Here is a 53,890-nt window from a genome sequence, read left to right as displayed (position 1 = left end):
TTTTATAAAACGAGTGCAGAAAAGTCAACGGGACCCCTAATGGCGGATGAAGGGAGTATTCTTTCTGTTTCTCCTTTCTCTTATCTTTTAAAACAGCTACCAACATAGTGTTCGCCGGGCATGAACTGTGAAACAAAATATCGTGATTTCACTGTGCACGGAAGCAAACAATGAAACGGTGACACTAAAAATTATAGCACAACGTATACCCGTTAGAATTCATTGAGTTGTGTTCAAATAAAAGAAAATCTATCATATGCTGATAAACCTCATAATATATATTATAAATCGCAACTTGGTAGTAGTATGAGCACAAAGGACTAGATTTTTGGGTAATTTTCGTGTGCATAAACGAATCATATTCCTTTTAGGACGTCCCACCTAAAGTGGGATGCTTACTTTTTTTTGCAAAATATAACACAAATATTCTCCTACTTTATTTTATCTTCTACTTTATTCTTTTTTATCTTCTATACTTTATTCTCTTTCTCCTACTTTATTTTCTCTCCATAACTCCTTAAACATCATTTTCTTAAATATTGTTTCCAAAAGAAACGCATCACTTACGACGGGACAAGTGAGTACAAATTTTTTAATTTTTTCTTTGTTTCTCAACCAACCTTGATTCCTCTAGCAAGTCGTTGGAGGCAATATGTCCAATACTCCTCGATACGGACTTTCTTCTCCTTATATTTAGTTGTTCACATAGCTTCCGTAATTGTGAAATGATGAGCTCTTTGGGAAGTGTACCTTGATACTAATATTAATCATTTGAGGCAAGCAACATTGACGTCCCTAATATTATGCTTTTGCGTGTTTGCTTGACCTTTGAAGTGGTGATTCCAGAGAGTCATTTCTTCACAATTTCGAAATCTTTATAGTTGGCTCAACAACTTAGTCATTTTTGGATCTGCCTTTGTATGTGCTACTTTGACTTATTATAATGTACTCCCTCCGTCCCACCGAAGATGACACACTTTTCTTTTTCGTCCGTTCCAATTATTTAGGAAATATTTAAAATAACGTTTTTCATACTTTATTCATCTCTGTTACTTTTAAACACCCAATAACGTTTTTCTCTCTTACTTTTTGCATCTATCCAACTTTTAAATATCAACAACATTTCATCTCTCTTACTTTATTCATCTCTCCTACTTTTAAATACCCAACAACTTTCTCTCTCCCTTTTAAAACACTTTAAAATTAGCATACATAAAATCTCGTGTCGTCGCAAGAAGGAGTTATCTTCCTTGGGACGGAGGGAGTATGAGTTTTTCATAACTCAAGACCTCACGTCTTGGGTTGTGGTAATTATTATCCAAAGGTGTTGGTGATGTTATTGTATAGATGTGTACCAACTTTTTTCTTCCCACTCTTTGCATCGCCTCGCCTCGCCTCACGTCAACGTCTATCTTCTTTTGTATCGTCTCGTGTCACCATGGCCCTCGCGCCTCAGCATCCCTCACTGTCATCATCAATCCTGTTCCTCAGCAGCCCTCTCATTCCCTCAATTTACCTCTTTCTCCCCTCCTCTTTACATCAAAACCTTCTTCCTCACATCCTCCAAAATGCGGATGAGACGATCAAATGGGAGAGTGAATGTGATGTTGATTTGGTGGTGGTGGTGGTGTGTGTGTTTGGCATATTGGGTAGGGCTGGCAATTTTCGACACGACACGATAATCTGACACGAATCCGCATGAAATTATTGGGTTGGGGTCAAGTCTTATTGGATCTGTGCCCTTATCGGGTTGATCCATTAAGAACCCGATAATTTCGGGTTGGGTTTGGGTCGGATGCGGGTCAGATACGGGTAACCCATTAAGAAATAATATTATTATTTTTATTATTATTTAAAAATATATATATTACTTTAATTTTTTAATTTCTTATAAATTAGTTTTAAATAGTATAAAACGAATTTTAATTGTGTAAATTAGGTTAAAAATTAAGGTTTAATAGTGTAATATTAGGTTTTAATCGTGTAATATCAGGTTCGGGTTGTTATCGTGTCGTGTCAACCCATATTATATCGTGTCGATAACGGGTTCGTATCGGGTGCGAGTCGTGTTCGGATTTGAAGGTAGCAGGTCGGGTTCGTGTTCGGATTTACAGTTTCCTTAACAGGTCGGGTTCAGGTTAGGCCTTATTGGGTTGGGTCATTATCAGGTTGACCTGATAACGACCCAATTCGCACGATTTGCCAGCCCTAATATTGGGTACGTGTGTGTTTAGTGTCGACAGTGGTCAAAGGGGAAGCAACGATAATGGTCAATGGATGTGGTGTTGGTCAATATAAGTAATGAGGTGATGGGTTGGGTGTGTTGGGTGGGGTTGCATAATGACTTAATCAAAATTTAAATTAAATAATTTAATTATTTTCCGATTTTTATATTAATAAAAATTTAATACATGGAGTAATATTTTATGTAAAGACAAAAATATGATTTTAGGTTTGGAGAATAATCTAGGCTATAAATAGCTAACTAAAACTAATACTAGGAGTACTCTTTAATTTTAGCTAATATTAAATATTTAAATTTACTTTTATTATTTTTAATAAATAGTAGATTTCATACTCAACATTTTATAAAATTAATATTTAATATAATATTGAGATTTATATTTCGTAAACTATTTTTTCATTCATTTTGTTTACAATTCCTTAAATCACTGACAAGTGAAAACGAAACATTTATTGATGGACTAGAAATACATCTTTCGTCCCATAAAAGTAGAAACGTTGAGATTACACGAGTTTTAATGCAAAATCAGTAAAATAGGAGAATAATGGAAGAAAAATGATAGAAGTGTTATGTGGAGAATGGAGTCCAACTCATAAAGAAGAAAACTTGCCAAAATGGAAAGTGTATAATTCGTTGGATAGACCAAAATGAAAAAAAGGAATACTATTACGGAGGGAGTTGGAGCATTTGCATTGGAGGAAAGGAGGGGGAGCCGCGATGCGAACGGAGGCGCATCGCGTCCCACTCTGTTGCGGGGTGTCGGCGACGGGCAGGGTGACGAGCTTCATGCATGGGGAGGGGCATCGTGAGAGCATCCGCAGCGGTGGCGGTTGGCGCCACCGCCGTCCGTGCCAGCGGCAAGGTGAAGGACCGCCACCGCTGCAACCGCGCCGCTGGCACGGCGCTGCTCGATGTATCGAGCACGTCCGTGCCAGCGGACGCACACGTGGCGGTCTCCCATTCGCCAACGGCATAGCCGTTGGTTTCAAACATTTTTTTATTTTTTATTTTTAAAAAATCGGATTTTTATTAAAAAAATCGATAAAAAAAAAAAAAAAATTTCACTTCCCCAAAAAATTATATCCGTTTATAACCGTTTTTCCCCACTTTTTAATTTTTTTTTTATTTTTTTTACCCCAAAAATACACACTTTCATCTATAAATACCCCCAATTTCACTCCAAAAAATTCACACTTTCACTACACAATTCTCATCATCAATCTCTCATATCCATTTTCATCTTCCTCTCACACCCTACAACACCACTATGTCCGGTAACGACGACAACCCAAGCGGCTCTCACGGTTGGAACCCCGAATGGTTCGGTTCGCAACCGTTTCATAGTCCGGAAACGGAATATTCGGCCCCTCCTCTCACCCAAGATTCGGGCGTTCCGAGTGGCTACCGGCCATACCCAACTATGACCCCCACGCAACTTCAAACGCACGAGTCCATGATATTGGGTCTCCAAAAACAATTGGGGTTGGTGCCGCCGGATGCGTAGTCTTCCTCGGGTTATATTAGCCAATAATTATGTAATTTTTAATTTTTAGGAGTTTAATTATGTAATTTTTAATTTTTAGTATTTTAATTATGTAATTTTTAATTTTTAGGATTTTAATTATGTCTTTTTATTTTATTTGTAATTTGTTATTTTTATTGTGGTTTTTTTAATGAATTTTAGTATTATGAAAATGTTTTTGTGTAATTGAATTTTATATTAATTGTGCTCGTCCTTGCGGAAGAGCACAGTTGTGGGTGTTGTGCTCTTGCCAGAGAGCAGGCATGAATAGTACCGCCCGGGCCCACAACCGTGCCGCTGGCAAGAGCACGGTTGTGGATGCTCTGACGGGCACCGGGAGAGGCGCGATTGCTCGCATCGCTCGTTGCGGAGGAGAAAGCCGCAACGGACGAGAGTGGGTGGGGGTTTTCAGTTTTTTTATGAAATCTAAAATGATATAAATACACCCTTATTTTATGAAAATTTTTACCTCCAACAAGAACTAGATTCAAAGTAGCCCGACGGACTGAGAAATCGACACCCATATACTGTCTCCCCTCATCCAATAACCGGGATGCACAACCTCATAGTGTGCGTACTCACTAAGAAGATCGAACAACATGATTCATAGAACAATCTTTTTACTATATGTAATTTGAAATTGTTAAATTTTTAGGACTTTTATTTTTCTAATTTTTAGAAATTGTTAATTTTAAATTTATAGGAATTGTAATTTCATTTTATTTTCTACAAAGTAATTTCGTGTTATATAATGTCGTGCATTTCAACTTTAAATTAAATCAATGAATAATATAAAATTTATGTAAGAGGCACGAAGAGATGATGTTTATTGTGGATGTTGTGATCTAGTGCATACAAATTGTGACATGATAGGGAGTGCTTCCAATATGAATTATTAGATGCATGTTTTTTAGTTTAATCTTTTGCCTTAATTAATAGCTTAGCTACATGTTTGTTTTAAATTAAATCTAGCACGATTAACAAAGAAGCCCATAATAATTTAAAGCATCCCCCACCCCCCGAAAAGAAGAGCTGACCAAAAAAAGGCAGGATAGCAGTCAGCAGAGTATCCAGTTTGCATAGTTGGACTTGGACCTTTGTTTGGACAAAAGAGTCAAGACCCCATTCACCTAAAATACAAACGACAAAATCAAAATAATCATTTTAAATTACATTTCTTTTATTTGGTAGTAGCCCAGTCCAGGTTGACCCCAACTGTCCTTATTTGTCATTTCCCTAATTGTCATGTCTAATTTCGTCTTTGTACAGCCACAAAAATTCAACACCTGGCTCTTTTATCCTTGCGTGGGCCCCATCCCTCCAAATTTTTGAAAACGATGACAACAGTTTGCAACTAAAATAATTTCAAATGCATCTCCCTCTCTTTCTCTCACCTCACTTGCTCCAATCACCTACTTCTCACTTAATCTACTCTCCCTATATCAATTTACCACTTACCACCATCTCTTCAACTATTTTATTTTTCTAATAAGTGCAATTGACTTGTGTAATTGTTAGGTGAATTTGACAACTTTTTGGTTTCATACATAAAAAACAATTTATTTATAAATTATATTTGTATAATTCACTCGTTCGTTTTAGTATGATAATTTTATCTTTATCTTAATTGCATATAAATTTAATATAACAAAAAGTCAGATGTAAGGAAGGTCGAATATGGATTAATTTTAATTGTAAAATCAAGTTTAATTAAAATGATAAAAAAAATTGTTCATGTTGAATAACTTACATGAACGCTATTATTATTCCATAAATTTTATTAAAATTAAATAATTTTTGGTTAAATTTACATGAACGGTAATTTATTTACAAACTTAATCATTTAATGATAGTAGTAGTAATTCATTAACGGAGAGACACAGGAGATTAGAACCCAGTTGCCCTCTCTCTCTTTCCAAACTGTAGTCTTCAGCTCTCTGACTCTCTCGCCTCTCGAAAAACGAAAGGAGAAACACCTACTACTACCAACACTGCTAAATTCCACCTTCTCCACCTTCTCTACCTTCCCCCATTTCCCTCTTTCGTTTTCATTAACCGCATTCCGTCAAATCAGCCACTCGATACGCAACGCACCGCCGAACCAATTCAATTTTTCTCCTTTAGGTAACCTCTGCTCTATCTGACAAATACTCCTCATTTATTCGGAAAATTTTCCCTTTCTGCTTCGGGGCTGGGGTTAGGATGAATCGTGGGATGTGATGGGGGCGGGGTTCTCGCAGGCGTTCCCCTGTTTCAATCCGGCCGCCGGACCTCCGAATCGGTCGGATCCGGATGCCATTTTCGGCGGCAACGACGAAACCCTCGGTCACTCCTTCTGCTACGTGCGCTCCTCCGCGCGGTTCATCTCCCCAACTAACTCCGATCGCTTCGTATCTCCCTCACACTCCCTCCGCTTCGACGATCCGCGCCCCTCCAAGCCGCCGGGTTACCCGGAGACCGGCTTCCGGGCCATCTCCGGCGCCTCCGTCAGCGCCAACACTGCTACTCCCATAACCGTCCTTCAACTCGACGACATCTGCACTGATGCCGCCGGTGAAGCCAGCTATCAGAATAATTTTGGCAGCAGCAAGGGTTCTGTAGCTGTAGCTGGAGCTGGAGCTGGAACTGGGCCCCCCAATGTTCTGCTGGATGGATTCGAGAGTACGTCGTCGTTTAGTGCCTTGCCCTTGCAGCGGGTGCCGCGCGGCGGGGAGCAGCAGCCCTCGGGCCAGCTGGAGAGGGCTTTCTTCATGTCTGGCCCGATCGAGCGCGGCGCCCTCTCTGGCCCGCTGGATGGCGCTGCTCTCTCTGGCGACAGCAATGGGGGTGTGCCGTTTTCGGCCCCACTTGGGGGCATGTATGTTAAGAAGAGGAAGAAGAAGAGCATTTCGGGGATTCGCAATGCATTGTACCGCAACTTCTCTGTGGTGCCTGTAAGGAATTTCATTAGTGGAGGAGGGCAGCGGAAGGATACTCCACCAGTAAGTGATAGCTGCAGAGAGACGCCACAGACTGGCTGTGAGGGCAATGTGCAGTGGGCATTGGGTAAGGCAGGTGAGGACCGGGTTCACGTGGTTGTATCGGAGGAGTTAGGTTGGCTGTTTGTTGGAATTTATGATGGATTTAACGGACCTGATGCTCCGGAATTCCTCATGAGCCATTTGTACAAAGCCATGTATAATGAATTAGAGGGTTTGTTTTGGGACACAGAGGATGCAGTTGCAGCTTCAGAAAATGCACATTTCACTGGGAGTTCTCACCCTTCTGATGTTAATATAGATGATCGACAAGACTCAGAAAGCAAAGAAGGCGAAGTAGAAACAAAACTAGTTAAGAAGGTGATGTTTGGAGGGGAGCAAATAGAAGTTAGGAGGAGGAAGTTATGGGAATGTTTGGTGGAGGATGATCCCGGAGATGGGCTTGATCTATCTGGTTCTGAAAGATTTGCCTTTTCAGTTGATGATGCATTGAGTGTGAACGGTGCAGGTTCAGCAGTGAGTAGGAGGTCTTTATTGTTGTCAAAACTGAAGCATGGGTTGTTGAATAGGCATAAGGAGAAGGAGGGAAACAAATTATTTCCCTGGAAGTTTTGGTCAGAAGGGAAACATAAAGCAATTGAGGAATTGAGGGAGAGCAATGTAGCTGGTGATGGGGAGGTTGTTGAGACTGGGATAAGTAGTAGAACTGGTAGGAAAAGAAAGGTAGGATTAGTTGATCATGAGCTAGTATTAAGTGCAATGTCTAGAGCACTTGAAGTTACAGAGCAGGGATACTTAGATATGACTGATAGGGTTCTTGATCGCTACCCAGAGCTTGCATTGATGGGTTCTTGCTTGTTGGTTGCATTGATGAGGGATGACGATGTGTATGTGATGAATGTTGGGGACAGTCGAGCCATTGTAGCTCAGTTCGAGTCAGAGGGGGTAACCCGTGATACAGAAATGCAAGGTTCCGGTGATTACGGGTTCAATGGCGAGGGAATAGTTGAAGAGTTATCTTCTGCCAGTCAGACGGAGAGTAAAGCTGTAAATGAAGCTCATGTTCATCAACCTATGGGTTTGACTGCATTACAATTATCAACTGACCACAGCACAAGCATAGAAGAGGTAACATTTCCTCCTTAGTACTTGAGATATTTTCCTGGTATAATATCTGCCACTTGGTTTGTTTCTGAAGCTTGCTTTGAGTCTTTGCCTCAAGATTCAATAAATAGCTGGAACTGTTAGGTTTCAAATATCACAGTGCTGCTTGGAGTAAAAACTTAAAATGGTTTACCTATGGTAATTGCAATAGATTCTTAAATTATTAGTTTTAATTGGGAAAATTATAGAATCCATACATCTAAAAGAAGGTCCTCTTGGAGATACTTTAATCTTGACTCTTGTTCACACTCTCATTGGTGAAATATGTTGCAATTTGTTAGGTTCTCTTGAGGGATCTCTTTCTCAATTTTATTTAAAGTTGTTGCCAACTCTTTTATAGGAGTCATACTCAATAATACACCCAATAGCTAAGGCAGTTGACACCTTTTTTTAACTTTGAATAGTAGTACTATTATATGAGAACGTCTTGAGTTCTGTTCGTACTCTTCAAATAAATTGGCATCAATAACGGAGTGTAGGACATTGTCGGTATATACTAATGAAGAGAGATCACAATAGACATAATCACATACACTCAAGGTGTCTAACGTTACTTCGAATATTTATTGTTAGGGTGAGATCAAGAATAGTGAAGTTCATGGATAGAGTTATGTCAACTGAAACTTTTGGATGCAGTTATGGTGTGATTAGTAAAGATGGATACAAAATTTGAGGTCATTTAGGTATAATATTTGATGCAACTGTAGATGTGTCTAGATGTTAGTGAGCACGAGGAAACTTACAAAAACCTAGGATGGTAAAAAAACTATTGCACATACAATTTATATTCTCACATCTAACAGAGTATCTAGGAGTCTAGGATGGCGACACATGTTGCATATTTATGCAGGATTCCTCAATCCTCATTCTATTGTACTTATATTATTTAAAACAAAAAAATATATTATTGTTACCTATTGAAAAAGTTGCCAGGATAATCACAATGATACTAAATTATTAAATCACATCACAAATTACAAGCCACTTTTTTAACATATTGCAACCAATTCAATTTTAATATATATTTGAAAATATTAAGTAATGATAAATAGGTCAAAATGACTAACTCTCACTGCACTTTGGACTTGAGAGATTTCAATCAAGCAACTGAGACTTAAGATCTTGAATTGAATTATCATAGGCTATGTAAAGGTGAAGACTTTTAAGCATTTGTTGAACTGGATAAAGAGGAGAGAGGCTTGTTTTTGCAGACCCAGCTAGATATATTTTCATTAACCCTCAGCTTGTGACCATATGAATTGCTACCATCATTATGATTTACCTCAAATATCTTAATATGACATAATATAAAAGAAGACGAATATAGATAAAGAGCCGGACTAGTTAGCTGCTGTAAGATTGATTGGAAGCTTGAATATGAGCTGATAACTGGTTTGAACTGTCAATGCTAAGTTATTTTCTATCAGAGTCCCAATATTTTTACAACACATAAAATGGATTGGCATGATTGCATAGTTCACGTGGACAACTATTACTGTCCAAGCCAAAACCCAAGTCATGCTAACTTGCATATTATACTCATGGAAAATACTCACAATGCATAATCTCATTTTCATCTTGCATACTCAACACCATTTGTCTGGGGGACACTGTGGCCGCCACTTCATTCAAGTGGCCTAACTTCCCAAAATTAGTACTTACATTGGCAGCCTGAATCCCATGTATGCTTATCATCCTGTAGACCCTTGGGTGGTGAGGTTCAAGAAATGTCTTTTATTATGGAGTTTTACCACTTCAAATGGTTCCAAACATTGAAATGCATAAAAAATGCCATTTCCAAATATGATTCTGGAACTGAAAATTGACAGGAAGGATGCCCTGGTATCCAATCCTTATTACACTATTTTTAACAAATATGACGATGCTTGTGGAATTTTAAGCAAAAAAGTGGGATTTACTTTTCTTTCTCCAACCTTCTTTGTTGTAAACTTATACGTGAAAGATAAATGATTATATTAATACAAATTGAAGGTGTAAAATCAGAGTTCTGGACTTCATCTTTGTTACGGGTTTCAAGTTTGGCAATTTCAAATATATATACTTCTCTTGTTACTGAAGTTGGTGATTTTCTCCAATTTCTTTAGACATTGGTAAACAACTAGTATTATATGACACAGCTAGTCTCACAATCACATTAACAGAAAATAGTGCTTGCTTGTCTTTAAAATCTACTCCCTCCGTTCCATACTAGTTGAGTCATTTGCCATTTTGGTACGTTTCATAGTATTGGAGTCGTTTACCTTTTTAGTAAAAGTCAACACATTTCTTCTTACTCTCTCTTACTTTATTCTCTCTTCATCTCTCCACCTTTTTAATTTCCTACTTTATTCCTACTTTTCTTAACTCACTTAACACATTTTTTCTTAAATCGCGTGCCGAAAAGAAACGCCTCTACTACCGCGGAACGGAGGGAGGAAAGCATATTATGTAAATATTAGGAATATCTTGAATAAAGTCGGATGATCAACAATATCAGAATGTATTGACTTATGATGTCACATAGCAAATTACCTACAAAAATTTGTGTGACAGTTTAGGAGTATGGAATAACCAGGTACATGCTCAAAATCTTCCAAAACTTTAGTGGCAATAAGATGGAAGTGGGAAAAGTAGGAAGGAAATTTGCACAGGAAATTCTGCTTCGGTAAAATTAGCATGCCAAGCCCCATGTTTTGGAAATGGAATTAGAAACTGAAAATCACATTGCTTACTGCATATAAATCCTGTTATATCAGTGTGTATTACAATGGGAACAATTCACTAAGTCAAACATTGTATGAGAGTCGTTGTAGCATGTTATACTTCATGAAACATGTCGAACAACCTAATAAGCATCCCGTGTGAATTGATTGTTTAAGGCCTGTGCATGTTGAATGGTCACTGAAAAGGAATGTTAACCTCAGAATGATTAAAGTCTGATTAAGTTAAACTAGACTTCTTACTTATTTTGTTTGGTTAGGATTGTAAGGGAAAACTGAGATGAGTATGTTTAAGAGTACACATTTATGTGCTAGCCATAAAGTATATTTGAACTAACCGTTATAATATGTAATTTATTGGTATAATTGAAGAGTTTGGTAAGAAGAAGTCTAGTCGGATAAGAGTTCTTCGTGGTGTGGGGGGAAGAATGCTGAAGCATCAGGAAGTGTGCAAATAAAATTTAATCAAGAAGTTCTCCATTGGGGCACACACATTTTTTATGAAATGCAACACATGATGAAATTCATATTATCTGAGAACACCCAAGCAACAATTTTTTGTGTGTGAACATTGTATAGACATTTGGATAAGTAATTTTATGGATGCTGCTGGGTCTATCTTTCTTGTTCATGGCATGCTCTTAGGTATCAAACTTTGTATGAGGAGGCATTTCCCCACTGACAGATGATAATTTACATAGTCCTTGTCATATGATCAGTTCTAAACACTTATAATTTATTTCTACTTCCTTGTCACAACAGTACTGGATAGGGGCATTACAGTTGATTGTAGTGCTACTTCTATCATTTATAATATGATCTATTTCGGGCAGTTATTAGAATCAAGAATGACGACCCAGATGTCAAGGGGTTGGGTGGGGTGGAAGAACTTTCAGTATTATATTAAATGCTTTCAGACCTCAATTTTTTTTTTGCTTTGTTACTGATTTGTTTCATATGATCAATATCAGGAAATTATTAGAATCAAGAATGAGCACCCAGATGACAGCAATTGTATAGTAAATGATAGAGTTAAAGGTCGTCTCAAAGTTACCCGTGCATTTGGGGCTGGATTCCTCAAACAGGTTTGCCTCTCCACCCTTCCCCAGGGGGTAATTATTTTACAATGAGAAGCGATGTAATCTTTTGTTTTTAAATTGCTCTGTCAAAGTTTACTTCCACTCAGCCTTCTGCCTGATGACATTGTGCGTTTTTGCACTTTGTGAGTGTTGTTCTAGAGCTTTTTGGTTAAGTCATGCTCTTGTTTACTTGACACGTGTGTATAAGCTAGCCACCTTCAATTTGCTTGACCCATACTCTATGGTATTTGTTTGCAACATACTTCGAACTCTGTTTTGAATAATGGATAGATAATTGATAAACAATCCTCTAACCAGGCCCTCCGGTAAATTAACGTCCTGAACTCAAGATTCACCATCCCTCTCAAACCTCATGGGACTTATTCATAAGACTTTCAAAAAGACTTAGGAAATAAAGATAATATCAAAAGGTAGACTTATAGAGATTTCTAACCTTTAAATATAGACTTCTAGACTTTTAACAATTAAAGATAGACTTCTAAACTTCTAGACTTTCTGCTCTTGATGTGCATCAGTGTTCACTATAGATTCAAGTTAATTAGCGAGTTTTAGTATGCTGATTGCCTTCTCAATGGTTGCTACCTCTTAGCTCTTACTTTGCAGTTCTTTAAATAGTTTTTTTTCTTAACCAAATGAACATTCTCTTACTGAGTTCTACTTAATATTTTTATTTGCATTTTCCATCCCACTAATGGCATGTAATACATATTAATGCAGCATAAGTGGAATGATGCCTTGCTAGAAATGTTTCGGAATGATTATATTGGTACAGCGCCCTACATCTCGTGTTCACCCTCTCTTCGTCACCACCATCTGTGCCCCAGAGATCAATTTTTGGTGCTTTCGTCTGATGGCTTGTATCAGTACTTTAGCAATCAAGAAGTGGTCTCCCATGTGCAGAATTTCATGGAGAGGTTCCCTGATGGAGACCCTGCCCAGCACTTAATAGAGGAACTTCTGTTTCGTGCTGCCAGAAAAGCTGGTACATTTTTACTTTAAAGAAGTATGATAGTATATTATAAAATCTACCAAATGTTGATTCGGTTTCAGTATCGAGCCACAGATTGTACTGGGCCAGGCTTTTCATATCATTTTCTTTGAACTATTTGCAGTTTCTTAGTGTCTGAATATTCTCATGCCTCACATCTTCACTCCTTAATGTGCTATCTCTCATAGGATTTAGCTGATCAAGTGTCTATATGACTAACTTTGGTGGAGAGAATATTTTCTGGGAGTTATTCTGTCCATCTACTCTTATATAAACTGAAAAACTAGTTAACAGGAATAACACATGTTCATCCTTTTCATATGATTAACTATTGGCTGAGAAATTTATTGTTACCTCTTAGCTGCTGACAAGATTAATTTCCTTTGATACATGTAAAATAGAACTGTATAACTGGAGATGTATGCTTGACTTATATTGCCTAGTTCAACTAAATTATGGAGCTCAATGAAAAAAATTAATCTTCTTGATCACTCTCATTTCATTCGGGTGCAATCTAGAGAATACAGGGGTTTGTGTACTTGTTGCTTGTGCCATGAATGTTAAAGAATATGCAGGCTGCATTCTTTCCCTTATCGAAGTGTATAAGGGAGCCTTTGCGTTATATTCTGTTGAAGTCCGGAAGAAATCTACTAGTTTCTTTTTCACTCGTTTTGAGTATAAAGTTTGCTCACCAGACTGGCTGTGTGTTCTGAACAATGCGGTTGTTTGCAGGAATGGACTTTCACGAGCTTCTGGACATTCCTCATGGTGATCGTCGGAAGTACCATGATGATGTCACTGTTATGGTGGTATCCCTTGAAGGAAGAATCTGGAAGTCCTCAGGGAAGTACCTTTGAGAAAACATCCGTAGCACCAAAACGACATGTAAGCTCCAACGGAAACTGGAATATGATCGGTTCGTTTGAGAGCTGTATGATCTTCCGTCTGATGCCATGCGAAACCAACGTGATGATGATGGAAGCTCTTAAAGAGGGAATGTTGCAATGGGATAGGAAATTTTTGTAGTTGCTGCCGTAAACTTGTTTTAGGCAGGTAAAAGAAGACCTATTTTATTTTGTTCTTTTCTTTCTTTTTCCTTTTTCTTTTAACTTTTTTTTGAGAGCCTTCTCATTCGTTTGTTCTTCATTGGGGTGGAGGGGGTTTAGTGGGTTTGAGCTTTGACATATCTGCCTTCTTTCCTTGAAGGCTGAATTTGTAATTCTGGGAAGTAATGTTCCCAAATGCCCATCATAAATTATTCAAATCCAAAAGCATGTGTAGATTATCTTCACAAACAAAATACTACCAGCTTAGAGAAATTGAACAATACTTTTCACCAGTTTGGAAGGAAAAAATTCTGCAAAGCCAAAGGAAGATCAATGATGGTTACACACTTGCACCATATAATTACTTAATACACATTCAGTTTTGTCTATTTTGTGAAATACATATTTAGACTATTATCTTTGTTCTTATAGGGCTGGATTCGCCTTAGGTTTCCAAAAGAAATTCAGCCTTCGATGCACGTGTACTTATATGTATGTGGTGTGGTGCAATATTCTACTTAGATTGATAATAGACCATCAAATAATGATCGAACCTTCGTGCATACGATATGCACGTGCCCGTGCTCAAAACCCTTGAGCAATGGCATTGTAGATGGAAGAGTGTCATTGACTTGTATACTTGTGCGTGCTCATGCAGGCTGATTCAGTCAACACTAGTCTCCAATAACAGCGTGCCAAGTGCCCGGTGACGTGTTTTAATTTATACTTCCCCTGTCCCAACTAAATTGGGGCAAAACTTGTGGACACGAGGATTAATAAATTGTGTCAAATAGATTAAATAAAAATAAAATAGAATACTCCCTCCGTCCCGGGCTACTCGCTCATTTCCTTTTCGGCTCGGAGATTAAGGAATGAGTGTATAGGAAAGTCAAAAATGACGGCTGTAGGTGAATTTTTTACTAAAAATGGAAAGAGTGCAAGTAACTTGGGACGCCCAAAAAGGAAATAAGTGCGAGTAGTGCGGGACGGAGGGAGTATGAGAGATGAAAAAAGTAGGAGAGATAAAATAGAGTAAAGTAGATGATGAAATAAAGTAAGAACGATTAGATATATTTTTTTTGTTAAAAAAAGAAATGACTTAAACTTTATTGGATGTTTCAAAAAGAAGTACGACTCAACTTAGTTATAATGAATGGAGTACTATTTTTTTACAAATTCGAAAGTCATAGTGCTTTTCAATCTATAAATTATCCACATTACCAGCGTTATTCACATGTTTGAATGTCGTATAAATTAGTTTGTTCACATTTTATTCGTATCATTTCAGGCTTGATTTCATAGCAATTGTTAATTATAGGAAAAATTAGATTATAAGTAAGGGCCCGTTCGATACAAGGAATTGAATTTGAATTGAATTTGACTTTAATTTGGAGGAATTAATTCAATTCCAAATCCTTTATTCAATAAAAATGATATATAGAATTGAATTTGAAGGAATTCATATGAAGTGTGTTGTGTGCGTGCGCGCGCTCGTTTGTGTATGTAATTTATAAAGATGTCCAATTTTATACTCCCTCTGTCCCTTATTATATGTTTCAATTTTTCATTTTGGTTTGTCCCATATTAATTATCTTAATTCATTTTTACCTTTTTTGGTCGTGAACCTCATATTCCACCAACTCACACTCACATTTCACTAACTTTAATCCATTTTCTAAAACCTGCGTCGGGTCAAAATGAGACACATTGATATTAAGGGACGATGGGAGTTAGGCCTGCTTATTTGGCTGGTTCTGGTTCTAACTGGACCGGTTGACCGGTTAACTGGTTTCAGTTTTTCATAAATCTTAGAATCGGAACCGGAACGGATGTGTAATCCAAGCCCCCTAGCTCAAGTTGTTGAGGAGGGTGGCAAGGATACCGCGTCATCCTAGAGGTCTCGAGTTCGACTCCTGTATGGCGCAACTTGGGATTAATTTCCCCCGTGGGCTAAACAAGGCTTGTTGCCTTGGGGCTTTGCAAGCTTACGGGCCTGGACCCGTCTGATGGTGGACAACTTACGGGCCTGGACCCGTCTGGGGGAGGCTAGTTCGTGCGGCCACGAGGGGCTGGGGGAGGCTAGTTCGCTTGCCAATGTATCTCGAACTCGAAAAAAAAACCCAGAACGGATGTGTAATTTTAATCTGAATTTATTTATAATTTTAAAGAATTCAATACTAATAAAATAATAATCCAACATTTGAAAATATAAAAAATAATACCTAAAAATTTAAATAAATACAAAAAAATGCAAACCAACAATACAATAATATTCATAAATGGGAGCATCCGCAATGGCGCCCGTCCCGACAGACGTCCGACCAGCGCGCGGGACGTCCGCCATTGTGCAAAGGTGACTCGGATACGAACGTCCGCGGCGGACACCGGAGTTCCGCGGCGTTCCCGGGACATCCGTGGCGACGTCCTTGCGGACGTCCGCCATTGCGTTGACCCCACGGACGTCCCGATTATTTTATTATTTTTTTTTCAAAAATTCTATAAATACGACTCGTTGAATTTCATTTCATTCGCCCCACTTGTATTAACGAGTATCTCTCTCTCTAAATGCTTTTCTTTCGAAGATATATGGCGCACCACGATAGTGATTCCCCCGCCACGAGCGAGTCACAGGCACCGATCTTTCCCGTTGGTGGAAGTACCCCAATGTTCACCACGATGTCCGGAATGGCGGGGATGATGCCCCAACCCCAAATGACAGCGGGGATGATGTTCGGGTACTACAACATGTACCCGCCTTGGTATGTGATGATGCCCCAAATGCCCGGGGTGAGTACCGGAATGACCCCAATGCCGGGGATGATGCATGGAATGCCGGGGATGATGCCGCCCCAGATGCCCGGGATGATGATGCCGGGGATGATGCAGGGCTCACCTGTCGCTGTGGGGGGTATGTAGGGGGTCCCCCAATCACCGATGGACAATGTCTATCGCCCCTATATGGATTTACTGTCGACGGACAACCCCCTGAGTACTCCTCTACAGACTCAGTTCATTGGCATCAAGACGTTCTCGATGGAGGAGTTGGGCTATCTCCGATCCGAGATTCTCCCAGAGACGCACCAACGACGACAGGGAGGAGGGGAAGGACAGGAGAGGTAGGGGCATGGGACGGGGCACTACCTCGCCTGCGGCGGGGTATGATGGTGAGGCGGGGGCCACTGAGGGAGGAGGGATCCAGCGGGAAAAATAGGACCGTCTGGAGCATAGAGGAGTGCATCGTGCTTGCGAAGGCGTGGATCAGTATAGTGGAGGATCCATATATCGGGGCTAACCAGCATATCGACAGGATGTGGTGGCGCATTAGCCAAAGCTACCTCCAATTCAAACCGCCAGGGGGAAGCCTTACAACCGAGAGCAATGCCGGAAACAGTGGGAGCGGCTGAAGAGGCAGCTCAGCCGATTCGCCGGCATTTACACAAACAACCTCCGCTCGGCAACCAGCGGATGTCTGCCGAGGATGTGAAGCTTATGTCTCACCATCAGTTCAAAGACGCTGTGGCGGGCTTCGGGGAATTCAAATATTGGGATGTGTATCTTGTGGTGCAGACTTCAGCGAAGTTTACTGCGAGTGTTGAATCTGGCTGGCCGAAGCGGACGAAGATCAGCGCCTCCGGAGAGTACAGTAGCAGTGTTGGTTCCCACGAACTCCCCCCGCCGAGGCAGAGTTCTCGACACCTTCATCGTCAGCCTGCCGAGGCCCAATCGGCAGCTCCTACTCAAAACGATCCCGAGCTCCCCTCACTCACCCACATCGCTCAACATGAAACCCTGTTACGTGCAATGGTTGAATGGCGGACATCGACCGATCGCCATTACAGGTCGTCGCTGGAGGATATCATCAACAGTATGAAGCGTGATTTGGGGTTGGGAGACATGGCGGAGAGTGGCGACGAGGGGACTATCGGCGGGGACGATGAGGGTACTGGCGGCGGGGAATCCGAGGAGTGAGACGATGGTTTTTTTTAACTATGTAATTTTTTTAATAATTATGTATGTTTTTTTTGTAGTATGTATGTTTTTTTTAAATAAAGTGGTTGCAATTTCTCCGTATTTGTGTCAAAATTTTAATACCGTAAATTATTTAATTTGGTGAATTTTTATTATTGTGGGAAGTCCATCGGGATGTCTTTGGGGATGTCCGCCACTGTGCAGTGGGATGTCCTTATGACGTGGCAGTGCAGTGAGTAGTCCTTATGACGTGGCAGGAGGTGTTTTTGGGATGTCCGCCGGGACATCCGCACCACTGTGGATGCCCTAAGAGGATGCTATGTGTAGTAGGTCAGATTAGTTATGTTAGCAATTCTTTTACAAAAAAATGAGTTATAAACTTTAGCATTCTTTTTAAAGGAGTTTTAAAATTGAATTCCATTTTCCTTTTTTTTCTAAATAAATATTCAATGGAATTTCTAACAGTAATTGATCTTGTTGTGACTTTTTGGTTTAATACGGAACAGTTAATAAATCATAAAAGTTGTATATTAAATGAATAGTTACATAAATTTGTTATAAAGGTAAATTTCTATCATATGAAATAATATTGTATTTGTATAGTTCTTTTGTAAATTAAAAACAAACTTATGATGTTCTACTCGTAGTAGTTAGTTCATAAAAAATGGATTGGGGAAATAATTATAGATTCAAAGCATCACGGTTTAAACATTTTAAATATTTCAGAAAACAGAGCTTGCAAATTTAACTTTGTTTAAATTTTAAATCACTCAATGTTTCAAATTATTTGATTTCAATTCAATATTACTTCAATTAACTTAGATTTATTAGTATATTAAATTATTAAAAAAATAAAATTGAATTTTAATCCGGTTCCCGGTTAGGAACCGGAATCGACCTGTTCCTAACCGAAATTGGTTTTATATAAAAAGTTGGAACCGGTACCGATTTTCCGATTCCCGATTCCTCAATTAACTGGCCGGTTCCGGTTCCGGTTAAATGAGAACCGGGGAACCGTTTAAGCACCCCTAGTGGTAGTAACTATTTAGAATCCAATTATCTATTTTTGATATGGAATTCATATTATGAAATTGGAAGGAATTGAATTTTAAATTCTAAATTTAATTTTTTTGTGATACCAATTACCAACATTGAATTTGAAATTGAAAGCTCCAATTCCATAATATTGACCAAAGCCTAATTTAAATTTGAAAGAGAGGAAAAATCAAAATAAATTTGAAAGAGAGAAAAAATCAAAATTGACATCGAGTTGCTAATAAAACTTCAAAATTTCAAAGCAGCCAATGGAAAATTCGTTGGACAGCTCCAGTTAGAAAATGTTGCCACGTGAAAGTGCATCCAGAAACGCATATTCGCTGAGCACACTCATCATCACTTATATATGATGCAGATGCATCGTAATGCCAGACTCCAAAATAGGAAGCCATTTCTGCATCCGAAAATCGAAAAGCACACGGCTCCAACAGGGTAGAAAACCTTCGCTACCGTTGTTACAGGATGACGATCTCTTCAGCTGATGGGTAAATAATCATTCTTCATTTATAATTCCTCTTTAATTACTATTCGATATCGTCATCTTAGCGGCTCTGCATCATCGTTGTTTATCTATGGATTGTTGTCTGCGTTGTCATGCATTTGGTGAAGAAATCACTTGTTGATTTGCTTTCGAGGCTAAAATTCGGCCCAATATGTGGCGTCGATTTGTTAATCGACGGAATTCGCGAATTTCCATTTCTGAAATCGAATCAAAGTTAATGTCACCCGTCCTTCCCGTATTGCCCTTTTTGAGATTGTGGAGATCGGAACTTGCTTGATTTAGGTTAGAATTGATCTCGTTTTTGAAGTCCTTACTAATTCATAGTGACATAAAGGCACTGTGTTTAATTAATGGATGTTACGTTGTTCAGTCGCATATAAATAAATAAAAACTATTCATATGTATTTGCATAGTATATGGTATATATTGTGTCTGGTGTAGTTCATGTGAACATTTGATGCTCCATTTTGATGGAGTATCTGTTGGAAGCAAGATTTACAAATTAGCATAATTGCATAAATTCCCTTTCGACAAAGTAAGGACCATTTAAAATTATCACGAATCTAGTTTAGAGCTGTGTGCAGACAAGCATTATCTCTTGCAGGTGTGTTATATACAATTGGCATTCAGTTTCCTCAGAAATCATGTAAAAAAAATTACCGGCATATGTACATGCAAAACTAAGTCACAATTTCTCTTATTATATGGATTAATCAGAACAATTTCATCCAATATCCTTTTTATCGTCTTAGAATATTTATGTTGACAGTAGCAGGCAACCAAGACATATTTCATATTTTCATGTAACAAATGACTGCCTATACATGAATTTTACTTAGGTCAGAAATTGCTATGTACTTGTCATATGCGCTAGCTAACGCACAATAGACTTTTTCTGAATGGTTCACTATTCAAAGTTTAAGCTCTGCCTGGATACTTGTCTCCTAAAAGTTCTTGCGTCAATTTAGGGGCCCTGTTTAGTCTTGCTGCATAGTTAGCACCAAATCCTAAGAAGATTGATCTAAGTTTAGATAGATAGTTCATGGCTTACTTAGTGAAGTTACCCTATTTAATGCAGTATGTGAAAGTGCTAAAGAGCATTCTAGTCTGAGTGCATGGTAGAAGCAATGCTGAGATTCATTAGCAAATTTAGCATTGTTCGTACCTAAAACTAGTAACTGTTTGTAGTTTTTATTTGCATAACTTAGCTAGTGTGGTACACTGTTAATAGTTATATGATGATAAACTAAAGTAATTGGTTTATTATCATGACTATTGAGGCAATAATTAGTGTATAACAGGGATGCTCAATATTCGATTTTAGATAACCTGCTGTTGTATCTTGTGCTATGAAGTTCCATTAGTACATGAGTAACTGTTAATTTTATCAATTGCTTATTTATTGCCTCAATTTTACTGTGAGATTAAATAGCCTAATGTTCCCTTGTTTTTAATCAGAACTTCTCTGCTGCAACTTGCTCCACTTGAAGCGGTACTATTCGATGTTGATGGCACATTGTGCGATACAGACCCCCTTCATTATGATGCCTTTCGTGAGATGCTTCAAGAGGTAGGAATATCTTAAATCTAATTGTTCCATTTCCGTGTGAGACGCCTCTGTGTGTGATGTCAGTTCTTTCATTGGTATGCCACTTCAGTCTAGGATCACCATCTCTTGCCCTTCTAGTTGACAAAATCTTTCAACAGATTGGATTCAATGGCGGTGTTCCAATTGACGAGGAGTATTTTATAGCAAATATTGCTGGGAAACACAATGAAGATATTGCTTCGATCCTTTTTCCAGATAATCATGAGAGGGGTGTGAAATTTTTAGAAGACAAGGAAGCAATGTTCAGAAGGTTCCTCCCCCCCCCCCCCCCCCCCCCCCCCCCCAAACACACACAAATGATAAAAGCTAGATTTTTAGCCTTGCACTGACCTCTCTGTTTGAGTGCTATACAGGATTGTTAAGGATAAAATAGAGCCGGTTAAAGGCTTATATAAACTCAAGAAGTGGATCGAAGATCGTGGATTGAAGCGAGCTGCTGTTACCAACGCTCCCAAAGAAAATGCAGAGTTGATGATCTCATTGCTTGGACTGTCAGATTTCTTCAAAGTTGTTATTCTCGGAAGTGACTGTGAACATGCAAAACCATATCCGGATCCCTATTTGAAGGCACTTGAAATTCTCAAGGTGTCAAAGGAGCACACCTGTATATTCGAGGTTTCTTGTTTACTCATAGCTTCAATCAATTTCTCATTTAGTTATCCTTGTAGCTTCCTAACCACTGGTCGCTGCATGTTCAGGATTCAGTATCTGGAATAAAAGCCGGGGTTGCGGCTGGGGTAAAAACGTTTGGCTTGACGACTAGGAACCCAGCAGAATTACTGATGCAAGCAAAGCCATCTCTTCTCATCAAAGACTACGAAGACTCGAAGCTTTGGAGTGTACTCGACGAGCTCGATAAAAAGGCCAAGGCATAGACAAGTGGAGATTAATGGATGACGATTGACAATAAAAAAGCATTTGATTCCCAGAAAATATAGATCATATGGAGCTCCTCTAAGCATTGTTCATGTAATAATGGAACATACAACTCATGAAACCATTTTAAAGGTTCGATTATTATCATACATATTTTTAAATTGGTTACTACTATTAAAATTGGTTCTTAAGTTTATGAGTAAAATCAATTTTTTTTGTAAAAGTACAATAACGTAGGGCTGGCAAATCGTGCGGATTGGGTCGTTATCGGGTCAACCTGATAATGACCCAACCCAATAAGCTCTAACCTGAACCCGACCTGTTAAGGAAACTGTAAATCCGAACACGAACCCGACCTGCTACCTTCAAATCCGAACACGACCCGCACCCGATATAATATAGGTTGACACGACACGATAACAACCCGAACCTGATATTACACGATTAAACCTTAATTTTTAACCTAATTTACACAATTAAAATTCGTTTTATACTATTTAAACCTAATTTATAAGAAATTAAAAAATTAAAGTAATACGTATTTTTAAAATAATAATAAAAATAATAATATTATTTCTTAATGGGTTACCCGTATCCGACCCGCATCCGACCCGAACCCAACCCGAAATTATCGAGTTCTTAATGGGTCAACCCGATAAGGACACGGATCCAATAAGACTTGACCCAACCCAATAATTTCGTGCGGATTCGTGTCAGATTATCGTATCGTGTCGTGTCGAAAATTGCCAGCCCTACAATAACGGAAGATATCAATCAATTGGTTTTTAAAACAAGAGTCGAACCTAAATGAAAAAAACATAAATTGCTATGGTCAATATTGGAATTTTAGGTCGAATTTTTGTCTAATCCAAACCAATCAAAAATTCAAATTAAAAAAAAAAAGAAATTTGAATCATATCAGAATATCCAAAAATTGAATCCAAAAATCCAAAACTTTTATAGCCAAATTTGAAATGAACCAAAAAAGTTGGAAAATTGGAATGTCTTGATAAAATAAAAAAATAAAAAAAATTCGAAAATAGGTTTTTAATTATTAGTATTACAATATTCAAATAAATACTTATCGGATTATAACATTTAAATGAAATCATTTTTTTGGGTTTTAAATTTTTCTTATTCTCTGTTTCACTAGTCGACAGTAGCGATGCAATCCGCCGTCTTCCGATGATATGTCATTTCTGATATCTCTCAATTGTTTTGTTGCAGAAACACAGCATCGTCTGATTCCCCAATTTCCGCACTTAACCCCTTTCTCCCTCCCTACGACCAAGCCCTAATCCTAATCCCCCCTCAGATTCCTCCCCAATCAAACCACAATTTCGTGATCTCCGCTCCAACCTCGTCGATTTCTCGGCATGAACTCGCAGCCCAACAATCTCTACGACACGGCGTCGCAGCCGGACACCGGCAACGATGCCTACACATTCCTCGAGTTCAACACTCAGGGCGAGGAGGACTTCGATTACCCCGAATTCCAAGAGCTCTCGCAGCCTATTCGATCATCCACCGCTGCCTGGCCCACTCCATCCGATTCTATCTCCGCCTCGGAGCTTCCCTCCTCGTCTGAAGCCTCCCACTCCGCCGCCAAAGCCCGCTCTGCGCCAAGCAATAATAGCACTAGTAACAGTAACAGCAAGGAGACCGGCGTGGTGGAGGCCTTGGCCGCGGGGATGAGCGGCCTAAACTTCGAAGACACTGGCGGTGACGATGAGGATTTTGAGTATGGAAAGGGAGACTTCACTGAGCATGCTTGCAGGTATTGCGGGGTCACCAATCCGGCCTGCGTTGTGCGCTGCAATGTTCCGTCATGTAGGAAATGGTTTTGTAATTCGCGAGGGAATACTTCTGGTTCGCACATTGTCAATCATCTGGTGAGTCATTGCGAAGAGAAGTTGTCTGTTTGCAGTTTTTGCATTAAGTAAAATAATGGGTTTTTGTTTGGTGTTTTTTACTAGCTGGGGAAAGTGCCTGATAAACTCTCGTTCAATCTAAATTTTGTGAACGTGCTGTTTGAGAAGTAAATTGGACCAAGCTAACCGCTACTCTTTTATCATTATAGGTGAGAGCAAAACATAAAGAAGTGTGCCTTCACAAAGACAGCCCACTGGGGGAAACAATCCTTGAATGTTATAACTGTGGCTGTCGAAATGTGTTTCTTCTTGGATTCATATCTGCAACGACAGAAAGTGTTGTTGTTCTGCTTTGTAGGGAACCGTGTCTTAGTGTTAATGCGTTAAAGGACATGAACTGGGACCTTAGTCAATGGTGCCCACTTATTGATGATCGATGTTTCTTGCAATGGTTACTAAAGGTTAGGCATCTGGCATCCTTATGTTCCTTGTTCCATTACAGAATCCATGTTCCTATTGGTAGCTCGTTAAATTTGCTGCAAAATAGGTGCCGTCTGAACAAGAGCAGCTGAGGGCTCGACAAATTAGTGCCCAGCAGATAAATAAAATAGAAGAGCTTTGGAAGACAAATCCAGATGCTTCCTTAGAAGATCTTGAGAAGCCTGGAGTAGATGATGAGCCTCAACCTGTGGCTGCGAAGTATGAAGATGCTTATCAGGTTCTTGTTGTGAATTTGGTGTGGTCTTAGTTAAATTAGTTTGTTCATCAGTGAAGTGAAGTATATTTTCAATAACTTTATCTGATTATATTGCTGTAATATTTTTTCCCCAGTATCAAAATGTCTTTGCACCACTCATTAAGCTCGAAGCAGACTATGATAAGGTATGACTACCCTCAATTTTTGTACTGCACACAGAGCTTCCCTGAAATAACTAACCCTTAACAAATAAATTAGATTTTTTAATTCTTTTTCCTGTATGAGTTTTTGTTCACACTTTATATGACAGTTGCATTTTTTGGGTGTATTAAATTTTAAGTGATGGAGAGTTAAAGTAAAATCTAGCAAAATCTTTTATGATGCATTAGCAAACAGGTTAATGCGATTTTTCTTCACTTCACTAGAATGTTTGTCTTTTTTTTCTTCACCGTATTTGCCACTTTCCTTCATATTTGGTGCTGGAATCATTTTTTTCACTCTATATTAGTTTATTATTGGAGAACCAGTTCAATTTTGGTCATTGCTTGGAATTGAATAAGACATTATCACCAGCAGAAAATGGTGCATGCTCCCATTTGACAAAATTTATGTCCCTAGAGGTCCTGCAAAACAGAAATAAAATATACAAAACCATTAAGTTTTGAACTTATAATGATTAATGAAACAGGCTTTGGAACAAGAAATATTGGAAAGCTTTATATCTAGGGTTGTCCAAGTTGGAATCCTAGATTTGCTGGTGCTTACATGTTCAGAAGAGTTCTAACCGCGTCTTATGTTTTGGCAGATGATGAAGGAGTCTCAAAGCAAAGACAGTATCACAATTCGTTGGGATATTGGTCTTAATAAGAAGCGCATTGCTTATTTTGTGTTTCCTAAGGTAGCCTCTCATACTGTTAACTGTGTATGTTTTCACGATAATTTTTGTGGGATGATACCTGCATCTTTTCTCTAGGAAGATAATGAAATACGCCTTGTACCTGGTGATGAACTTCGACTCCGTTATTCAGGGGATGCAGCTCACCCCTCATGGCAATCTGTGGGTCATGTGGTATGACATCTCATTCTGAACTACTCTAGTTTTCTCTAGCAATGAGCTTTTGTTTTTTTAGTTCAGTAGTGTGTTTCTGAATTATCATAACCTCTCACCTGGAAGACTGAGTTCTAATTTTCATTTGCTTTTGTTTAGTACTCCCTCCGTCCTCAAAATATAGACTAGGTTTACCATTTTGGGCCAGCCCCCAAACTTAGACCAAGTCTAAATATGGAAAGTTTTCAACAAATAATAATCCTACACATTATTTATAATGTGGACCCTACAATCCACTAACACTCCTTACACTACCTTTCCCTCTCTCTCTCTCTCACTTTTTCCCATCTCTCTCTTACTTTACCAATGCATTAAAATCCATGCCGTTTACAACTTTGTCTATTTAGGACGGAGGGAGTATATGATTTATTGACATATCTGCATATCCTTGAATGAAAGTTGAAACCTGTATGTCATGTCAGATAAAATTGACTGCACAAGAGGAGGTTGCTCTCGAACTTGGTGCTAGTCAGGTATATAATAGTTTAGTTGCTTTTGTTTTTATATTATTATTATTATTATAACCATAAAAATGAAAGATCTGAGTCCATGTTCAAGCAGGGTGTTCCTGTTGATGTCAACCATGGTTTTAGTGTCGACTTTGTTTGGAAAAGCACAAGTTTTGATCGGATGCAGGGGGCTATGAAAACTTTTGCTGTTGATGAAACCAGTGTCAGTGGGTAAGTGGTAGCTTTCTTCTTATGAGGGTATCTCAGTTGGTCGGAAAGTGCAATCAATTGTCTATGCCTTCCTAAGCACCACTTTAGGCAAAGCTGATATTATCAACTAGAGGGAAAAAAACAAGGAAGACAGTACATCAGGTTCTCTTTCCATGGAGATGGAAGATTCATGTCTACTTTAGATCATTTTCCTAGTTCCTACCCTTGGAAAAGAAGCAGAGGCCTATAAGAAATCAAATTAAGAGGCCTCTAGCAAAATCTTATTCACCATTTTTATGTTTCTGGTAGTCTGGCACTGGGAAAATAAATTTTAATCCTCCCTGGGTTTGAATCTTTCTGATATACGGGGTACCAAGAAAGCTCTCATCAAGTGGCTGCCCTCACCAAATCATTTGTTAGATCTTTGGGTGTCAGATGATGTTATTCCTTATGCCTATCTATTTTGCAAGGACAACAAGAAAGTTACCGTCAATATAAAGTTATCTTTTGATGTTTTATGTATACCAAAATATCTCTGAATAACTATCGAAAAGAATTATTCATAAGTATTCAGCATTGCCAGCGTAAAGAGTGAGGCCAAGAGTTAGTTCAAGACCCATAATCTGCCTTCCCTGGTTCCAAAAGAAAGAAAAAATACCTTCAGTTCTTTCCGAATAGCACCTCTTACGAATCAGTCCATGAGAAACTAACTTAAATTCCAGGGATACATGCATTTACAAATTAGAATTATAGTTTTCTTAGTTTACTCTCTTAGGCATACACTGAATGCACTTTCTTGATCTTTGGTTACAATTTTTTCATCCTTGACTGATATTGCTGCATGCGTGCAGGTATATATACCATCATCTGCTTGGCCATGAAGTTGAAATGCAGATGGTTCGTAATACGTTGCCTCGAAGATTTGGTGCACCTGGGCTTCCAGAACTTAATGCATCTCAAGTATGGTTCTTGTGCTCTTCCATTTTATTTGTATTGGCTGTCGTAGATATTTTTCCTCATGCTTATTAAAGGTTTGAAGCTGTACTGATTAATTTTAGCTTTATATAAAAGTATGATCCCTGAATCACAATGTGGGTAGATAGAAGGAGATCACCATTTTTTCCCCTTAGAATTAGATAAGCACTTATTGGAATAGCTTAAATATTGTCTGATAGCCAATGTTAGGTAAATAGTGTTTTCTCTCTTAAAATTTTGTAACTATCTCCTATAAGCATTGTTTTAGCTATATATAGAAAAGCAAAAAAGTTGATTTTTATTGTGTTTGAAGTGGTGGGATTATCAAATTATGTGAAGGTTCCATAAATTGATGTTTTAGCGGTGCAGATTGAGCTGTGCCTTTCCCTCCTTGTTTCCAATAAACTGTGATACACTTGCCAATTGTTGTAGGTTTTTGCTGTCAAAAGTGTGCTACAAAAGCCTATAAGTCTCATCCAAGGTCCACCTGGAACGGGTAAAACTGTGACATCTGCTGCAATTGTGTATCATATGGCCAAACAAGGCCAGGGACAGGTAGCGCTACTTTGCAGCTACTGCTTGTTGGAGAAGATACATCTGCTTTCTCTGGAACTTTTTTGTTCATGTTTGGTTTCCGTTGTAGGTGTTGGTCTGTGCTCCTAGTAATGTTGCTGTTGATCAGCTAGCCGAAAAGATAAGCGCAACTGGTTTGAAGGTTTGGATATTGCTAGTCAAACTGTTATTTTTCTTAAATGCATGTGTTGTATTATGTATCACCTTAAATTACTCCTTTACTCAAATTCTGATCCCAATAAACATAATATGGAGGTTGGGTGAAATCTGGTTGATTCATGATGCTCATGGATGGCACCTCTTATCATTCTTGATTATAGGTTGAGTTTGCTTGCTGATATATCCTTGTTACAATTTTCCACCTGGCTTTCCATGATTCCTAGCCATATGCTAAAAGAGGGTAAAAAGGAAATGGGGAGAGAGAATGAGAGCACTAAAATAGATCTAATGAATTCCTTGATTGTGCAAATTTGAGATTTATGTCCCTTTCTTGGCAGATTATTTATTTATCAGTCCTTTTTTCTTTTAATGATAAGGTTGTCAGACTTTGTGCAAAATCAAGGGAAGCTGTCAGTTCCCCTGTTGAGCATTTAACCTTGCACTATCAGGTTTGTTTCATATTGTACATGGTGAAGATATTATTTTTTTTTCCAATGCCATGTCCTCTGCATATGAAGGTGTTTAGGCTTCTCTATTTCTTTACACACACAGGTTAGACATCTAGATACATCCGAAAAAAGTGAACTTCACAAGTTACAACAACTGAAAGATGAACAAGGTGTGTTACCTCTGTTTTCCTTATTTGTCCTTCTTTTTAAATCAGCATTTTTGAGACTTTGAGTAAAGAAATTGGATTTTATAAGGGTGTGTGTTTTGGTGTTCAGTTACGCATTAGCTTTCTTGATTGGTTATTTGACATTTAAATGATGGATTGTCTGATATGTTCGAGATAAAATGGATAAACTGTAATTACTGAGGTTTATGTCGCAAGGTTCCTGTTGGAAAAAAAATTGCTAATACATTCCCCTTTCTCAATCAAGTAAAGGTATTGGTTGGCTCATATATGTCCATGCTTAGTTATTACATCCAAGATTATAAATGCAAATTATTTTGCAAGTTTTTCTTTGGTATTTTGTGTTGTTCTTTTGGTTGGAGAATGATGGGATGAACAGAACTTCTGCGTTCACTGTAACTGCTGTATTGTTCTTAATGTGTTCCCGGATGATTTTGCCCGATAACTTAGTAAAATTCCCAAGTTTTGGTTGAAATTGGTTAATATGGGGACAGGGAGAATATGGTACCATGCTCACCATCAGTGCTGTATGGAACCATCAAAGGAAATTGTTTTTCTTAATGAGAATGACCATATTCACTTATTCTGATATTTGTCTTTGTTAAAGAACAAATTAGTATCATGGACATGACTTAATGAGAGACATCTTCTTTATTTTCCTTGCACCCTTGTTAGAAGGTATCTATGTTTCCTCTGAAACAGCCACTGCATGGATCATTGGTTTATTGAACTATTTTGTTATCATCAGTTTTGAACAAAATGGATGTTTTAAAGTTTTTCTGCCTTTAATTATGAATGTTTTAAATTAGTATTGTTCATGTAAATTCTAAACTTTGCAGGAGAATTATCGAGCAGTGACGAGAAAAAGTATAAATCCCTCAAACGAGCAACGGAGAGGGAGATATCTCAAAGTGCTGATGTGATCTGCTGTACATGTGTGGGGGCTGGGGACCCTCGTTTAGCAAATTTTAGATTCCGCCAGGTGATACATTGTTACAAATTCGGCAGTTTTTGTTGATAACCTTCTATATATTGGGGAGTGGGTTATTTAGTCTACTATCTTCACCTTGGATTTCGCAATATTAATTTTGAAAGCCAATTTTAGGTTCTTATTGATGAATCCACTCAAGCGACAGAACCTGAATGTCTTATTCCGTTGGTTCTTGGAGCGAAACAGGTAAATGAAGTTCGCCTTACTTTATAGTTTATACTTGGTTATGTAGCTTTGTTTTTTTGAACAAGCTTGGTGCAGGCTGTCCTTGTGGGAGATCACTGCCAGCTGGGTCCTGTTATTATGTGCAAGAAAGCTGCACGGGCTGGTCTGGCCCAATCTTTGTTTGAACGGCTTGTGATGCTTGGTGTGAAACCAATTAGATTGCAGGTGATTTATAATCTCTATTTGCTTTGCAACTCTAAGGAAGCATGTTTTCTGCACTGCTTGATTACTAAGTTTCTCCAGTTGATTGGGGAATACTTTACCTTGTATGCTCATTATAATTATGCACAGACCCAAATCTTCTCTATCTCTATACCCTTCCGTTGATTCCTTATGCACTCCTCATTCTGTTATTCAGTATCTCGAATTGAATGTACATGTACCTGCAGCGTGCTTATGTAAATGTTGTCTTCTCTGCTGTAAATTTTGGTACATACATGTTATGACACATCAAGTAGCAGCTATATCTGCATTTGTGTTGTGTTGTTGTCTTGATGCTTGAGTTGCAGGAATCAGATGAAGTATTTTCCTTTAAGTAACATTTTTCATATTTGAGTTGCAGGAATCAGCTATATCTCTAATTACAGTTGTGATGTGCTTATATTTGAATTTTCATATTGCTCTCTACATTTTTCCTCTAAATACTTATCGATTTTCCTTTCCAGGTTCAATACAGGATGCACCCGGCTCTTTCTGAGTTTCCATCTAACAGCTTTTATGAAGGTACTCTTCAGAATGGAGTTACAATAAATGAAAGGCAATCACCTGGCATTGATTTTCCATGGCCAGTACCGAATCGTCCCATGTTCTTTTATGTCCAGGTATACCAGATTAGCATTTCTGATGTGTTTTCTCAGGCATTAACATCTCATGCATTTTTTGGAAGGTTGTGAATGACAGTTGATGCTCGTTTTGCGTATAACAATCTTATGGAATCTTGATATTATTACTGCTGCTGGAACAAAAGGAATACAGTTTTGCTTGCCGTGATGTCTGAAAGGCCTTTTACATGCTATGAATTACTACCTTTTATTTTATATAGCATAACCAAGATAGACTGAATCAGAGATGCTTATATTTCCTCTATTTTCGGCTGTTTGTTTGATACACATCTCTGTAAGCATTTTCTTCACTTTTGTCATTGTTTCTGAAAGAATGTTTTTTTCGTTTACCTTGTATAGATGGGACAAGAGGAAATCAGTGCTAGTGGTACATCATATTTAAATAGAACTGAGGCTGCAAATGTTGAGAAAATTGTAACCACATTTTTGAAGAGCGGTGTTGTTCCTAGTCAGGTTTGCTGAAACCTCTGTATTTCTTGGATTTGGTGCTTAGACTTTTCAGTTCGTAAAATGATTGTTATAAGTTGGCCTTTGGCAGATTGGTGTTATAACACCCTATGAAGGCCAACGAGCATACATTGTCAATTACATGTCACGAAATGGTGCTCTACGTCAGCAACTATACAAAGAAATTGAGGTGAGATGTGATATCAAAAAATTGCATTATGGAATCTACCCAAAGATCAAAGCTGATGAAATTTCTGTTTCAGGTAGCAAGCGTAGACTCATTCCAGGGTAGGGAAAAAGACTACATTATTTTATCGTGTGTGAGGAGTAATGAGCATCAGGTGGGTTTTAACTGTGGTTTATGTTTGCATATTGCATTACTATTAGACAGGGTTATTTCAATGGTCTGTACAGATGATATTGTTTAATTATGTTTTTTTTGGGGGTGGGGTTAGATTGTAGGGTAGTTTCAGGGCTGTGGATGATTGTAAAGTTGTTTTTCTGTATGTAAATAGCTTCACGATGATGTATCTTTCCCAGTATAATCTCATTCTGTGTATGTTCAGGGCATTGGTTTCCTCAATGATCCACGGCGGCTTAATGTTGCCCTCACACGTGCTCGTTATGGTATTGTCATATTAGGAAATCCTAAAGTTCTAAGCAAGCAGCCTCTGTGGAATGGCTTATTAACACACTATAAGGTAACTGCTTAGTGCTTATATTGTGTTTTGCTCTTTGGTTAACATGCCATGAGCATCCCTTAGAGAATAACTTTTTGGCTCATTTCTGTGGCAATTCTTTGGTGACTTAGAGAATTTTGATTCATCAGGAACATGAATGTTTGGTTGAAGGACCTTTGAATAATTTAAAGCAGAGTATGGTTCAATTTCAGAAACCGAAAAAGGTATCTATTGGATGTGTCATGGATGTTGTTGAACTCATCTTCCTATCTTCTGTTGTTTGTTTCTTTTGAGTCAGTTTGACATGGACTATGTGGTTAACACGTGCAGATTTACAATGAACGGAGACTTTTCTATGGTGGAGCAGGTATTGTTCCCACTGATAATTTTGGATCTGTTGCCTCCAGCCAAAATACTGATAGAAGGGGTCCTCGCTCTAGGGGTATGTTATTTTAGGGTTTAGAGGCCAAATCTTTATTTTTGCCTTCTATAATTATAATTCCTGGAAAAGTAATGATGTTTCTGTAAGCAGGTCCGTACATGCCTCCTGGTCCACCAAATGGTGCCCCTAAGCCTGGTGGTCATCCTTCTGGTTTTGCAGTGCCTCGGGTACCCATGCCTCCATACCATGGAGGACCTCCATCACAACCATATGCCATCCCCGCTCGTAGTGCCGTACATGGGCCTGTTGGCGCTGTTCCTCAAATTCCACAACCAGGCAGCCGAGGATTTGGTGTTGGTCGTGGGAATTCCAGTGCACCCATTGGTAGTCATCTTTCACACCAGCAAGGTGGACAGCCTCCTATTGGAAGCCTTGCGTCAAACTTCAACTTTCCGTCTATGGATAATGCTAGTAGCCAACCAACCGTTGCTGGACCACTGTCCCAACCGGGTTATGTCTCTAATGTATGCGTTCAGTGAATTTTTCTCTTGTATAGTTTGTTAATCTCTCGTACTGTTCTGATTAGAGCCTGAGATCTTCTGTTTGTGGAATACAGGTGACAGGTCAAGGACCAAACCAAACATATAGGGATGGATTCTCCATGGGCGGCATGTCTCAGGTTATTTCTTTAGCATCTCTAGTCTCTGCATATCTGGTCAGTTTCTTTGTGCTTATTATTTGTCCATTCTGCAGGACTTTTTGAGCGATGATTTCAAAAGTCAGGGATCACACATCCCTTATAATGTTGCTGAGTTCTCCACTCAGGTACTTAAATATCTTTATATTTTTCTTGATAAGTTTGTCTGTATAGTCAAAACAATCTGTTTTACTATTAGATGGAATTTCCTAGCAATCTGTTTGCTGCACTTTACTCATTTTATGCAACTCTGGTTACTCTGTAGGCTTCTCAGAGTGGGTATGCGGTTGACTATGTTACACAGGGAGGACAAGGATTTCCTGGGAGCTTTCTTAACCAGAGCTCTCAAGCTGGATATGCCCGTTTCCCTCCAGGGAATGATTACATGTCTCAGGTTTGAATATGATTCTTTTTCTCTTGTGGATAATTGAAGGTGTAAGTGTAGAGTTGCTTGGTGGGACTCAGATTACCAAGAATTCGAACAACACCTTTTTATTTTAAATGTTGCTAGACAGGGACTTTGTATATGCAATTAGCATGACTTTACTTCTTTGGGGATTTCTAATCCCTTTGTGTTACGCATAATCTATTTCTTATAAAAATATATATATAGGAAATTGGCAAATTCTTTTATGATTGTTGAATGAGAAGAATATCTGATTTTTTGGAATGAGTTAATCACTAATGGTATTACTGAATATTTTTAGACTAAGACGACAACAGTCCTTTGTGTCTTTCCTTCATACCATTCCTCAAGTTCAACAGGCTTCAGTATTTAATTCTTTAATCATTGGAAGGCTTGGAAATCAATATGATATACATGCATTAGGCAACTGATAATTTAATTGGACTGACATTCAGAATGGTATATGTTCAAATGAAAATGTGTATTTGCTGTAGGTAGCTATTAGTTTAAATATTGAAGTAAACTAACCAAAACCAATAAATTATTTTGACTATTTTGATGCATACATATTTGAGACATGTTTTGAAAAGGAGTAACACATGGTTCTTTCTTATTGGCCATTGGGTTAGTTCTTTTTTATTTTTTTATTGTTTTATTTACTCATCTGTTTGTGAGTTGTGGGTTTGTAAGTATTTACCTTTCAATAGTTTAAAAAGTAGTACAGTATATAAAACTAAGCTTTCCTTTTGAATTTGACAAGGTATAAGTTGTTCAGTGTTCACTTTTATGCCAAAAGATAATGAGGCTTAGAGAAATGACAAGAATTTGACTGAAATCGTATTTCCATTGGTTGCTTATGACTTTTTTTTATCTTTAAGATATGGTTGTGGCTGTTCACTATGTAATTTTTTTTATACCATATGTACGAGGTTTGACACTTCCGAGCAGTTCAGGTGGCATTTGGATTTGCCTCAAAACTTTAATTCAATCATCCACTTGATGGATTTTTCCTTAGACCACTTGCTTGCCTATCAACTAAGCAAATAGCTGCACTTCTGCTTTCATTTGACATAAAATGTGTTGATTTTCTTCAGGAGTATATGGCCCATGGTTCTCAAGGTTTATTTACCCAGGCTCCGTTCAGTGATCAATCCCAAGAGGATGCTTCTCAAAACCACTTTGGTGTGGCCAATGCCAATCCTCTTCAGTCACAGGTAATTTTCATTTCGTCATTTGAGTTATGTTGGAATTTATTTGTCACGCTTATCTCTCACTGTTGAGAATTTTAGCCCTATTTCCCTCTTTGATTGCTAAAGCATGTCCCTCGTTCCTGTGCTGACTCTTCATGTACACCTGGAGTTGGAATGTTCATAGTGTTGCTTGTCTGTTTGCAGCTGAATCCCCTTTATTCACAACCATTTGCCCACTACAATTCACAGCCACTAAATGTACAGAACTCTCAGCCGCAGCCATCATCCCAGCAGGGTCAAGGATCCCAGAATTACAAGCTTCACTACAATGGATGATGGCTGTTTAGGTTTGGATGTTTTGTTTCCGCATTCAGATATCTGTTTTGTGCTGTCGTGTGTAGCATATTATGCACCCGAAAGATGGTTTGAGAGTTTGACAAAGGTATCAGGTAGATTGATGACACAATCCTTGGAGGAAGTTTCTGAAATGACTGGATCAAATTGAATTTTGATTAAGATCGACTCAGAGGCAAACAGTGTCTGGTACACAACTAGATCTTAGAAGAGATGTAACCCCAATGACCTACGCGGCATGGACGACACCAAATGGATCTGGAAGCAGAATCAGTGAATTCCAGTAAGTGGCCTCATCGCACTAGAGCAGCTCCTGCTATGATTTTGACAGCATGGTTGATAAATTATCACCTCAATCTCTCCCGAAATGTAATGAGCTATTAGATGCATATATATATATGCTGATGACAAGAGTATTTGTTACCCTAAGTTTGGGATGATGCTTGCTGTTTTTTTAGTAGAGTATCAAGATGAATTTGAGATTGATGTTAATGCTAGAGAGCCATGTTTCCTTCTGTCTTTCTTGTTTATTACTGTGCCATTGTTGGGAAGATGTAATGGTTTAGGGCATCTTCAAAGAAATGCATCAGTACATGTGTATGTTTTGCTTTTAGTTTTGAGCCAGGGTAAATATAAATTCAATTCGATACAATTCTCGTAGTTTTGTAAGTGTCATGAGTTAAAGTGGAATAAAATAAATAAATTAGATAACTAATATTCCTCCGTCTATGAAAAAAATCTCATTTTACCATTCTGGGATCTCTACAAAAAAATAATCCCTTTTCTAAAAATAAAAAGTTTATCTTACATATTTTATTATTTTTTCTCTTTTCTCCCATACTTTATCTACTTTTTTCTTCCATCTCTCTTACTTTACCAATTTCTCATTAAAATTCGTATTGTCCATAAATAAAACTATTTTTTAGACAAATGGAGTAAAATAGGAGAGAATAAAATGAATAATTGAAGTGGGACTAATGTAGGAAAAAATAATGTAAGATGGATTGAATGTGTTGGTTTTTGTGATAAAGGAAAATGATTAATTTAATTATATTTAGTATTGATGAGTTTTTGAATGGACAATGAATTGAAAAAATGAGTATTTGTTTCGTGTGAATGCACCTCTATCATCTCCCATGCTTATGCTTTTTCTTCAACACACACACACACACACACACACACACACTACAAATACATCTCTATTCAGGGTCACAGGGTAATTATGAAGATTATAAACAGATAATACGATTAATAGTTGACCACACACTTCCTTTGTTTTCATTTTCAGGTACATTATCAACTTAGCTGCGTCAAGTGTGGTGTGCATGGAGAGAGTTGAGCTCAAATTAATCTCAACCTCCTCGACTCGACTCGACTCGACTCGCAGCTTAATAACATGCCATTCATAATACATTGACCTATTGAGTAATTCGTAAACACAACTTGCTAAATACAAGATGGACTTGCAATTTCACTTTTAACTTTACCTAGTCATATCCACAACTGTTCATGGAAATGCGAGAATTTTCATAATTTCGAATATTTTTTCAATGGACAACCACCCTCAAAAGCATGGTCCAGCACATCCTCCATTCGCTTTGCAAGTAATATCTATTTCAAAATAAAAATTTTACTATTAAGATCAATTATCAATGATAAAATTTTACTATTCCAACTAGACCTTACTCTTGACTTTGACCTCATAATATGTTAAGTCTTCCAGATAAGTGAAGTCTAAAAAGGAATAAGAAATCAACAAACAAGATGGGCATCAAATTTACCTCTAGACCCGATAGCACAGCTGCTGGCACCTCCGCTAAGTCTTTCAAGTTCCTCTCTGGAAGAATAACTCTCTTAATTCCGTACCGATGGGCTGCTAGAACCTGCATACATTTCCGTACAGAAACCAGATACTTAACGTCGTAGCAATCAGTTGAAGAAAAATGCAAAGTTGGCAATGTTCTGGCGGAACAATTTATCCTAAAGAAGTTACATTAAAAATTGTTATGAAGTCACTGATGTGCTTACTGCAATATGCAATCCATTCTCATTACCTATATAAGGAACAAGGTAGAAAAGAAAATGATCGGAACGGGGAAAGTGATAACCATCATGAGAGTGAAAAGAGCAATGGATGAGTGTGGAATAATTATCCTTCATTGTTCATTTCTCAGTCGTTCAACATAATTATGACAATTTAACTTCATCGCCTTTTTACCCCCTCACCCCAGGTTGAATAGATTAAGAAATATGCTCCCATGCTCTATTTCCATGTTGGGCAGGAACGAAGAATCAAGATTCATAAAGATCTCAAATATACCCAGGTCAATGTGAAGATGCTCTTTATAGATGTGCTTTATCTGGCGTATTGTATTTGTATATGCTATGTTCCACCAACATAAAAACTACCTAGCTGAAATGGATAAAGGTTCGTTACTGCCCCAAGTCATTCAGATTATGAAAACTTGAGTACTCATTCATTGCCATTATGACAATAATTGAGTCCGATATGGCTACCGTAGATAATATTATTATGCAAAAAATTCCACAAGAAGAACTAGGAAACAGCTGTATCAGAAAGTAGCAAAAATACCTTATCCTTGACACCACCAACAGGTAAGACTAAACCCCTCAAAGTCATCTCCCCAGTCATTGCTGTATCAGCCCTGACTCTTCTATGACTGAAGAGTGAAACCAGTGATGTAACAAGAGTTACACCAGCTGATGGGCCATCCTTTGGTACAGCCCCAGCAGGAAAGTGTATATGAATATCTCTACCTTCAAGGATATTGCTTTCTTCAGCGTTAACCAATTTAAGCTCCGTTGCTCTTGCTCTAACCTATATATGATGAGAGAATAGAGATGCACAATTATTGCCAAACAAGACTTCACCTAAAGAATGCAACATTATTTCCTCAGAAAATGAAATTGTACACTGCATTAACTACACATTGTCATTTAGTTATAATCAAATCCAAGGGTAATGCATTTTCATTCTACAATAGAAATTCTCTACAACTATAATCATAGACAAGTGCTTGTTTATTGTGCCACTTCTAGCTTCAACAGACACTATTATTTTTTAGATTATTGGCATCGGTGTTCATGATCGTACATAAAAGTTTGACCATCAACAAACTTCTGAATTTGGCCATTTGAGAACTTTGTACTGGTTCTGAAGATTGAATAGGCACGAATAATACCAGAGTTCTTTGGTTGATGTTATAAATATTGCAGGTAGATACCAGGGAAAGTCATTACCATTTAAAATAAATATTCTCAGGGAAGATAAGAATACTTTCACAGGTTCTCAATATTGCATGTGCAATTGGAGAAAGTGGAGATGATTACCCATGTCATTGCAATTTGTGCTGATTCCTTAATAACATCCCCAAGTTGGCCAGTGAGATGCAAATCACCTTTTCCAACCATTGCAGTAGCCTCAACAAACTGAACCTCTCCTCCAAAGGCTGTCCATACTAGTCCCACAGATACTCCAGGAGTTGCAACTCTGTCAGCAGTTTCTCTATCATCGTACCTTGGGGGCTTTATTAATAAAGAATCACATCACTTCTTTAGTATAGTATATTAGAAAGAAAAGAAAAGAAAAGACAAGACAAAATAATGCGAATGAAACCAATCTGAGCCAACAACATTTGACTAATTTTCAAATTTACTAACTTGTACTTATGATTCTGAGAAGATATTACTACTTACTCCAAGAACTTTCTCTAACATAGCTTCATCGACAATGAAGGGTGAGGTCACCCTGAATGTATTTGATATTTCATGCTTGTTTACACCCATTGGAATCACTTCCATTTCCACTTCAGCCTCACCAGCAAGTCTACCATCTAGCAATGGAGAAGCTAGTCGCTGGACATCTTTGCTAAGTGGCACCGAATGATCTTGTTCAGCGACTCTGACAGCTGCGGCACGTGCTAAAGCAGCCAAGTTCCTCTCTAGATTACGCACACCAGCTTCTCTTGTATATCTCTGAATAACAAGTTGTACCATAGCCTACAATAAAACCAAGAAAGCCAATACAACTTAGGATCCATGAGATTCTGGGTGACATTTTATTAATAGGCAAGAGATGGCTAAGAACTTGAGCATACCAAATATAGCCTGGCAAAACCACCATCTAAAACAACATGATACCGATGCCTATAGCTAGTAGCATTTTGTGTACTTATGAAAAGTAATTGCATAAATATCCATACCTCTGGGAATTGAAGGAAATCAAAACTCAAGCCGTGCTGATCAAGAACTCGTGGAACTAAATGCTGCATTGCAATCCTAAGTTTCTCTTCAGGCGTATATCCTGGCAGCTCAATGACTTCCATCCTGTCTAGAAGTGGTGGAGGAATAGGTTGTATTCTATTTGCAGTGGCCACAAAAACTACCTTCGACAGGTCAAACGGTACATGCAAATAGCTAAAAACATTGATCAAGGATAACCATTGTAGCTAAAATTCTAAGAAAATAAGCATATATACATATTTTTAACCATGTGTTCACGCATGTCAAGAGCCAATTGAAGAGAGCATATTTTGCATCGCTCTGAGGAGACCAAAGACCTAACACATGGCAAAGATTTGTTGGAATAAAAAAGTGAACTTGATTTTTATAATTAAAAGGTGGAGATATTTTGTAATTGAAATATCTAGATGAATAGAATATAAAACAAAAATAGAGAATTCTTGACGATGTTGTGATATAGAATGATAAAATCACATATTTGCTTAAATCACATTTATGAGAAAGTAAATGCAGGTGCTTATTGGCTCTACATTGTCAAAGCTAATCATTGACAGTGACAGGATACTGATCATTAAAAGTTTTGTTCTGTTCAGAATCAAGCACTTCAAGTAACGCCGAAGCTGGATCGCCTCGAACATCAGAACCTGTTTTGTCAATCTCATCCAGCAACATAACTGGATTGCACACGCCTACCCTCTAGAAAATTCAAAAGAACTCTTCAATTCACTTGTATGAAAAACATAAAATATAATCCAAATATAATTCATGAAAGTCTCAAACTACATACTTTAATGTGTAACTGGGTAGGAAAAATATTTTCAATTTTAAAGAGAGTATTGAAAGTCCAACCATATGTATATTATGTAAGAAAACATATAATTAAACGAATTCAATATATTCAAGCAACTAAATTGAGGATTCATGTCAAACCAGACTATAGATTCATAATATGGGCAATGATTCATTATATGAGGAATGGCAAAAACAAGCAAAGTGTCAACTGAGTTTCTAGTTCTCTATTATAGAGAAGCACACAGAGTGGTGTAATAGTGCATAAGCACATTAATGGAGGGCCGGAAACATGTAAGTATTGATATCATGGTCATGCACAACATGACTCTAATCCAAAGCATCAAGCAACAATTTTGATATTTGACAAAAACCAAAATGTCAATGAGGACACATCCTTGGTTATGAGATGAGAAATGTCACGTCACGAGAATATGGATTGTGATAAAATTATCATAAAATTCGCCTCAGTTGCTTTTCTTTTCTCCCAATCTTAGGGTCAGTTTGTTTCCTAGTTTTGTCAAGAAAAAAGTCCTTATAAGCTCAAAACATAGTTATAACATGTACACACTATCTTATCTTCTCATATCAAATCAAGCAAACCAACTGAGCCCTTAATGTTCTACTATTATTCAATAATTTCTTAATTAAACTTCTCATATTTCACTTTGCTTTTTTTGTTCTATCTGTTATTCAATAGTTATAGGCATCTTACCCCCAATGAAGAAATGAACTTTTTAAGAAAAACATATGCAAATGAATCGACCACCGTGATGAGATTTTGAGACATCACCACGCACCTTTAGTCCATCAATAAGACGCCCAGGCATGCTCCCTATATATGTACGCCTATGCCCTCTAATGTCAGCCTCGTCTTTTACACCACCAAGGGATATGCGGACAAATTTTCTGCCCAAAGCTGCCGCAATCGATGAAGCTAAAGATGTCTTTCCAACACCTGGTGGACCAACAAAACACAGTACTGGACCTCTTGCATCCGGTTTGAGCTGCACGAGATATTTGGAGAATGATCATTTTGAATAAAATATTCCTATGAAATATCAAAATTGCGCTATTTGGGACCAACCTTGCGAACAGCTAAATATTCAATTATCCGCTGCTTCACTTTCTCTAAACCATAGTGTTCAATGTCAAGACACTCCTTTGCAACCTTTAAGTCCAATTCCCGCTCTTCACTGGCTTTCTGCCAAGGTAGGTCTGCAAGAAGTTCCAGGTATACGCGGGAGCTATTATACCCAGGTTGTTGAGGCTGCATTTTTTTCAGTCTCCTGATATAAGAATATAATTTGGAATTCAAATGTCAATCTTTCTAAAAATTCAAAACAATGCACATCGTGAGATAAATCTCCAGTTTATTAAATGATGACCATCGTGACAAAACATAAACACAACATAATAATATCAGGGCTGCTATTCACTTATGGCCAGAGTTTTGCCCGTATATTGACATTTTGGCCTACTCTTGATAAAATTACAAAAATGGCCTGGCCTTTCAAATGTCATGCCAAAATGTCACTATACAGGCAATGATGCCATTTTCACTTTTCTTTTTTTCAATTGATTCCAGAAAAATCATGTGAAACCATATGTTATATGGCTCGGAATTAGCCTACGCCATAGAAAGAGAAACTGGCTATTACACAATTATAGACAATAAAGCTCCATAGTTAACTGTTGGTTCATAAGTGAGTATTTACACATAGTAATATTATGAGTAAAGCAAATCACAGTCAAAGTTAAAAAGCTGAACTAGAATCAGAAAAAAATATGCCAGGTATACTAACTACATAGGCCATCTATGATCTATAATATCACACATAAAGTTAGGCCCCACTAGCCCAAACACAATATAAGGCAATAGTTTGAGAAAGGGAGTTCATCTCGGACAGCTGTTGGGTGTGAAAGATTCAAATATTCACTTTCAAGGGACTCAACAATATTGTTACAAAACCTCAAGATCCACGAAAAGTGGAGAAGTCATGCACACAAAGATAAGTCACGATCTTATAAGCATATACACAATAGATATCTCCTCAGTTGTATACCTTAGTTCTCTCTGAGCATGTTTCCAGATATTAACAGGCATCGAAGCATCTTGCATCTTCCTCTCTAGAACAGCCACATCATCCTCCTCATCGTCATTATCGCCAAGTTCTTCCTTAATAGCCCGCATCTGGTACATGTTCCAGAAAGCATTAAGGCATATACACACCATCAGAATCTACAACCCGACATATAAGGCGGTGAAAAACCAAAAACAACTTACCCTAAAATCCAGAAAACAAATAAGTGGATTATCGTCCCGCATAAATCATCTATCCCATCTTCAGTTTAAATGTCAATTGAAGTAACATCAAATGTGATTGTGAACCCATTTTAGTTACAGGTGGCAAACTAGTATTTCAAATAAGTAATATACCACTTTTAAACTGCATAAAGTTTTTCATGCTGCTGGAAGTTACAGTATATGTAGTCCTTAAACTCTTATCCAAGTTATATACCACTTATAAACTCATATCGCTACAGAAGCGGATCTTCCAAAAATCTCAAAGTCATCAAGAAAGGCATCATTCACATTTTCACAAGAATCCTTCTTCCACACAAACCACCCATTTCTCGGCAATATTTCTTTAGTCCAAAACACAAAGTATTTTCATAAGGCCAAGTACATTTTTTCCGTAAGTCAATTTCAAGGCAATCTACTTAAGGTGATCGAACCTGCTGACGGAGGAGAAATTCTTTCTGTGACTTTGACAATTGTCCCTCAACCTTTTGTGTAATCTTCTCAGCTACACGAATCGACTGCATATAACAAGCCAAAAAAAAGTGGCTCATGTTTACAGGCTCCTCACATTCTTAAATAACCCATTAGCTGAATCTAGATACCTGCAAATGCCTATCAACCAATTCTGTTGCTTTGGAAAGCCTCACTTTCACATCAACAGAGTCTAGCATAGATAGCTGCTCTTCAAAGCTAATTTCAAAACTTGCTACAAAAATATCAGCCAGTTTGTGCACAGGAACTGTCTCTAGTAGAACTTTAGTCCTACCTCCTGTTTTTTGTTTCTATATGTAGAAATTATTCAAATTAGAGAAAATGAGGAGAGTCATTGAAATGTATGTCTCATTACAGGTAGTTCATAATTTGTTAGGAATCAAGGTGTAAATTCAAACTCAAAATAATACCTGCTCAAGCACTGAAATAAGCTCCATAGCTGTTGCCTTAAATTGTCTGGACAATGCTATGAAATCTGGCTCTTGTTCTATTTGATCCATCTCTAGTAATAATGTAATATGATAAGGAGATTTTGAATCAGCATCTTTACACAGATAAATCTCTATCAATGATGTCTACTTTTTAACAGATGACATGAAATTTAAGATGGACTTTCGTGGATGACATATGTAGTAAACGAGAAAATAGCTTTTTAACTACAAGATTGTGTATCACGCATAATTCTTTGAATGTATTATTACAACTTCTCTTCGCAAACGCCATATTAATGGGTTGACTCATTCATTACTAGATTAGCATTCAGAAATTTCAGTCATTAATCCTTTATGTATCCTCATTGGTTTTTAAACAAAAGTTAGTTGGGTTCTGTGTGAAATGTTTGAGGAATGATTTTCTTGATTCCCTCTCCTATGCAACTAATCCAATTATGTAATCTTAGAGGTTGAATAGACAAGCAATATATCCACCGATTACTGAAATAGTGTTGGGGATCAGACCCTGTAACTAATGCAAGCTGGGATCGTGCAAGTCATGGAATTCAGTCGTTGGGAACACAGATTACTCAGGAAGTTCCATAAAGGAAGAACATACCTACTATACCCACTAGTTAGATTAGAGGAGTTCAATCAGTGGTAGGGGAAGAACATCAGGGGCATTAGTTCAACATTAAATAAAAGTCACCTAACGCTACAAGACAGTGGTGCCTGGGGCTGATAAAACAACAATTAAGAGGGATGGTCTCATTACTCATTTCAGCACATTTAAACGAGCATAATGTAGCATAGTTAATCAGATGATATTTACAAGTTATTTCCCCTCTCTGCCTGCAGTTAAAAGAGAAATGAGGTCCCTGAGCTCTTCTGGGAAAGCACAATACATTTATACAGGATGCTCCACTTGCGGACATATTAACCTAAGACACATCAAAATGCAGTTAAAATAACTCATACAACTTTGTTTCTTCTATGTCCATTTCAATTAGACACTACCAATTTGCTGTTTTTAATGTTCAATAACACAAAACTCAGGAGGCCAGGGATGTTGTTGTGTGGTTTTTAGCTTTACCTTGAGGATTAAACACTCCTATATGCTGGCCACACTCATCATGTATATAGTTAGAATACAAATATTCGTGTTAGCAAACATCGGTGCCTTTGAGTTACGCCTACCAAGTTTAGTCATATCCAGGGAAGTGATCTTGGCAGTGTAATATGTTCCTCTTGTGCTCAGCTCCTGAACACTGAATCTACACAACCCTTCAAGAACAACAATGTAGGTGACTCTTCCACTTGGTTTCTCTACTCCTCTTGACAGATGTAAAGCTCGAGCAGCAACTCCGCTGGAGATATTAAAAAAAAGATATACCACTGACCAACAAAATTGCAGTAGTTTCAAATTGCAACAAACTTAGCTTCAGCAATATCGATATACCTGTTATGCCAGTGAATAACTTCTTGGTTATTCTTAGCTCCGTGCTTGTGGGACTCAGATATTTCGTCGTGGGTTTTCGAGCTTCGTTCTCCTAAATTAGTTCCTATACCTGAAAATATAGTTCCACAGTCACTCTTATATCAATTCATGAAAATCATAATACTGCTATAGTGCTATTACTGCCACTAAGATTATTTCGTAAGCCCGTATTCATCACGTTTCAATATTTCAATCAACCCAATCGGGAATGAACTCGATTACAGATGAAATTTTTATCTGCTAGACCAGGTACACAAATCATTCTCTCTCTCAAATGACACGTAGATAATCTAAGTAAACAAAAACACACGCAAGCGGAATTGAACTCGGAAAGCACGGTAATCACCTGGAGACGACAGGGAGCCGGCGGTTGAAGACTCTGCCGCAGCATCACGAACCGGCAGGATTCCGATCAGTCCTTTCTCCTCCCTCTGCCACAATTCCTGTTCCACCAACTTCACACTAGCACCACAACCACCCACGGGACATAAATTTCTCCACCAAATTCCGGGAAAAAAAGGCATAAACAGCTCATCAAACATAAATTCGAGATAAGTACCTGCTGGATGAAGTGCATCGAATTCGAATAATCGCACCAGGTAGCAGCACTTTGTTCCGGAACGGAAGTATAGCGAGCCGGCCGGGCAGCTCCACCGATTCCGCCATATCACAGCTATCAACCGTAAATTAAAATGAATAATTTAATCAGGAACAATTTGTTGGACAAGTGTGTATATACTGTGATTCGAGGATGGAAATTGGAAAGGGGAGAAAACGAAAATATCTGAAAACGAAGATAGAGAAGACAAATTGGTGAAGCTGGATTTATGAGGTTGGGGAAAATTGATCATTTACAAAAGTCGAAACATAACTAATATATATACAGATTTATAATCATTTCTTTCCCTCTATCTGTCCCCTTTCTCTCACATCGTGGACAACGTTTTATTTTAGGGCAATTCAATTGTCTACATTTGTCCCATACCGACTTCCAAAAATAGTTTGGGTTGGTCTAATAATAGAATAGTTAAGCTTAAATCCTAGGGATGTTCGATTTACAAGATTGTTTCTCGGGATTATATATATAGTATGTTTTGGATCATGAGATTCAATCTCAAACTCAATCCTAAATGGATAATCATTGAATAATTAGTCAAGTTAACCACCTCCAACTAAAATAATCTCATGATTTAGTCATAGATTATATCTTGGTACTGTTTTATTTAGAAAACCAAAAACCACTTAATAGTTCGGATTGAGTTCAATGTGTTGTGGTCTTTAAATTTATGTTCATTTACCATAAAAAAAAATAGTTGGAGTACTAATTCATCTCTCCTGTCATTCTTTCGATCCACTCGGAGTAAAAATTAACATCTTTAGATGATATTCAAAATAAGTCATTTCACTAATTGAGTTACTTTCCCATTTCATTTAATTTCTTTTCATTTTAATTTCTTATTTTAATGAATTAGTCACTTGTAGTTGAACAATCGTAAAAGGAGTATCAAGCACTGACAATAGAACTGATGGAATATTTCATGTTCTTTAACTTTATGGCACTGGCAAAATTTTGTAATTTTGAATTATTATCTTTTTTTACGAAGATATTGGTCGAAAATATCATACTCCAATACATTTTAGCCAAAATCTGATATCTTCAATATCATGATTCATGAGAATATGATTGTATTACTCCTATTAGATAAGGGTATGTTGTGTATGAGTGAGAGTTGAGAGAGAAGTAGATAAGATGAGAGGTCCACATGTTAAATTAAGCCCCAAAAATGCAAATGGCATACAAATTGAGAGGCACTTGGAACTCACATCAACCTATCCTATTCGTACGGACAATGTTACTTGTTGCTTATCACTTGGCCCCATCTACAACTTGATCAATGTATGTGGATAACGTCAGTGTTCACTTTATCACCTTGCTTTTTCTTTTCTTTTTGTTAAGTTAGGATGTGCATGTCCAAGAACGAAACTCATTTGTATAAGACGTATACTACACTTTAATATGTTTTGATGTTTGTCTACATGAAGCACTTTTAGAGTTGTAAATGAACCAAGCTTAGCCATCCCCTGAGTTATTTCAAGTTTGGCTCTATCTTATAAGCTTCGAGCTCATTTAATGCAGCTCGCTAACATCATACGCTCGGTTAAAGGCACGCGCAACAAGTGGTTGTCCAGCTCAACTACGTAGACAAACAAGCATAGACTTTGGCTAGAGCCACAAATTCCAGCCCAAAGGAAGATCCTTTTTTCATGCTTATCCTAACAAACAAAATTACAAAATGTCAGATTATTCTCACCCACTCATATTCAGTGTCTTGTTTAACAAAGGCCACAAAAAGAGAGAGCCACTCATTAGTCATCACACAGATATGGCTGAGACTCAAAACACCTAAGACCATCCACTACGCGTCCCCCGCGCGGCTCATGTTCCGTCCCGGAGGGATGGTTCCGCCGCGGGACGCGTTGCAGCGTTGCGCCCGTCCCCAGCCCGTCCCGTAGCCCGTCGCTGCGGGACTCGAGACGCGACGTCCCGCCACGCGCCCGGGCGACGTGTCGAGCGCCCGAGACACGCGTGACGCCCACTCGCTGGCCCGCGAGTGGGCGTCGTCACTGATGACGCAATGCTTATTTTATTTTTAAAAAAATTCAAATTAAAAAAAAAATTCAAACAGTAATATTACCGTTTTGTTTTTTATTTTCAATTTTTTTAATTTTTTTTATTTATTTACTCTATAAATAATCCTATTTCATACTCATTTCACACACAAATACACATTTATTCATCTCAAATCATCTCTATACCCACTCCAATTTCCATCTTAAATCAACTCAAACAAATGAATTCTTTTGAGCAAATGCGTCAAATAATTGAACAATCGCTTGAAGAAGATCGACGCCGAGAGGCGGAGGAAGCCGCGCCGCCCCCACGACGCTCCCGGACGTACATCCATCGTAACCGGGAGGAAGTCACCGCAAGGTTAGTATGCGACTACTTCTGCTATAACCCGATTTGGGGAGAAACCTACTTCCGTCGCCGTTTCCGCATGAGTAAACCGCTATTTCTCCACATTGCGAATACTTTGGCGGCCCAGGAAGAGTCCGGGCAGCCTTTACCGACGAATTTCTCCGGAGGGCAAGAACGACCGATTGTCAGTTCCTCCTCGACCTGCACGAACAAGTGCACGGATTCCCCGAGATGCTTGGCAGTGTCGATTGCATGCACTGGCAATGGAAGAATTGCCCGGTGGCTTGGAGGGGGTCCTACACAAGCGGCCACAAAGGCACCCACCCAACCGTTGTACTCGAGGCCGTTGCCGACTACTGGCTTTGGATCTGGCACGCGTACTTCGGGGTCCCTGGCTCGAACAACGACATAAACGTGTTCCACCAGTCCGACCTCTTTACCGAAGTTTTGGATGGTAAAGCGCCGGCCATCAACTTCGTCGCCAACAACCGGCTGTATAAAATGGGGTACTATCTCGCCGACGACATCTACCCGAAGTGGCCGACCTTCGTGAAGACGTGCAGCAGGTCTGCGAACCCAAAGCAGGCTCTTTTTGCGCAGAAGCAGGAGGCTGCTCGCAAGGATGTGGAGAGGGCGTTCGGGGTTCTCCAAGCGCGCTTCAACATCATCAAAGCCCCGGCTCGTTTGTGGTTCATGGAGAGCATGGTCGACATCATGTATACGTGCATAATCTTGCACAACATGATTGTCCAAGACGAAGGACCCGAGGCGGGAAATTGGTTCGACCCCGAATCCCCCGGAAGCTCAACCGCAAGTAGTCCGCCGCGAAGTGGAGCGCATCCGTCAATACAAGAACGGTTGTCTATTCGGGCAAGGATACGCGACTCTAGCGCCCACGCCCAACTCCAAGAGGATCTAATTGAGCACATTTGGGAAAACTTTGGCGGAGAAAATTAAATTATGTCATTTTATTTTTTTTAGGATTTTAATTATGTCTTTTTTCTATTTTTTTTGAATTTTAATGTTGTTTTAATTTTAATGAAGTTTGTTTTTTTAATTGAATTTAGAGCATCAAATTATACAAAGTTAAATTATGTCTTTTTTTATTTATTTTGGCACGAATTTAATTATGTATTTTTTTAGGATTTTAAGTTGTAATTTTATTTTATTTAATGAAGTTTGTTTTTTTAATTGAATTTGTTGGAAAAAAAAAACTGAAATTGAATGAATAGTAATTTAAGGGACAGTTAAGTAACGGAGCGTTGCAGGTTCTGTCCCTTAGTTAAGGGATGGATGAATAAAGTATAGTGAGGCCCTCAAATAGTAATTTAAGGGACGGTGGAGGGACAACGTAGTGGATGCCCTAATTTTACTTCATCACTTTGGTTTAACCTCTTCCACATAGATTCCTCAACCAAAAATATAAATAAATATCTGGAAGCACTAATAAATATCTTTCTTGATATCATTTGCGGAAGTAAATACACTTAGAGTTAAAATATAACAAAGTTAAAGCAAAGTGATTAACAACATTTTATGTGTATGATAGTTTCAAGGGCAGAATGCATGGTAATATAACTATGCAACTTTCTTACCACATAATCAAGTCAAACAACATATTTTCAATCCTGCATCTTATGTAGGAAAATCTTGAAATTACAGTAGATTCTTTACCCTGTATGAGGTGTGAAAAGTGTAAGACCATCCGCAATGGCGGACTTCGCCGCAGAATTCCCACAGATGTGCCGGAATTCCGTGGCGGACGTTCTCCATTAGGCACGAATGGCACAGATACGGAATTGAGCTGAGGACGTCGCAGGTCCGCGGCCTTCCGCGGAATTCCGCAGGGACGTCCGCCATTGCGTCGACTCCCGCGGAATTCCACGCGGAATTCCGATTTATTTATTTATTTATTTTTGTAATGTCTCTATATACGGCTCGTTGAATTTCACTTCATTCGCACCACTTGTTTTAACAAGTTTGTCTCTCTCTAAATTTCTTTTATATAATAGTAATGGTTGGTAGTGGTAGTGGTATTGGTAGTGGCCATCACGAAGACCCTATGGCTCGGATTGGGCACATGTGCGGGAGGCCGCGGTGAGAGAGGAACAAGCGGCCTTGGCGCCGACGGTGCCTCGACCCATCCATCATCGCACTATAGTATCCCGCGACCATCTCGCGGCCCACCGTCGGTTGTACGATGACTACTTTGCGCCGGAGCCACGGTTTGGGGAAAACCTATTCAGGCAACGGTTTAGGATGCATCGGCCGCTGTTTATGCGTATCGTTGGCGCTTTAGAGCGTCGATACGGGTATTTCAGGGTGCGGGAGGATACAGCGGGTAAACCCGGCCACACGCCGATCCAGAAGTGCACTGCCGCAATCAGACAGTTGGCGTACGGAGGTGCGGCGGACATGTTCGACGAGTACCTCCACATCGGCGAGTCGACAACCCGTGATTGCCTGAAGTATTTTTGTCAGGGCGTGAGGGAGATATTCGGGGATAGGTATCTTCGGAAGCCTACCCCCGAAGATTGTCAAGCTCTGCTGGATATGCACTGGTCTCAGCACGGCTTCCCGGGGATGCTGGGCAGCATAGATTGTATGCACTGGGAATGGAAGAACTATCCCGCTGCCTGGAAAGGGATGTACACTACCGGTTTCAAGGCCAAGAATCCTACGATGATCCTTGAAGCGGTAGCTGACTACCAGTTGTGGATTTGACACGCCTATTTTGGAGTAGCCGGGGCGAACAACGACATCAACGTCCTCCAGTCGTCGCCCATTTTCAACGACCAGTGCATGGGCGTCGGTCCGACCGTCAACTTCGTCGCCAACGGCAACCAGGACGACATGGGCTATTATTTGGCGGATGGAATATACCCGATGTGGCCCGTCTTTGTGAAGACAATCAGATGCCTAACGGATGAGAAGAAGGTATACTTTGCGCAACGTCAGGAGGCAGCGCGCAAGGATGTGGAGCGGGCATTTGGTATGCTCCAAGCTCGATGGGCGGCAGTGAAAGGTTCGTCACGGCTGTGGTATGTTGACAACATCGCCGACATCATGTACGCATGTATTATCATGCACAACATGATCGTCGAAGATGAAGGCCCAGCACTGACCGATTTGGCCAATGATGATACTGACGCTGCGGGTCCAAGCCACGGCATGGCCACGAGCAATGTACGCATGGGGATACCCCATGACGACGTCAATCGAGTCTGTGCATTTGCCGACATGCGCCAAAAATAAGCCCACGTTTGACTTCAGAATGATATTATTGAAGAAGTGTGGCAGCGTATGGGTCGTCGTTGATGTAGTTTGTATTTATTGAAATGTATTTTTTTATTTGGTGAAATGTACTTTTCTTTTTTTAATGGATTTTTTCCCTATTCGCGTTGAAATTTTAATTCCATAAATTCTTTACTTCCGGAAAGTGGTTAATTTATGAATTTGTGAATTTTTTTTAGTGTGGGAATTCCGTCGGGAATTCCGCAGGGGAATTCCGTCACTGTGCAGTGGGAAGTCCGTCACTGTGCAGTGGGAAGTCCGTATGACGTGGCAGAGTAGTGGGAAGTCCTTATGATGTGACAGAGCAGTGGGAAGTCCTTATGACGTGGCAGTGGGAATTCCGCGGTGAATTCCGCACCACTGCGGATGCCCTAAAAGAAGACTTTGAAAAGGTTTGATCTTTTGCACTTTTTTCTCTTCAAACTAGAGCCCACCAAAATTGTCTTGTTAGTGTCAGCAATAGGTTATCTATCTTTATATATAAACAACAGCACCCTTCATACTTTCCATACCTCTTTTCTCAGAAAAAAATGGCTTTAACACGTCATTCTTCCACCTCATTTATCAAATCCAAAGATAACAGAAGTTCTGGAGCTTCTGATGAATTCACTAGTGCGGTTAGCTTTACTCAGATGAACAGTTATCAAGCCAGCTCCGAGCAACGCATGTAGCCCAACTTTCACCGGCAGAGGGAATCTCCTCACATTCAGAAGCAATGAATGAGCTGGTGGAGAAACTTCATGGAATGACAGCTCCTCATAGCCACAGCAATTCGAGGGTGCCTGTTTTCGTCATGCTACCGCTTGACACGGTATCTCTAGGTGGGAATCTTAACAAACCAAGAGCAATGTTAGCTAGTTTGATGGCCTTGAAAACCTCAGGAGTTGAAGGGGTCATGGTGGATGTGTGGTGGGGACTGGTGGAAAAAGATGGACCTCTGAAATACAACTCGGAAGGCTATGCTGAGCTCATGAACATGGTCAAGAAGGTCGGTTTGAAGCTTCAAGTCGTCATGTCTTTTCATCAGTGTGGAGGAAATGTTGGAGATTCTTGCACGTAAGTATCGTATTACCTCTTTCTCTCTGATCTGATCTACTTATTATGCATAAGTTTAGCAGAAGATATAAAGATGAATACTCATGATTAACACTATTATCTGGTTCTGTCGTTGCAGTATTCCTCTACCACCATGGGTACTTGAAGAGATTAGCAAAAATCCTGACCTTATCTACACGGATAAATCAGGCCGTCGCAACCCCGAGTATATATCCTTGGGTTGTGATTCAGTAGCTGTGCTTAGAGGAAGAACACCAATCCAGGTCTATTCTGATTTCATGAGGAGTTTTAGAAAGAGATTCAAGGACTACATTGGAGAAGTTGTAGTGGTAAGGCTTCCAAATCTTTTCTAGCTGTATTACCTTTTCCTCATCACTTTATACTGAATCACTCAATGATTAAGACTTCCAATGGTAGTGCAAAATGAAATAAGAGACAAGATATTGGATTGGTGTTCTTTGCACAAATAGTTCCTATGATACAACTTGATCATATTAGGCTTATGTAAATCCTTAAAATCCAATTTGTTTTGTTTAATCAGGAGGTTCAAGGGGGGATGGGGCCCTGTGGAGAGCTGAGATATCCTTCCTATCCAGAAAGCAATGGCACATGGAGATTTCCTGGAATAGGGGAATTCCAGTGCTATGACAAGGTAATTATTCCTTAACGATTATCGTAAAAAATGGATTCGTCTTCTTCGTGTGACATTACTGAATTATGTATCTAAAACAGTATATGAGAGCATCACTAGCAGCAGCAGCAGCAGAGGCAATTGGGAAAGATGAATGGGGACAACGCCGGCCTCATGATGCTGGACAATACAACCAGTTTCCTTTCCTGAAGATACCTGCTTTTTTCAGAGGGACGGTACGTGGAATAGTGAGTACGGGCAGTTTTTCATGGAGTGGTACTCCAGTAAGCTACTTGACCATGGAGAAAAGATCCTCGGAGCAGCAAATATAATATTTCAAGGCAGTGGAGCCAAACTATCCGGAAAAGTGGCCGGGATTCACTGGCATTACAAAACAAGGTCTCATGCAGCAGAGCTAACAGCAGGATACTACAATACCAGGCATAGAGATGGCTACCTACCGATAGCAAGAATGATGGCAAAACATGGTGTAGTCTTCAACTTCACTTGTATGGAGATGAGGGACGGAGAGCAGCCAAACGAGGCTAACTGCTCACCGGAAGGTCTAGTCAGGCAAGTCAAGATGGCAACTAAACTTGCAGGAACAGAGCTGGCAGGAGAGAATGCACTGGAGAGGTATGATGGAGGGGCATTTTCGCAAGTGTTGGCGACTAGCAGATCGGATTCAGGAAATGCATTGAGTGCATTTACTTATTTAAGGATGAACAAGCGGTTATTTGAAGCAGATAACTGGAGGAATATGGTTGAATTTGTCAGAAGCATGTCCGAAGGAGGTAGAACCACAAGGCTTCCGGACAGTGACAGGGTCGGGACTGACCTGTATGTGGGATTTATCAAGCAAAAAAATATGAGGAAGGAAAGTGAAGCAGCTCTTGTATAGTTGCACACATGTATATATGTATAGGTGCATAAGTAAGACATACATATATTACAAGAATATACAGATCCATGTAGATTAAGCATAAGCCAGACAATGAATATGGTTGCAGGACTATCTCGGTAGAAGATGGGAAAGAGTTATGAGGGCTCGAAGCAAGACATAACTGTTGCAAAAAGGGCTGCAGCTAAAGAAACTCCCAGAAGTGTCCAATGAGAACTGGAGAAGTTCATTTGGCTACTGCTTCTGTGCATAAAGCATTTCTATTTGTTCTTTCTGTATGCATGTGGACATTTGTTAAATGTGTACTATTTTTGGGATTATATGAATAATTGGATTATAGTGATTCTGATTGTCATGAAGAAACAAAGCTCATACCTGATCTATGACAGTTGTATGAATAATTGTTTACATGCTTTTTGTACTCTTTAAAAACCTAAAAGCACCAGCACTTGATCATTGTGATAATGGTTCCTTCAACATTACAACAGCATAGAAATAACTTCCTTTTTTAACATCATTACTAGCAACCAATGAATCAAGTTATGGAATTGCGGCAGCTTCAGAGTTTAGATATATGGAGTATAA

The 53,890-nt window shown here is 38.8% G+C and overlaps 4 protein-coding genes and 1 pseudogene across 4 annotated transcripts; 4 read left to right on the top strand and 1 right to left on the bottom strand.

Moving 5' to 3' along the window:
* The first annotated feature begins 5,660 nt into the window (after positions 1–5,660).
* Positions 5,661–13,988, top strand: LOC121759594 (protein phosphatase 2C 29-like). Its single transcript, XM_042155244.1, has 4 exons — positions 5,661–7,873; positions 11,601–11,714; positions 12,447–12,711; positions 13,450–13,988. The coding sequence occupies exons 1-4, from the start codon at positions 5,987–5,989 to the stop codon at positions 13,572–13,574; spliced, it is 2,391 nt and encodes a 796-aa protein (XP_042011178.1). The 5' UTR covers positions 5,661–5,986; the 3' UTR covers positions 13,575–13,988.
* Positions 13,989–19,068: 5,080 nt separating this feature from the next.
* LOC121757046 (haloacid dehalogenase-like hydrolase domain-containing protein Sgpp) lies at positions 19,069–21,955 on the top strand. The gene is made up of 5 exons (XM_042152517.1): positions 19,069–19,273; positions 20,749–20,860; positions 20,998–21,149; positions 21,253–21,514; positions 21,598–21,955. The coding sequence occupies exons 1-5, from the start codon at positions 19,251–19,253 to the stop codon at positions 21,772–21,774; spliced, it is 726 nt and encodes a 241-aa protein (XP_042008451.1). The 5' UTR covers positions 19,069–19,250; the 3' UTR covers positions 21,775–21,955.
* A 946-nt stretch (positions 21,956–22,901) lies between these two features.
* LOC121758717 (regulator of nonsense transcripts 1 homolog) lies at positions 22,902–35,180 on the top strand. Its single transcript, XM_042154110.1, has 29 exons — positions 22,902–23,667; positions 23,856–24,107; positions 24,194–24,364; positions 24,478–24,528; positions 25,149–25,241; positions 25,317–25,412; positions 25,874–25,924; positions 26,013–26,131; positions 26,962–27,070; positions 27,518–27,640; positions 27,729–27,800; positions 28,195–28,266; positions 28,370–28,436; positions 29,291–29,433; positions 29,557–29,628; positions 29,704–29,832; positions 30,333–30,488; positions 30,849–30,962; positions 31,048–31,146; positions 31,220–31,297; positions 31,523–31,657; positions 31,786–31,860; positions 31,967–32,078; positions 32,169–32,542; positions 32,635–32,697; positions 32,772–32,843; positions 32,981–33,109; positions 34,216–34,335; positions 34,516–35,180. Exons 1-29 carry the CDS (start codon positions 23,152–23,154, stop codon positions 34,645–34,647), a joined length of 3,795 nt encoding a protein of 1,264 aa, XP_042010044.1. The 5' UTR covers positions 22,902–23,151; the 3' UTR covers positions 34,648–35,180.
* Positions 35,181–35,885: 705 nt separating this feature from the next.
* LOC121758568 (lon protease homolog 2, peroxisomal-like) lies at positions 35,886–45,306 on the bottom strand. The gene is made up of 17 exons (XM_042153956.1): positions 45,003–45,306; positions 44,790–44,905; positions 44,405–44,513; positions 44,143–44,312; positions 42,925–43,016; positions 42,625–42,804; positions 42,457–42,540; positions 41,784–41,911; positions 40,805–41,006; positions 40,518–40,724; positions 39,494–39,624; positions 38,889–39,102; positions 38,383–38,685; positions 38,017–38,211; positions 37,259–37,504; positions 36,447–36,548; positions 35,886–36,276 (listed from the first exon to the last, which is right to left on the bottom strand). The coding sequence occupies exons 1-17, from the start codon at positions 45,107–45,109 to the stop codon at positions 36,193–36,195; spliced, it is 2,670 nt and encodes an 889-aa protein (XP_042009890.1). The 5' UTR covers positions 45,110–45,306; the 3' UTR covers positions 35,886–36,192.
* Positions 45,307–51,247: 5,941 nt separating this feature from the next.
* LOC121757571 lies at positions 51,248–53,648 on the top strand (annotated as a pseudogene).
* Positions 53,649–53,890: the final 242 nt, after the last annotated feature.

This window comes from Salvia splendens, chromosome 12 (genome assembly GCF_004379255.2).
Source record: "Salvia splendens isolate huo1 chromosome 12, SspV2, whole genome shotgun sequence".
In the NCBI taxonomy this organism is placed as follows: Eukaryota; Viridiplantae; Streptophyta; class Magnoliopsida; order Lamiales; family Lamiaceae; genus Salvia; species Salvia splendens.
This window is presented reverse-complemented; position numbering and strand designations above follow the sequence as displayed.

Coding starts and splice junctions, on each gene's coding strand:
- LOC121759594 (XM_042155244.1), top strand. CDS start 5,987: ATGGGGGCGGGGTTCTCGCAGGCGTTCCCCTGTTTCAATCCGGCCGCC. Junction 11,715..12,446: donor GGGCTGGATTCCTCAAACAG/GTTTGCCTCTCC, acceptor ATATTAATGCAG/CATAAGTGGAATGATGCCTT. Junction 12,712..13,449: donor TCGTGCTGCCAGAAAAGCTG/GTACATTTTTAC, acceptor GGTTGTTTGCAG/GAATGGACTTTCACGAGCTT.
- LOC121757046 (XM_042152517.1), top strand. CDS start 19,251: ATGACGATCTCTTCAGCTGATGG. Junction 20,861..20,997: donor TTCGTGAGATGCTTCAAGAG/GTAGGAATATCT, acceptor ATCTTTCAACAG/ATTGGATTCAATGGCGGTGT. Junction 21,150..21,252: donor AAGGAAGCAATGTTCAGAAG/GTTCCTCCCCCC, acceptor AGTGCTATACAG/GATTGTTAAGGATAAAATAG.
- LOC121758717 (XM_042154110.1), top strand. CDS start 23,152: ATGAACTCGCAGCCCAACAATCTCTACGACACGGCGTCGCAGCCGGAC. Junction 24,108..24,193: donor TCTTGCAATGGTTACTAAAG/GTTAGGCATCTG, acceptor GCTGCAAAATAG/GTGCCGTCTGAACAAGAGCA. Junction 25,242..25,316: donor CTTATTTTGTGTTTCCTAAG/GTAGCCTCTCAT, acceptor TCTTTTCTCTAG/GAAGATAATGAAATACGCCT.
- LOC121758568 (XM_042153956.1), bottom strand. CDS start 45,109: ATGGCGGAATCGGTGGAGCTGCCCGGCCGGCTCGCTATACTTCCGTTC. Junction 41,912..42,456: donor AATTTCTCCTCCGTCAGCAG/GTTCGATCACCT, acceptor AACATGTACCAG/ATGCGGGCTATTAAGGAAGA. Junction 41,007..41,783: donor CATGCTCAGAGAGAACTAAG/GTATACAACTGA, acceptor TTCTTATATCAG/GAGACTGAAAAAAATGCAGC.